At 43.7% G+C, this 71,856-nt stretch overlaps 1 protein-coding gene across 1 annotated transcript; it reads right to left on the bottom strand.

The window, feature by feature from the left end:
• Window positions 1–16,760: 16,760 nt before the first annotated feature.
• On the bottom strand, window positions 16,761–43,730 carry Asrgl1 (asparaginase and isoaspartyl peptidase 1). Its single transcript, XM_052190295.1, has 7 exons — window positions 43,603–43,730; window positions 42,896–43,096; window positions 23,665–23,807; window positions 23,028–23,185; window positions 21,188–21,306; window positions 18,917–19,027; window positions 16,761–17,924 (listed from the first exon to the last, which is right to left on the bottom strand). The coding sequence occupies exons 1-7, from the start codon at window positions 43,667–43,669 to the stop codon at window positions 17,710–17,712; spliced, it is 1,014 nt and encodes a 337-aa protein (XP_052046255.1). The 5' UTR covers window positions 43,670–43,730; the 3' UTR covers window positions 16,761–17,709.
• Between the last annotated feature and the right edge of the window lie 28,126 nt (window positions 43,731–71,856).

Raw genomic sequence — 71,856 nt, 5'->3', positions numbered from 1 at the left:
GCCTGGGTTACTTTCTGCAGTCCTCACAGCACTTGCCTAGCCTGGGTTACTTTCTGCAGTCCTCATAGCACTTGTCTAGCCTGGGTTACTTTCTGCAGTCCTCACAGCACTTGCCTAGCCTGGGTTACTTTTTGCAGTCCTCATAGCACTTGTCTAGCCTGGGTTACTTTCTGCAGTCCTCACAGCACTTTCCTAGCCTGGGCTACTTTCTGCAGTCCTCACAGCACTTGTCTAGCCTGGGTTGCTTTCTGCAGTCCTCACAGCACTTGCCTAGCCTGGGTTACTTTTTGCAGTCCTCATAGCACTTGTCTAGCCTGGGTTACTTTCTGCAGTCCTCACAGCACTTTCCTAGCCTGGGCTACTTTCTGCAGTCCTCACAGCACTTGTCTAGCCTGGGCTACTTTCTGCAGTCCTCACAGCACTTGTCTAGCCTGGGTTACTTTTTGCAGTCCTCACAGAACTTGTCTAGCCTGGGTTACTTTCTGCAGTCCTCATAGCACTTGCCTAGCCTGGGTTACTTTCTGCAGTCCTCACAGCACTTGTCTAGCCTGGGCTACTTTCTGCAGTCCTCACAGCACTTGTCTAGCCTGGGTTACTTTCTGCAGTCCTCACAGCACTTGTCTAGCCTGGGCTACTTTCTGCAGTCCTCACAGCACTTGTCTAGCCTGGGTTACTTTCTGCAGTCCTCACAGCACTTGTCTAGCCTGGGCTACTTTCTGCAGTCCTCACAGCACTTGTCTAGCCTGGGTTGCTTTCTGCAGTCCTCACAGCACTTTCCTAGCCTGGGCTACTTTCTGCAGTCCTCACAGCACTTGTCTAGCCTGGGTTACTTTCTGCAGTCCTCACAGCACTTTCCTAGCCTGGGCTACTTTCTGCAGTCCTCACAGCACTTGTCTAGCCTGGGTTGCTTTCTGCAGTCCTCACAGCACTTTCCTAGCCTGGGCTACTTTCTGCAGTCCTCACAGCACTTGCCTAGCCTGGGTTACTTTCTGCAGTCCTCACAGCACTTGTCTAGCCTGGGTTACTTTCTGCAGTCCTCATAGCACTTGTCTAGCCTGGGTTACTTTCTGCAGTCCTCACAGCACTTGCCTAGCCTGGGCTACTTTCTGCAGTCCTCACAGCACTTGTCTAGCCTGGGTTACTTTCTGCAGTCCTCACAGCACTTGCCTAGCCTGGGTTACTTTCTGCAGTCCTCATAGCACTTGTCTAGCCTGGGTTACTTTCTGCAGTCCTCACAGCACTTGTCTAGCCTGGGTTACTTTCTGCAGTCCTCACAGCACTTGTCTAGCCTGAGTGCTCAGCGGTCTGGCTGTTCCTGTGCTGTGCTGGGGCCTGGGAACTAAGACTATAAAACCATGCCAATGAAAACAAACAAAAGTCGGAACACACACGAATGTGTATGAAATCACAACTGTTTATTCAATGGCCTGCATATTTATCTAATTGTCCTTTGGTTTTTTTGGTTTAAGTCTGATATGCTAAGTATTACATAAATAGCTAGTAAATCAATAAGCAAAATTGCTCAAAATCAAAAATACTGTAAAAGGCATTTTTTTGCTAATTATTAAATTGTACTGTTTTAGACTTAATTTAATTTTTACTTTTGAGATAGGATCTCATGTACCTTGGCTGTCTTTGAACTTATTAGGTAGCCAAGGGTGACCGTGAACTTCCCCTGGTACTCCTAATTTATGTGTGGTGTGGGGTTAAAGCCTTAGTTTTATGTATATTCAGCAAGCACTAACTGAGCCACATCCCCAGCCGCTGACTTATTCTAACTCAAATAACAATAAAAAAAGAATGTATCTTAACCTTGAAGATACAAAATTCAATAAATTATATCCCAGGCGGCGACCTACAACATTAACTTAACAGATGAAAATATTCAACTTTGTTCATTTAAAAATAAGAGTGGAGCAGAGACTGAAGGAAAGGCCATCCAGAGACTGGCCCACCTAGGGATCCATCTTATCTGTGGACACCAAACCCAGACACTATTGCTGATGCCAAGAAGTGTTTACTGACAGGAGCCTGGAATAGCTGTCTCCTGAGAGGCTCTGTCAGAGCAGATACTTATAGCCAACCATTGGACTGAGTGTGGGGACCCCAATGGAGGAGTTAGGGGAGGGACTGAAGGAGCTAAAGGGGTTTGCACCCCCATAGGAAGAACAACAATATCAACTAACTAACCTCCCCAGAACTCCCAGGGTTTAAACCACCAACCAAAGAGTATACATGGAGGGACCCATGGCTCCAACTGCATATGTAGCAGAGGATGGCCTTGTCTGTCATCAATGGGAAGGGGGGGCCCTTGGTTCTGTGGGGGCTTGGTGACCCAGTGTAGAGGGATGCTAGTGTGGTGAGATGGGAGTGTGTGGGTGGGTGGGGGAGCACCCTCATAGAGGCGCTGGGTGGGGACGGGAGATGGGATGTGGGGTTTGTGGAGGGGAAACTGAGAAGGGGGGGGTCAACATTTGAAAAGTAAATAAATAAAATAACAAATAAAAATCTAAAAAAATTATACCAGTTGGTCTGGTAGGATGAAATTAAAACAGCTCTCTAAAAAGATTTTTAACATTGGATTAAATTCATTAATTTTAGCTTCATGTAAATGGACTATAGTTCTATAAGTTCTCCTCTCCAGTCTCCTCCTTAAGCTCCTTCCGTGTCCCACGCCTCCCTCTTCGTGGCTTCCTTTTCGTTATTTTACACATACATATGTAAACAAATAAATGTATAAACACAACCTGCTGAGTTCACTTAGTGCTGCATGCTCGGATACATTTTTTTTGGGTTTCTCTGTGTAGCCCTGGCTGTCCTGGAACTCACTCTGTAGACCAGGCTGGCCTCGAACTCAGAAATCCGCCTGCCTCTGCCTCCCAGAATGCTGAGATTACAGGCGTGCGCCATCACCGCCCCGCCGCTGCTCAGATACATTTTTAAGTCTGACCATTAGGCTGGCCTTGACCAATCAGGGGCCTCATCCCTGGGGAAGACGAATTCTTTCTCTCAGGAGTCATTAATTGCCTGTAGCTCTTCATCTAGGGGTGGGGCCCTTTGAGATTTCCCCATTCATGTTGGCATGCCAACTGTGTTGCCATTGTTCAAGTCGTGTTTAGGCAGCCATATTGTTGAGATTTCATTTCATGGTGTCTTTCCCTGTCCTATATAGAAGACGTCAAAGGCAAGTTGTCTTAAATTCCCTTTTCTGCCTGTACTTGTGGGAGTGGAAGGCCGTGGATCTCAGAGGGGCTCACTAGCACCTAGTAACACTAGCTTTTCATTCCCTGCCCTGCCCGCCACCCTGGGAATCAGTTGGCACGAGGCGGGAACAGGCGGCCTGCCTCTTACTCATTGCTGGCACCTGGAGGTGTTTCTATGCTCCAGAGGCCCTGCATCTGAATTGTAAAAGCAATTCACTGCCTGGTTCATTCTTTTTCCTTTCACTGCCTTGTTTGTTCACAATTCTTCCCTAGGGCATCCTTGGCTGCCTGAATCAGGGGAGAGCTAAGAAAGGAAGAAAAAGGGGAAAAAAAACATATGGATTAATGCTTCTAGAAGGTTCTTCTGCCAAAGACTAGCTCAGAACCCCCCCCCCCCCATGCCCTTTTTTGAGACAGTGTCTCTCTATGAAGTCTTAGCTGGCTTGGAACTCACTATATAAAACAGACTAGCTGACCATGAACTCACAGGGATCCCCCTGCCTCTGCTTCCCAAGTGCTGGGATTAAAGGAGTTGCAATTCTTAACAGCTGCTTCTGATTTACCCCAAGTATGAACTCCCAAGAACTCTTTATGGAGTCTTTGAAATGGAAGAGCAGGGAAGGCTACGGGGAACATTTACTCTACTTTGTGGATTCTGGAGAACACGTTTATCAGAGGTTGTATCCAGAGTTAGGGGAAGAAACAGGCTTTGAGACTGGGGCCTGGCTACTCAGGAATCTCTCTCTCTCTCTCTCTCTCTCTCTCTCTCTCTCTCTCTCTCTCTCTTGTCGATCCTTCCATTCTAAATGCACTCAACGCCATATGAGCAAACACAGCTCAAATGCACTTATGCTCTGAACTTAATGGAACCTTGGAGCCTTGTTTAAAAAAAAAAAACAACTCAGGAAAACAACCAGAACCGACTGTAATTTACTTTCCCTGTAGTTACTGATGGGTCTTCCTCTGAGTAGACCCAGAGTGCCAGGAAAAATGGTAACAGGGGAGCAAGCATTCCTTAGTCCCAGATGCTGGAAAGAGAGAGAGCTGCCTCAGCCTGGCAAGAGACAGTTGTCAGCAGCCTGTGCCACAGCTGCTCAGGACAGACCAGCTGGAGGTGGTGAGACATGTGGGGACTGCATCCCTGGTGCTCTAGTTCATGATGGGTCTCAAGCCCGGAGTTAACATCGCCTTGGGTCCTGTTTTCCCTACAGTAACTGGAGTGATTTTTTTGAGGAAGGGGGCAGGGTCTTATGTAGCTCCATTTGGCCTTAAATTTACTAGGATGATCTTCAGTTCCTTCTGCCTCTACCTCCCAAGTGCTGGGGTCACAGATATACATTACCACACTAGCATATGTGGTACTGTGTTGGGGCCTCCTGTATGTCTGGTACGGTGGTTTGAATAAGGACTGGCCTCCATCGGCATTTGCCTTGCCCCCCACGTGGATGCGTTTGAGTGGTACAGCCCTTCTGGAGGATGTTTGTCATGCCAGTGGGCTTTGAGAGAGTTACTGCATCCTACATCCGGTTTACTCTCTGCGGTGTGCTGATGTTTGAAGACGTGAGCTCTCAGCGCCGGGCGCCTGTCTCTTGCTGCTATCCCTCTCCACCATGCTGGAGTCTGGTGCAAGATAAAACTCTTTCATTAGTGGCTTTTGGTCGTGGTATTTTATCACAGCAATGGGAAAGTAACTAAGATGGCAGGCAGTCACTCCACCAGCTGAGCTTCATTCCATCCGAGCATGGCTGGATACACACACACACACACACACACACACACACACACGAATGCATATATTGGCTTATGTCACCTCTCTGTGTAAAACTGTACCGATCTTCATGAGACAGTTATTGACAACCATGAACCGACTGTAATTTACTTTCCGTGTAGTTACTGATGGGTAACAATCAATTAGGAGTTTTAAATCCTTTTTATTGGTGCTCAGACCAAGAGCAGGCCTGAGCCTCAGAGAAGTCTTTTGCTGCCCCAAGCTCAAGGATACAGAGTTTTTAGTGGCCAAACCCATAAAGATACATCAAAGTGAGAAGAAGGTCAGAGTAACCTTGAGATGGCCATCCCTGGCAGAGCATAGTAGTTATTTTAGACACAACCTGCCAATTATTTTGGTTACTACATCTGGACCACAGTCAAGACCACAGAGATTTCGAACGTGTTGCCAAGGCAGATGTGCCTGTTGCAGAGTCGGGCAGAGGCCTGGGAACTGTCCAAGCAGACACAAGATGGTGTCAGAACAGGGTGGCACAGCCTTAGTCATTCCACACCCCCTTGGCTTCCTACAGCACTTAGGATTTGACTCAAAGCTCTGCAGGACCTCGTGCCCTCCTGGCCTCACCTTGTCCATCCCCAGTGCCCTGGTGCTGTGAGGAGTGCTTGCCCCCTCTCTTACCTTCCCTCAGCACAACATGCTCAGGACTATTTCTTCCTTTCTGACCACCGAAGTCATCCATCCACCCCCCATGTGGACATTTTCTCCTGGTCACGCTGAGTCACTCACCCTGTCCCTAAGGATGTGGCTTTGTCACTGTGTGAAGTGGACTTCTTTGTATGTCTACCCAGCCACAGCAGTGCTTGTTCAGTATCTATTGAATGGATGACAGGCCTGTGAGGCTTCCTGTCAGCATCATTTCCAGGAGTCTGTGAGCATTACCGGGGGCTGGAGGGCTGTGCCTGCGCTATGGGCAGTGTCTGGCATATGTGAAACCCTCAGTGTTTGCAGTCTGGAGATTGTTCCCAGTGCCACTCCCAAGGCCAGGCGTTTCTCCATCTCAGCTGGCTTGCTTCTATACCTCCGCGCACACCCATTTTCCATCTGTCACCACCTGCTGGAATCCTTTCTATCTTCAAGACTCAGCCAAAGGCAACTTCTGCAAGGTTCCCTCCCTCTCTCTTAGGGTGTCATTAGTCACAATATCAGTAGCAATAACTAACACCTACCTTCTGCCAGGCGTTGATTTAGATGGGCTAAATCTTAGTTAATCCTTACAACGGCGGTGTAAGAATTATTGAGGTCAAGTCTCAAAGACAAGAGATCAGCACGCAGAGAGCCACTCGGAGCCTTATGCTTGCCAAATAGGGCATCTGGGATTTCAATGCGGGAGGCTGGCCCCCCACCCATCGTCTGTGCCTCACTGTTGATCCTAGCCACTGGCAGCTTTGCCTCCCCTGCAGTACCAGGTCCCTGTCCCCTGCCTGGCCTGGTGAGAGGAGAGGTCCTGCCTGTCAGTTGTCCTCATCCTGAGGCTTCCCCAGCTCCTCACAGTAGGTGCTCAGTGGCTGCTGCTGGCTGGAATCGAGCTGAATGCTGGCCTGTCCCTATCCCAAGCAGTTGTCTTCATTGTCCTCTTTCTGGACGTGGTAATGGAAGGAGCTAAACTTGTTTTATGTTTTATTTAATAATTTTGTTTAAAAAATGGCATTTAAGTGTGTGTGTGTGTGTGCATATCTGTGTCCCGGGGCACACACTCATTGAAGTCAGAAGATAACTTGTGGGATTCTGTTTTCTCCCTCCCTCAAACAGGTCCTGGAAGTAGAACTCAGATGGTTCGGTTTGATGGCAGGCGCCCTCAGACACGAGCCACTGTCTTAATTCAGGTTACTACTGCTGTGATGAAACACCATGACCAAAACTACTCGGGAGGAAAGGGCTCATTTGGCTTACACTTCCACATCACTGTTCATCGCTGACGGAAGTCAGGATAGGAACTCAGGCAGGGCAGGAACCTGGTGACAGGAGCTGATGCAGAGGCCATGAAGTGGTGCTACATACATACTGGTGGCTTCACCTGGCTGGCTCAGCCTGCTCTCTTATAGAACCCAGGACCACCAGTCCAGGGATGGCACCACCCACGATGGCCGGGCCCTCCCACATCAATCACATCTGTAATTGAGAAAATGCCCTACAGTCTTGCCTGTAGTCTGGTCTTACGGAGGCATTTTCTCAACTGAGGAACCTTCTTTCTGATGAAGCTACTCCGTATCAAGTTGACTTAAAACCAGGCAGCATAGCCATCTTTGTTGTCCTCCCCTCTTTGAGGCAGTGTCTCACTCTATAGCTCAGGCTGGCTGGAATTCACTATGTAGCCCAGGCTAGCCTTGAAGTGGAACTCCTCCTGCCTTGATCCTCTGATTGTTAGATCACAGGTGTGAGTCGCCACACGCAGCTGAGAAATCAGACTTTATTTCCTTGTCTTTCTTTGCCAACAGAGCTTGGTTTCATAGGCTTTCGAAGGAGAAGAATTCGTTCTGGAAGGTACTGCTAGAACTTTGACAAACGGAAAGCAGTTACTGTGAAATGTCACCTTAACCTCCTGTGATCACCGCTTCTGTAGTCCAAGCTGCCGAGAAAGGCCTTCCACAGTTCACTCCTGGCAGGGGTAATTAAGTCCTCTTTTTCTTCTTTTCCTTCAAAGGTCTTGGGTTTTGTGTGAAAAGTTGTGTAGTTTAGAGCACGGTAACACCGAAATCCTTCTCCTCACTGCACCCAGTGCCTGTGCAGTCAGCCTTCAGTCCTCCGAGGAGAAAGCCATTGAAAAGGAGAAGCTGTGTCTGTACCAAACAGGTAGACATTTAAAAAAAATTAAATTACGATTATTATTTTCTCTTTATATGCCAAGGTGTGGAGTTCAGAGACCAACTCTCGGGAGGGAGTTAGTTTTCTCCCTCTACTATGGATTCCCAGTGTCTAATTCACATCATCAGCAGGGTCCTTATATCACAGGGCTGTCAGGGCCCATTAAGGAACACGGAGGCCAAAGCTTTCTGTATTGGGGACTGTTGGGTCCAGCAGTGTGGAGCTACCTCAGGTATCTCACTGGAGTGTGGAGATAGATGGATCATGAGTAGTTTCTTTGAAAAACTCAGTGTATGCTGGGCCGGATGGCACAAACTTTTAATCCAAGTTAAGGCAGAGGCAGGACAACCTCTGAGTTCAAGGTGAGCTGGTCTGCGCAGAGAATTCCAGGACAGCCAAGGCTGTGTAGAGGAGACCCTGTCTCAAAGTAAATAGGTAAGTAGATAACTAGAAAAAAGAAAGAAAAGAATTTTCCAGAGGGTGAAAATATGACTTCTGAGTTGATGGGAAAGTCTCGGCAGGGCTGCCGTGGAGCTGGGTCTTGTGGTGCTAGGACAGACTTTGCCAAGAAGGAAGGAATGGCTGAGCCGGGAAGTGTCTTTGCTGTTCTTCCTTCCTTCTTTCTTCCCTTCCCACTCTCTGCATGTGAAAGAGGACAATCTTGTGGAGTCTATTCTCTCCTTCGACATTATTTGGGGGTTCCAGAGATCTCAGCTCGCCATGCTCGCACAGGAAGCACCGCCATCTTCTTCAGCCATCTTGCAGGACATGCCCTTCCCACCTCCACGTAGCCTCAGGTATCCAAGCCTTGAACTTGAGGATGACATTGAATGCTGACTTTTCTGCCCCCACCTCTCGATTGCTGGAGTCATCGATGTGCATTACTAGCCTTGGGTTATTTGGTGATAGAGACTGAACCCAGGGCTTCATCCATCCGTGCTAAGGCAGCACTCCACTAAAGGAGCCACGGCTCCATCTGTCTGTTCCTTTATTCACTGTACGATTGTTAAGATGGAGACTCGTGTCACGTTTGGTATTGTTGCTGGGGTCAGATGCTCATCACAATGGAGTGCTTTCCAGGAAGGAGATGGACGTCTGTGGGGTCAACATACACTGCCTGGTGGTGAGTGGCCTCATGGGTAGCAGGATGAGGGTTTGCAGTTCAGCGGGCAGGACACACAAGAGAAACCACAGTGGCTCCTGGGAGCGTTGAGGTGGTTCTGGGCGTGAAGGCAAAGCCGGGCACTTGTGCTGCTCAGCCCGCTGAGCCTTTTAGAAACTTGTGCTGCGCTCTGGGCACCAGCTGGAGGGAGAGCTGGGCTTTGGGTGGAGTTTGATTTCACTGTTCCTGCTTGGTGGCTGTGGCTGTGGTTTGTTAAGTGGGAGCAGTGCCTCTGCTGGAGTTTAGGAATTTGGATCCTCCCCACCCCCCAGGAGACAGGGGCCTGGCATCAGCCTCTGCCTCCCCTTGCTTGGCCTGTGGGTTGCTCTGAACTAAAAACCCCAGGCCTTCCCTGTCATGAAAATGGTCGTGTCAGTTACAGAAACAGCCCTCCAGAGGGGCTTGTTTATCTGGGGCCCTGACACGGGGGCCCTCAGTCATGGTCTGTGTCTGTTCCCTATTTTGCCTTTATCTTCTTGCTACCCAACCACCATTCTCCTAAGCCTTGCTTGCCCTGTCTTCCTCCCCAAGGTGCTGGCCTTTCTGGTATCTCTAACTTAGAGCCTTTGTAGTGACTGGGGCCCTAAAGACCAGAATGAGTAAGGGAATCCTGACCCTGTGAGTTGGACACATGGCTACAGCAAGGAAGATGTAGCCTCTGCTCTGAAAACAGTTACATTCTGGTTTGACCAGAGTACCAGAGGTAAAAGCTCCCAAAGTGGAGATGGCATTTGTAGGTTGGCCTGACTGTGGAGTCCTCCAGGCACGGCACTGGTTCACATTCGGGCATTCATGGTTGTTAATTTGGAAAGCCACATAGCTGGGTGTGGCGGTGTACACCTGTCATCCCAGCCCTTGGGAAGCAGCAGCGGAGGCAAGGGCAGGGAGACCATTGCGAATCGGAGGCCACCCTGGTCTACATACTAGTGAGTTCCATGTAAGCCAGGGCTACATGGTGAGACCCTACCTCAGAAAAGAACCAAAGAAAGACTTCTCATCTGAAAAGCAGGCCTCCCAGGGTAGTCAAGGATGGGGTTAATGAACATGTGGCTGGGCGGCCTTGGACACGCCTTGTTCTGACCCCAGAGTGAGCAGCCTCGTGGTCTGGCCCCAGCTCTTTCTGTGTCTCTTCGGGGCCCAGGAGGCCCACTTCTCCATGAAGAAGAACTGTCTGCCAGGAGCTGAGCTCATGGGTGGGGTAGCTGCCGGGGCCACCCTTTCCTGGGAGCTGCTCCAGAGACAAGGGACAGGACATCTGCTTTCCATTGTGTGGCTGTCTCTAATTCTTCTGACACTGAACTTCTTTTTTGAAGGAGGATGCACTTAACTGGTTGTGACAGAGCTTGTTGCTGAGGGGGGAAAATTAAACAAATATAGATTGGAATCAGGCAGAGCTGGGATGCGAGTCTCCACTGTGCAGTTATCCTGTGTGATAGACGCTTCACCCCCGACTTCAACTGTGCTCTGCCTGGTAGGGCTTGTCTAGAACTAGAGAGTGATTGTTAACGCCCTGTCTACTCCACATTGTAAAAATAGAAGTGAAAATGTTTCCTAAACCATAGAATATGAAACTGATATTCTCCTTTGTGTGGGCACCTATGCAGGGAACAGCAGAGCTTCCGCCAGTTTAGGGGATCGGTCAAAATAGTGGAAGTTAACTTCTGAGACCACAGAGCAGTGGTTTACTCCCTTATATGCTTGTCTATTTAAACGTGATTCTTATTCTATTCTTGAGGCTGGCCTGACTCTCCTGCCTCAGCCTTCTGTACTACATAGCCAGAGGCCCATGGTAAAGATGCAGGCTGATGACCTTGAAGAGTGGCAGGAGATCAGAACACAAAGGGTGGTCTGGTTGGTGTAGTTTGGGATGATACTATATAATAATGACTAACACATGCTCTATGGATAGCTAAGGATTTTCCATGCATTAAGTAATTGGCCATCCCGGCCCTGGAGAGGTTACTATCTATCTTCTGCCTTTCAGAATAAGGATCCTGGGAGGCTGAGTGACAGACTGGCTGAGAAGCACCGATTCCGAGAAAGGAGGTGTGGTTTCCTCATTCCTCAGGCTGCTGCTTCTCTGAGGCTTGGACACAGCTGCCTCCCATGTGACTCCCAGGAGGCATTGAGATAGAGATGGACTCAGGAGCTGGGCTGTGTGTGGTGTGGCCTCAGAGCCCTGAGAGCCCCAGACAGTCAGAGGGTCTGGTCCTGTGTGTGCCAGGCCTCTGAGGCAGGCAGCCGTCCTGGGGCTGACGGCATGGTGTTCTGAGAATTGCCCTGGTGAAGGGCAGGGTGCCTGCCGAGTGTTGGAGGGGCTGGGTTGTTCTGCACTAGCCCCTTCCCGGCATGGCAGACCCTGTGGAGGCTCGGCCGGGCACTGGCCATCTGGGGAGGGGGTGGAGCGGTAGCCATAGTGGTCAGAGATGGGAACCAGGGCTGACATCACTCTGTTTCAAATACAATGAAGCCCTTGCCAGGGCTCCGCTGAAGAGTTGGTCAGGACATTGGTCTACCCCTCTGCAAGTTTGGGAGGTGCATGAAAACAGAGGACCTGCACCCACAGCCGGGCAGCCAGTCTCCGCAGCATATTTTCAAGTTCCAACTCAGTCGGGAACCTGGAGGCAGAGATGGGAACAGGAAGGGGGTGGAGGGGGGACGCTTTACCCGAGTGACAGCGTCCCACCCAAGGTCCTGACCCTTGCTGGGTAGGACGACAAATATATTGAGAGCAGACAGCAAATATGTTGGAATTTGTACTACCACAGGGACAGGGTGGGAAAGGGCTTGGGAAAGCAGCACACGTTTTAGTCATGAGGCATCTATGGTGTGATATCTTCGTGATGTATGTTAGAGATAAAGATGAAATGGCCAGGACTGGGAGGCTCAGGACAGACAGGCTGGATCAGGGTGAAGTCAGCCCAAAGGTATGTGGGGCCCACACCTCGCTCAGTGGGTGCAGAGGAGGGGCCTGGACATGCCCGGAGGAAGGAAAACTTGGCCTTCTTCTTTCTTGCTTTTAAGATTAAATACTTGGTTTCTGACTAGAAGGCGGGGGGTTCAGGAGTTCAAGTCCCTGGGGATCTGCATGGGGCAGGGAGTGTAGGCTGTACTTGAAGACCAGCGGAACCACGGGATCCTTAGCCCGAGGTAAACACTCCTGGGTTGGAGAGAGAGGTGCACAGCTGCACTGGTCTGTAAACACTTTTGAAAATGCCCTTTGGCTTTGATGCACTGGGGTGGCCTGGCTATTGTGTTAGGGAGGGGAGGTTAGGGGGAGGGCCTGGGAAAGGTTGGAGGTAAGAGTAGTTAGGAAGAACAACAAACAGCCTTTGTAGGAGGGGAAGTGACCTGGTCAGGAAGGGGGTGGGCGAGTCCTTTCCTGGTAGCAGCCCAGGGTGAGAAGGCTTACCTGCTCTTCTCACCCTAGCGCACCCTGCCAAACTCTGGGTGGGGCCTGGGCTTGGGCACAGCCCATAGCTCTCTGTCCAGTCTTCTGCCCAGGGCCTGTCTCATGGCCCAGAACTGCTCAGGAGCTGGCATTTCTATTGGAAATAGTCTACTGGGCACATAGCCAGCAAGCACCCCTGGGCTGTGGTCTTAAAGTATCACGCCACGGGCACAGGATTCTATACAAGTCTGTCACACTAAAAAATAAAGGTGGTGAGATTAGGTAACCCCATTGTAAGGAGAGATGGATTGATGTTTGATCATGTTTGATCTCATGCATGTTTGATCTCATGCAGGAAATGTGCGAGATGTGTAGGTGGATACCGAGGCCCTTTCCTAGTACTGTCCATCTTGAGTTTTGAGGCAGGGGCTCTCATTGGACACAGAACTTGCCATTTTGGCTACACTGGTTGCCAGAGGCCCTTGGGACCTCTTTGGTTTTGCCTCCCAGGTTTGGGGTTACACGGTTGTAACATCATCCATGGATTTTTACACAGGTGCTGGAGAGATAAGGACTCAGGACTTCTTGCTTGCACATCAAGTTTTTTCCCACTGAACCATTTTTCAAGTGGTTACTGCTTTTGCTTTACATTTTCAAATTTCTACAGTTCTCTCTCTCTCTCTCTCTCTCTCTCTCTCTCTCTCACACACACACACACACCCTGTCTTTGTTACCATCTTTTTGTTGAGACAGGATTTGTTGTGATGCCCAGGAAAGCTTTGAATTCCTGGGCTCAAATAATTCTCTTGGTTTGGCCCTCCAAGTAGTGGAGACTAAATGTGTACCACGGTGTTCAGATTCAAAGGTCATTTTTTTCTCTTAAAAATACTTAGTGAAAGATTGCTGACTTTGAGAATCCAGGACCTGCCCCCTTCTGGCATGTAGGCATCCATGCAGACAGAGCACTCCTTATATGAAAAAAAAAAAAAAATCCTTCCAGAGGTCCTGAGTTCAATTCTCAGCCACCAGATAATGGTGGCCCATGACCATATAGGGAGCTGATGCCCTCTTCTGGCATGTAGATATGCAGGCAGATAGAGCACCCCTACATAAAAAAGCACTGGGGACCTGCCCCAGGTATTAAGCGGGGACCAGTGAGCCTCTGTCTTCTAGGAACGAGAAGACTCAAGCTATTGTTTTTATTGGACAGCATCTCCTATCGCCCAGGCTGGCCTCATACTTCTTATATCGCTGAAATCAGCCCTGAGACTCCAGACCTCCTGCCTTAGCACCCCGAGTGCTGGGGATATAGGTGTGTGTCATTGCATCTGCCTCCAGCTCAGCACCAAATTATAACTCAGAACCCAAGTTTCTGAGTTCTGTACAGAATCTACAAAGTGCCAGTAAGAGTCCCTTGGGTGTTAAGTCTGAGATGTTAAATTCTCACCCACACTGCTTTTATCTGTCAATCTAATCATATCACTTTCTAGACTCTGTACAGAAGTCAGGAAAACCCAATTTCATTTTAATATGGGGTTGAGGGAAAACAGAATTTGAAGGATAAAGTTGTTAGAATGTGTTGGTTTTCCCAACTTCTGACCCAGAGTGCTTTTGGGTCACCCTGGGTGGCATCTGGGTGGGAGCCACAGGACATGTGAATGCAGAGGCTGACATAACCGGATCTAACATGCCCCAAGGACTCTCTCTCCAGTGCACTCCCCCATCCCCCAGGCCTGGATGCCTAAGTTTTCTTTTCACATTTCTGACTCCTTGGGACACAGAACTCTCTATGGCTCAACTCCTCCCGGATGTCCGAACGTGGCATTTAAGCTGTGGAAGAAGTCACACAAATGGCACCTACAAACCATACCCACCAATCCCAGGCCTATTGGTGGCCCAATCATCCTCCCTGCTCTCTTCCTGACCTGGGGTTGCCTCTGACTTTTGCTGGCCCTCATTCTTCTCCAGGAGTAGGGTACCTGTGTTTTGCTGGGGTGGCTCCCTAGAATAGCTTCAGAATGTAAACACTGTGAGGATTTTGTGCAATGCCGACTAATGGGAGTGCAGGGAGGAGCGACCATACCCAGCCTTCCTTCACCCTCCATCTCTGAGGACAGGAATGCACACCCCACCTTCCCCTTCGTGACAAGGACCAAGGCAGAGAGCTTATTTGAAAACAAAATAAAACTTTCCTGTGCCTATATGGTGCTTATATGTTGTACTTTGCTGCCCTCTTGTGGCGTAAAACTGATAGTCATTCTTGGACAGTTATTTGCTAGTTAGTAACAAGTGAGATAAAATGTGGTCTTCCTTTTCTAGTGAAATACTTGTGGATTTCACTAGAAAACACACACTGGGATTTTAAACAAAAGGGTGGACCACAATGTACCCCAGGACCATGCTGTTCAGTCCAAGAAGTCGGAACAGAGCACCTACAGGCCTGCTACCCAGGGCTACCTCCCTTGTGCAGGGTTGAATGGACAACTTCAAGGTAAGATCTTCCATTTGGCTTCTCTGCTCCCCCCCCCCCCCCGCGACTGTTATTTTCTCTTCTCTCTTCAGCCCCTACCCTAGTTCACAGGGTGGATTTCAAGCCCCTTCCCCAGTAACTCAGAATATGACTACATTTGGGGACAGGACCACCAAAAGAGGAATGGACTTAAAATGAGGATGTTGTGGTGCTGGGGAAATCCAAACTCATGTGAGTACAAGAGGAGGGCTCTTTGTGTTCTGAAAAAAATCTCACATTAGGTGGTTGGGCAGGTGCCTGTCATAGGACTACAATCTCAGCACTTGGGAGACTGAGGCTGAGGAGTGACAATGTAAAGGTCAGTTTGGGCTATACAGAGAGATTCCAGTCAATTCCAATCAAACCAAACCAAACAAACAAAACAAACTGGAAAAAACCCTAACAAAGCAGTAATACTCTCTAAAGCCCCCAGTGATCAACTAACCAACCAACAAACCAAAGAACCAGAAACAAGCAAAAACCCCACTTGTTGATGTTGGATTTCCAGTGTCTAGAACTGAGAGAACATATTTCTGATAATTAAGTCACCCAGTCTGGGGCATCTTATCAGGGCAGCACTAGCAAACAAAGAAATACACCTCTTAACCATGTGCTTTCTAGCTGGGCGGTGATGGTGCATGCCTGTAATCCCAGCACTTGGGAGGCAGAGGCAGGTGGATTTCTGAGTTCGAGGCCAGTCTGGAGTGAGCTCCAGGACAGTCAGGGCTATACAGAGAAACTCTGTCTCAAAAAGCAAATCCAAAAAGTCAAAAAACCCAACGTGCTTCCTTTGAATTAGCAGCTGCTGCACATGGGGCTTTCAAGGTTTCTTTTTTCTTTCTTTTCTTTCTTTCTTTCTTTCTTTCTTTCTTTCTTTCTTTCTTTCTTTCTTTCTTTCTTTCTTTCCTTTCTTTCTTTCCTTCCTTCTTTCTTTCTTTCTTTCTTTCTTTCTTTCTTTCTTTCTTTCTTTCTTTCTTTCTTTCTTTCTTTCTTTCTTTCTTTCCTTCCTTCTTTCCTTCCTTCTTTCTTTCCTTCCTTCTTTCCTTCTTTCTTTCTTTTTCTTTCTTTCTTTCTTTCTTTCTTTCTTTCTTTCTTTCTTTCTTTCTTTCTCTCTCTCTCTCTCTCTCTCTCTCTCTCTCTCTCTCTCTCTCTCTCTCTCTCTCTTTCTTTCTTTCTTTCTTTCTTTCTTTCTTTCTTTCTTTCTTTCTTTCTTTCTTTCTTTCTTTCTTTCCTTTTTTTTTTCCCCCGAGACAGGGGTTTCTCTGTGTAGCCCTGGCTGTCCTGGAACTCACTCTGAAGACCAGGCTGGCCTTGAACTCAGAAATCTGCCTGCCTCTGCTTCCCAAGTGCTAGGATTAAAGACGTGCACCACCACTGCCTGGCGCTTTCAAAATTATTCTCACACCGGGGACTGGCTGTCGTTTTTGAATTTATTCAGAGGATCCTTATGATACACTAAGTTTTTCTTCACTTTCATTTAATCTTCAGAGTCCTAGAGAGTTTTCATAGATGAGAACTTTTCCAATGTTAATGCTCCCAGGATCCTCTGGGCAGTGAGGATAGGCAGCTTCATACACCGTTCTCAGACTCTTAAGTGCCTCTCTCTTTAATGCAGAGCAGGGACAGGCTCACAAGAGGGTCTGGGATCAGGACACACTATGAACTTGAGCAAAGTGATGGAGAGACAGCCATGAGTCCGGCTGAGACTTGGAAATGCCTTAACACACTCAGAGAAAGTTCAATGCTTCTAAAGCCCTCCCTACTAAACTATGAGGCAGGATATCCTGTCACACGTACATTTCATCAAAAGGTCCTCTCAACTATTATACCTGCCTGCACTAAGGGACCAAAAAGGGAGCTTGTATCTGTTCTGGTCTTGGTCAAAGTGACACCTAACCACACTCTTTTCTTTCAAAAAACAAATTTTATTAGTGGCACGTTAATCAGTTTCTTCCCAGAGAGAAGGGAATCCCTGCTAGCCTACAAAGCTGAGCAGACACATCACAGCAGCCACGCCATTCCAGGTGCTGACAGTGCACAGAGTGCTCTCCACCCAGGAGACCGCTTTCTGCATCAGGCTCACCACCCTGAACTTTGGATTCACTGTGCTTGGGACTGTCCCAAAGCACTGGCAGCTACTCCTTAGTGACTCACGGTGTCATCTCTCCAGCCATCTGCCACCCCACTGTTGGAGAGGCTGGAAATGTGCTGCGTCCTATCAAACCCCAGTGAGGACAGCTGGGGTTGGTTCATGTGGGGCTGGTTTTGGGGAGCCAAGAAAAATCCCAGATATTAAGAAACTCCAATAGTCTGCAGCTCGGGCAGCATGGGAGACTCTGCAAGTGCCCAGATACGTGTTGGAGAAGTTTGAGCTTTCTGGAAAGATCCCCTCCCCCCTCACAGACCAAGAGCACCTTCTTGCACATTTTGTCCGGTGTTCTTGTGACTGAGAATGAACTCTGTAACATTTTGAGCTTCACCTGGACTTGGGTCTTTCTTACACCTTTTTTTAAAAAGCCCTTCTTCCCCCACTCTCTCAGCCGAGCCTCTGCAAATTGCCATTTTCCCAATCCAAATGGCACTCCTAGCTCAGAGGCAGTTCCATGGGGTCACAATCTAACAGCTCCTTTCTAGCATCCTTACATGATGGAGACTGGGAAAGTAGGCTCCTCAAGGCTTCCATTTTCCCTGGTCTTACTACAGGCAGGCATCTCTCATCGCTTCAGAACCCGACCCTCAACCAAGCATTCATTGACTTAGTGATCAAGGCAACAAAAGGAGGGACAGACTGCGTAAGTTTTCCATGTCGGCATCTAATTGATTACTTAGGTCTCCACAGCAGGCAGCTCAGCTTCACTGCAGGCAAGGCAGGTCCCTTGTCTTGGTCTCACAGAGGTCAATGCCGGCCTGCAGCTTGCCATTCTTCACCGCTGCCCAGGGCATGGAGGCAGAGGTCCACTTTGCCACCCAGTCTCCTGTTTTGTTGACCAAGATGAGGCCACCTAGACCTTTGAGCTTTGATTTCATATAATCCAATGCCAACTCAGCAGCCTCGTCTACGGTCTTTCCTGAAAAGAGATTGAGAAACAATATATGTGATAATTTTCAGAGGCTCCCCATGTTTGAATACCTGGAGACCAGGGGTGCCACTGGTTTGGGACACGGTGAAATGAGTGGGCTTCACCAGAAAAACAGGGTTTCTGGGGAAGGGGTAGGGACCAGCCCTGCCTGCTGCACTGCCTGTTTCCTGGTCCACTGAGGTATGAGCAAGCAAGGCCTGCATACTGCCCCGCCATGAAGCTGCCCCCCGCAGTGCTTCCCCATCACGAAGGACCGTGCTCCCTTAAACTGTGAGCCACACAAGCCTCCTTAAGGGGCTTCTTGACAGGTGTCTGGTCATGATGACCAGCAAAGCAATGCAATTTGCATGCCTTGGCTCCTTACTGGGACAGAGACATCTTCCCTCTTACATCCGTGGTCTCTATTTCTTTGTCCTCTATTATGTGAAAGATAACAGCAGACAGGTATTGTGTATGTGCTCGTGTGTATGCTCACACACACACACACACACACACACACACACACACACACACACACACAGAAGCCAGGGCACCATGTGTCCCACTCTATCATGTTCTGCTTTTATCCCTTGAGATAGGGTTTCTCACTGAACCTGGAACTTGCTGGTCCTCCTGCCCCTCCACCTCATACTGTCGTCCAGCAAATCCCAGTGATTCTCCTGACTCCACCTCCACAGTGCAGAGGTGGCTATCGGCACCTGCACAGCCATACCTTTGTATGTGTCCTTGGGGTTTGAAGTCATGCTTGTTCAGCAAGCACTCTTACATACAGAAACATTGCCTCAGCTTAGAGAACAGTATTCCAGAACAGTATTCTAAAGGTTCTTCAAGTGCAGAACCTACCAGGTGTTAGAAGAATGTGAACAGCCTTGGGGCAGGGTCTGTGGCAAGTGCATTTCCATACACTACCCTGGCAGTGGTCACATAACATCTATCTACTTGTCTTCACTAGCTATGCACTTGTTTCACAGCCTACATACCTTGTTCTACATGGAAGAGGGCGAGTCTGGCCAGATTCACCTTCAGGATACTTTCCCCATGTCCTGTAGTTGAAACGGCTCCAAGGTTATTATCTGCGTAGCCTCCAGCTCCTGCTCAAACATGGTGATTGGTTATAATTGAGCAACAACAGTCAAAAAGTTAAACAACATGTAAACATGTTACACAATATCATATCCTAGAGGTGTAGACAGGTCGGAGCCATATTCATGATCCGATGATGCACAGTGTACAAAAGCACATCTGTGAACAAACCTCTATTTATACCATGATGACTTAAAAGCAATTCTAGCTGTCGAAGAGAGAACTATTCTGGTGTATCCACATAACAGGATCTGGAGTCAAAGGGAGCCTTGAGAACAATTCTCCCGTAGTCTTAGACGAGGCAATTCTACAGTTATCTCTCCACCATTCCTGATCTGTTCCCACAGAGCTGCCAGTCTGAGAGTCCCACAGCCTGGCAGGCTTCACCTTTACCCTGTTCTGGTTGGTGTAGAAGCATCGTGCTGACATTTGCCTTATTTAACAGCGCTGGGGATTGGGGAAGGTCTTAGACGGGCAGCTCCCAGCTGAGTGGTATCGCTTCCCAGGCTGTTTGAAAGCAGGTAACTTCCTGGTTCTGGCTCTGGGAGAGTAGAGTTAGGTAAGGAGATACAAAGTCTTACAATGGGAGAAGGTGGCTTTCCTCTTCAAGGTGCGGCTCTGTGGTGAGCCAGCACCAACAAGGCCCTACTATTTGGAAGCAGCCAGGTCCTCATTTTCTTTGCAATTCCTTTAGATTACTAAAAGGCCAGGGTGACCCATGTTTCCTGGGGTGGGCACCCCCATTTTTGGGGATGATAACTGCACTGCAGAGGAAATGTTACTGTGTACCTAGTGTTACCTATGGAACGTCCTAGAAGGACAGGTGAACCCTCCTGGGGAATGCTTATCAGAAAGGTCCAGATAAGCACATTTGGTACCCACAACCAATACAGGGGGCTTCTGGGAATTCAGGTCACAGATTTTTTTCTTCTCAATACTTTACCACGAGAACTCACAAAGCCTGAACCTAATTTCTAGGCTCTGACCCCACCTGGCTCTGGGAACTCAGGATGCAGGCTGGACAGCCAGATTTTGGCTGGGATTTTGCTAAGGAGAAAAAAGGTGAGTTTTTCATAGATGCCAGGCCTCTGCCTCTGAGTGCTACACCACCTCAACAGGCAGGATTCTGATTTTTAAAGAGGCCATTACTGTATAGGGTACAAAGAGCTGTCAAGAGTGTAAATTATCACTAAGAGTAGCACAACATACAAAAAAGCCAAGTTTTCTGCTAAAAGTATAAGCTTCTCTTTTGGGCAGATGAACATTTAAACTGTTTCCTGAAATGTCATTCAGCTCTAGGGGTTTGTGGGAATTCCTCCAAGAAAGTGCAAATCTGCACAGAGCAAAAGATGCTCTCCTACTGCACGCTGCTTCTTGCTTTGCTCTTGATGTCGATATGAGGACCACATCAGTCTGTAGGAGCGTGTTATTCCTACGTAGTACCTGTAAATATTCTCAGCTCCACCTCCCCTTGTGTGTATGTGTGTGTGTGTGTGTGTGTGTGCGTGCGCGCAGGGTGCATACAGAGAGGAGAGGTAGATTTCCAGCATCTGTATCTCTTCCTACCTTAGCTTTTGGAGAGATGGTCTTTCACTGACCCTTGAGTTTGCTTGTGTAGCTACACTAGCTGGCTAGCAAGCTCTGAAGATCCTCTCATTTTTGTTTCTCCCAGTGCTGGGTTACAGATGCAAACGCTGCACAAGGCTTTCACACGGCTGCTGGGGGTCTAAACTCCAGTCCACACACATGCACAGCAAATATTTCCCCAGAGCCATCTCTCCAGCCCAAGTTTTCAGTTGTTTATTTTTATATTGTTGATGTGAGCCGTGTCTGGGAAGAGGCACTGTGTATTTAGCCTCTGCAAGTGAGTCTGAGGACCCTGAAACTGGGGCTACAGAGAAGACAGAGATGGCTGCAGCAGCCTGGGACAACTTCACCATTCTCTCTTTCACTTTCTCTCCCAAGATGTCCCCAAAATGTCATCCAGGAGAAACTGATGTGCCTATTAGAAGTGAATACCTCAGAGCAGTGGTCCCCAACAACATCTTCCAACCCAAATGCCACTCCTAGAAGCTGTCACCAAGAGGGTAGAGGAAACGACACAGGAAAGGGTATGAGCTGACGACACCCAGGGCAAGGGAAGGACACGAACTGCCTCTTAGCCCTACCTATGCAAGGTGAGTCTCCAACTCGGCCAACCATTTTATTGACGATCCCCCCAGTAGAGGTTGCGTAAGCCAAGTTTCCTCTGCAGTCCAAGGCAACAGCACCCACAGTTCCTGAGTTTCTGTCAAAAATAAGCAGAAAAGGGAAGAGAATGAAGGTGAGAAACAGCCCCTAAGTAACACTGTCACTTAAAGTCACTTACATCCCATATTATATATTAAGATTCTGGGCTCAAGAAAACCTTTGTTTCTTATTCTACATGTCACTGGCAGGCAGATTTCTACCTGGCCCTAAAGAGTACATCCATCCCTGTTGTCAGGAGGGAGAGGCAGAGCAGAGGCAGAGGCAAAGGCAGGAGGATCTCTGAGTCTGAGGTTGGCTTGGTATACAGAATGAGCTCCAAGCTAGCTAAGGCTACATAGTGAGACCATATCACAAAAATTTATTCATTTTTATATGTTTCTAAATTAAACAGCCTAAGTGCTTCTTATTGAGATGGACACATGTGCAAATTTAACCCTTTCAGAGATAGCCATAAGTAGAGGCAAAGAAATGGACTGTTGTCACTTCAAGGGACCATGATGGAAGTGCTTCATGTTATAAGTACACTAAAAGTTACTTTTTACATACTCCCCCGCCCCCCACCTCACCTAAGTCCTGCTGTTTTGATCTTTCCACATTCCCCCAAAGTATTCATTTCTGATGTTGACAGGGGACACAGTCAGTCTTTGGGCTCAGAAAGGCAAAAAAGCCTTTTCTTTCTGGAGACTTCACAGAGTTAGTGAGAGGAACAGAGGCCAGGGTTATCAGTCATGCTGAGCCAATTCTGAATGCCAGAGGTGACCCATGCACTCTGTAATTAACTCTTCTGACCTCTCTAAATTGCAGGATTCAGGGAAAGAGGCCACTTACTTACATCTCAGATCAGTGCGGGCTGGTGCACATGCATGTATGGTCTTTTGGTTTAGCACTGGGCTGAGGCACACACTAAGCATGCAGAACCACACCCTCAGCTCATACACAACTTTCAGAAAGCAACAGGAAAGCAGCTTTGAAAATAAGCACAAGGCACTGATCTAGCAGCTTCACTCTGCTGACTGCAGTCCACAGAAATAAAAGCCTGAAGTTCTAGTATCTGGGAAACTGAGGCAGGGGGATTTGCAAATTTCAGGTTTAGCCTGGGATATATAGCAAAATCCCATTTTAGAGCAAATAGAAGAATAATATTATATTAATATCTCCATCCTCATACTCTGGAAAGGCATCAGGTTATTATCTCAGAGACTTGCATAATATTATACCTGCCTTGGTCTCTCTGCTTCAGACCTACCAAAACTGATTTCTATAGGAAAAGGAAACACACACACACACACACACACACACACACACACACACACACGTATATAATACATATGTGTGTGTATGTATGGATATTTAGTCTGAATACATATACTCTCCCTAGGTTATTTGAACATTGGTGTCTGGTACAAACTAGGGACTCGGCAGTGTTACAAGACTGAATTCTATACTATTATAAGCTCCTGCATCCTACTGAATTATTATTAGGGTTTTGAGCCAGGGTCTTGAAACCTGCTCTCTAAATCTCTGCCTCGTGATGGTTGAAATCATGTGTGTGTGCTCCAAGCCTGTCTAGCACTCTTCTGCTCCGCTGTGCCAGAGAAGAGCCCTGTCCGACTTTGTGGAGAGCTCTTACCTACAAGCAAGGGCAAAGTTAAGGTTAACAGAGCGCCCTCCCCCTCCCGCCACAGAGTTTCAGTTCCTTAGGGAATACAGTGAGCAGACACTGCCAACTGCGGAAGTCTGGGGTTGTCTGGGACTTACTTAGGGCAGTCAGCCTTCTGCGCCCCCTTCTCAAGCTTCTCTTTCTCCAGGTGCTTCTTGGTTCTCTCCGTTATCAGTTTTTCTACAGGCGTCTGTGGAATCCCCATGTCTGCTGCAAACTTCTCTGCACCATGGCCAGTCAGAAAGCAGTGAGGTGTCTGAGCCAGGATAGGAAGAGACAGAGAAGGTTGTGTATATTTTTGGATTTAAATATATATATATTTTATACATAAAATTATTATACACACCACACACACACACACACACTTATATACCTACCTGTTCTATGGTATGGAAATAGTTACTTATTTTTAGTGTTAAAAGTCACCAAAGTGAAAATTGGACAGGATCCTACCCCCTTTTTTCTCTGTGTTGGTGGTCAACCTCAGAGACTTGGTGAGCCCTAGGTAGGTGATCTGTCACTGAGCTGTGCCCCCAGCCAGCCTAGGAAGGCCATGAGATAACAGAGTTAGCATGTTTCACCCAGATAGCACTAACAGGACCAAAGCCATGGCATTATGCTTGTCTCTGTGTGTGTTTAGAACAGCGGTCTCCAGCGCTGCTCACAGTCTGGCCTGTTCACGCAGCCGTCCAGCAGTGGCAGCTTCTCAGGAAGCGCTGCTTCCAGCACACGTACCTTTTCCATAACAAGCCGTGCAAGTTTGACGGGATTGGCGATACAGCGCACGGCAGACACGGCTCCGGCAGACAGGTCCTTCCCATCCATGATACTAGCATCCATCTCAATATCACCATTTACATTCAGGACAGACCCATAACCTAGTCCAAGAGGAAGTTGAAAAACAAGAGTGAAAAATTTATGAAAGACTCCAGATTTCCTACCAACCTACCTCTTTCAACACACCTTCTGCTCGTGTAGAGGAACATTGTACAAACACATCTGACTTGGTACCTATGGGTTTGGATATGATTTGTTTCCTACAGGTTCCCAGGACTGTAGCATTGATGTAGGTAAACCTTTAAGAGGTTGGCCTAGGGCTGGAGAGATGGCTCAGCGGTTAAGAGCACTGACTGCTCTTCCAGAGGTTCTGAGTTCAATTCCCAGCAACCACAAGGTGGCTCACAACCATCTGTAAAGGGATACGATGCCCTCTTCTGGTGTGTCTGAAGACAGCTACAGTGTACTCATATACATAAAATAAATAAAATCTAAAAAAAAAAAAAAAAGAGAGATGGGCCTAATAGAAGATAAATTAAATGCTTCACCTTCATGCATATGAAGGTCTTATATGGATAGATTTTTCTCAATCCAATAAAGGTCATCTATAAAACCCTACAAGCAGTATCATACTCTATGGTGAGAGCCCCCGTGTGTCTCTGTGGTTAGCAACCAGCGAGGATGTTTGCTCTCATTACCCCTGCTGAGTCATACCACTGAATAAGCTAGCCTCTACATTATGTTGGAGATACACTACGGGCTGGTGTGTTGGCAGATAGTGTAACCTCATGTAACCTTGGCACCCATGAAGCTGACACAGGAGGACTACATGCTAGGAGCCAACCTGGGTTACACAATGAGTTCCAGGCCAGCTTGAGCTGCAAAGTGAGAGCTTGTCCCCACAAAGAAACAAAGTATGCACCCAGCACAGGAAGCTCAAGAAGAAGGAGGACTTAAGTGAGGGTGCTTTGGTTCCTCTGAGAAAGGGAACAAAATAGTCACAGGAGCAATAAGGGAGACAATGTGTGGAGCAGAGACTGAAGTAAAGGCCACGCAGAGACTGCCCTACCTGGGGATTCATCCTCTAAACAGTCACCAAACCCTGACTCTACGACAAGAAGTGTATACCAAAAGGAGCATGCCATGGATGTCTCCAGAGGGGACCTGCCAGAGCCTTACAAATACAGAGGCAGATGCTAGCAACCAACTATTGGACTGGGCGTGGGGTCTCCAATGGAGGAGCTGGAGGGTGGTCCAGAGGAGCTGAAGGGGTTTACAGCCTCATGGGAAGAACAATGACTTCGGCCACCCACATGACCCCAGACTCCCAGGGACTGAACCATCAACCAAGGGGTACACATGGTTCCAGCCAAACTGTGGCAGAAGAATGCCTTGCTGGGCATCAGTGGGAGGAGAGGTCCTTGGTCCTGTGAAGGCTCAATAGATGCCCCAACAAAGGGGAATGGGGGGAGGGTGGGAGTGGGTCGGTGGAGGGGCATATACGTGGAGGCAGGGGGTGGGAGGAGGGGTTGTGGGGGTCTTTGGGAAGGGGGAAATCGGGAATGGTTTTACCATTGGCACTGTAAATGACGATATTCAACAACAAAAAAAGTATGAAGAGTAAATGACATAAAAGTAGAGGGCAGAAGGCTGGGGGAAGGGAGGGAGGAAGAGGACTGGGGAAGTTGGCGAGGGAGGAGAGATGGTAATGCAGGACAGGCATAAACATGTCAAAATGGAGCATGCCATCATGTCTAATTACTACATGCTAATAAAGGCTTATAAAACAAACAACCCAACATTTCAGTTTAAAAGCAATTCAGGGCAGGCAGGATGACTCACTGGTGAAACCATTTCCCATGGAAGCCACAGGAACCAAGTTCCATTCCTATTTCTAGAACCCACAGTGGAAGGAGAACTGACCTCTGAGAACTGTCCTCCTACTCTTACTCAAATGCCATGGCACATGTGCTCCCACCCATCCACCATTCATATTCTCCTTCCCTCCCTCCCTCCCTCCCTCCCTCCCTCCCTCCCTCCCTCCCTCCCTCCCTCCCTCCCTCCCTCTCCCCCTCCCTCCCTCTCTCTCATGCATGCACACACACACACAGACATACAGACACATACACATACTCACAGCATTCTCTCACATATAATAAAAATAAATTTGTTATACAAGTAACCTAGTCTTTGCTTCTTTTCATAGCAACCAAAGAGATTAAGACAATATACAAAAATCTGTAGTATTGTTTCATAAGCAAATGACACAGAAAACGTCCTTAATCTGCTATTGGTATGAATTAATAAGAAAGAACAGTCAAGATAAAGAATAAAGATATTGCCCAAGCTGAATAATTGGTACAAAGCAGGCGGGGTAAGCTAAGAGAGGATGGCCGACAGAACCACTGGCACCTAACAGAACATCTAACACCTAATTTACTGGAGTCCTACAAGGAGGGAGGGCCAGCCTACGGCTACAAAGCATTCAAGGAAATGATGGCTGAAAATTGTCCACATCTGACAAATGCTCTAAATCTACATACTCAAGAGGCTAAGCAAACTCCCAAAACTATTAAATACAAAGAAATTCACAGTAAGATATCATAATCAATCTAAAAATGTCTCGAGGTGCCAGGGGCAGTAGAGTGCATTGCAAGGGTTCAATCCCAAGCACTAGAAAAACAGTCTTGAAAGTAGCAAGAAAGAAACGACACCTTACCTATCGGGGAAAACCAATTATAATGACAAAGGATTTCTCAGCAGAAATCATGGAGGCCAGAAAGAGGTACAGCATTTTCCAAGGGCTGAAAGAAAAGAACTATCAAATCAGAATTCTGTGTCTAACAAATACCGTTCATATATGCTTATGAAGTCTAGACTGTACTAGTCTGTTTGGGCTGCTATAACAAGACAACCCAGACTGGGTTGCTTACACAACAAAAAGTTATTTCTCACTCTATAGACTGAAAAGCTCAAAGTTGAAGTGCCTAGAAGGTTGACCGTTTTCTGAGTTTGGCTTGTAGGTATGGAGTTACCATTTCACTATGCATTCCAGTGGTCTCTCCTTGTGTCACTCGGGGGAGGGGAGGGTAAACTCTAGTCAATTAATGACTAATTTTTTGTGTGTGTTCTCATGAGTGCTGGCATTGTGTACCATGATACGGCTTTGGAGGCCAGGGCACCACTTTGGGTGTCTGTTCTCACCTTCCATCTTGTTTTTGACAAGTCAAGTGTTCACCACTGTGCACACCAGGCTGTTTGGCCTATGAGCATCTGATGATTCTCCTGTCTCCACCTCCCATTATATTATAGGAGTTCTAATACTACAGATGTGGTCTATGGCGGATTTGTGTAGGTTCTAGGGATCCAAATTTAGGTTCTTACTACTGAGCACTTTATTTGAGGAGCCATTCCCAGCTTTTTTTAAAAAAAAGTATTTCATGTGAGTGGGTGTTTTTCTGCATGTATGTCTGTGTACCAGGTATATGCCTGGTGCCCTTGAAAGCCAGAAGAGGTTATCAGACTCCCTGAAACTGGAGGGTCTGTAGACAGTTGTGAGCTGCCATGTGGGTGCTAAGAATCAAACTCAGGTCCCCTGGAAAAGAGCCAATGCTCTAATCATTGAGCAATCTCTCTAGTCCTTTTGACTTTTTGTAAGAATACTAATCCAGTTAGAGCAGAACTCTGTGCCGTGCCCTCACTCAATGTGAACAATTTCCTTAGTGGCTCCATCTCTAGACACTCATCTCTAGACACTATTCCCCAGGGGGGAATCCTGGGTTCAGCGTTATTATTTTGTAGGGACACAAACATGGGTACACACATTGAGGCTATAGTACAGATGGAGGAAAACAATCTGCTGCAGGACGACCCAAGTCAGCAGAGTGCCTAAGAGAGGCATTCAAGCAGAGATGCAACAACAGAAGAGGAATCCTGCGAAACCAAGAGGGAAGACCCAGCTGCAGAGAGAGTGAAAACAGAGGCAGAAACAGCCGTTGGGAGTAAAGCTGAAGAAACGTATTCTTAGTATTACCATTTCATTTTCAGACTCCACTTAATCATAGGGAGAAACTAAATTCAAGGTCCTAGGCCTTAGGGGAGCTGGGGATTTCCCAGTATCTGAACATCTTCTATTATGAGGAAATAGTTGTCTGAATTTAGACATCTCAGGGACAACTTGGAAGGAGACAGTTGTCTGAATCCCAACATCTCAAAAGACAACCTCTCCATCTTGCAGCAGGGTTAAACTAAGTTCATGTTCCTAGGCTCGGGAACCTAGTCCTATCCCGACTGATGGAAACTCCCTTGCTAAACCCCTTACGTCAAAATGTGATTGGACAATCTTTTTTTTTTTTTATTTGTTCTGTTTGTTCTAGCTCTTTTTTTTTTTTTTACATTTTTTATTCGATATAATTTTTTATTTACAGTTCAAATGATTTCCCCTTTTCTAGCCCCCTACTCCCCGAAAGTCCCGTAAGCCCCCTTCTCTTCCCCTGTCCTCCCACCCACCCCTTCCCACTTCCCCGTTCTGGTTTTGCCGAATATTGCTTCACTGAGTCTTTCCAGAACAAGGGGCCACTCCTCCTTTCTTCTTGTACCTCATTTGATGCGTGGATTATGTTTTGGGTATTCCAGGTTTCTAGGTTAATATCCACTTATTAGTGAGTGCATACCATGATTCACCTTTTGAGTCTGGGTTACCTCACTTAGTATGATGTTCTCTAGCTCCATCCATTTGCCTAAGAATTTCATGAATTCATTGTTTCTAATGGCTGAATAGTACTCCATTGTGTAGATATACCACATGTTTTGCATCCACTCTTCTGTTGAGGGATACCTGGGTTCTTTCCAGCATCTGGCAATTATAAATAGGGCTGCTATGAACATAGTAGAGCATGTATCCTTATTACATGGTGGGGAATCCTCTGGGTATATGCCCAGGAGTGGTATAGCAGGATCTTCTGGAAGTGAGGTGCCCAGTTTTTGGAGGAACCGCCAGACTGATTTCCAGAGTGGTTGTACCAGTTTGCAACCCCACCAGCAGTGGAGGAGTGTTCCTCTTTCTCCACACCCTCTCCAACACCTGCTGTCTCCTGAATTTTTAATCTTAGTCATTCTGACTGGTGTAAGGTGAAATCTCAGGGTTGTTTTGATTTGCATTTCCCTAATGACTAATGAAGTTGAGCATTTTTTAAGATGCTTCTCCGCCATCCGAAGTTCTTCAGGTGAGAATTCTTTGTTTAACTCTGTACCCCATTTTTTAATAGGGTTGTTTGGTTTTCTGGAGTCTAACTTCTTGAGTTCTTTATATATATTGGATATTAGCCCTCTATCTGATGTAGGATTGGTGAAGATCTTTTCCCAATTTGTTGGTTGCCGATTTGTCCTCTTGATGGTGTCCTTTGCCTTACAGAAACTTTGTAATTTTATGAGGTCCCATTTGTCAATTCTTGATCTTAGAGCATATGCTATTGGTGTTCTGTTCAGAAACTTTCTCCCTGTACTGATGTCCTCAAGGGTCTTCCCCAGTTTCTTTTCTATTAGCTTCAGAGTATCTGGCTTTATGTGGAGGTCCTTGATCCATTTGGATTTAAGCTTAGTACAAGGAGACAAGGATGGATCAATTCGCATTCTTCTGCATGCTGACCTCCAGTTGAACCAGCACCATTTGTTGAAAAGGCTATCTTTTTTCCATTGGATGTTTTCAGCCTTTTTGTCGAGGATCAAGTGGCCATAGGTGTGTGGGTTCATTTCTGGATCTTCAATCCTGTTCCATTGATCCTCCTGCCTGTCACTGTACCAATACCATGCAGTTTTTAACACTATTGCTCTGTAGTATTGCTTGAGGTCAGGGATACTGATTCCCCCAGACTTTCTTTTGTTGCTGAGAATAGTTTTAGCTATCCTGGGTTTTTTTGTTGTTCCAGATGAATTTGATAATTGCTCTTTCTAACTCTGTGAAGAATTGAGTTGGGATTTTGATGGGTATTGCATTGAATCTGTAGATTGCTTTTGGCAAAATGGCCATTTTAACTATATTGATTCTACCGATCCATGAGCATGGGAGGTTTTCCCATTTTTTGAGGTCTTCTTCCATTTCCTTCTTCAGAGTCTTGAAGTTCTTGTCATACAGATCTTTCACATGTTTGGTAAGAGTCACCCCAAGATACTTTATACTGTTTGTGGCTATTGTGAAGGGGGTCATTTCCCTAATTTCTTTCTCAGCCTGGTTATCCTTTGAGTATAGGAAGGCCACTGATTTGCTTGAGTTGATTTTATAACCTGCCACTTTGCTGAACTTGTTTATCAGCTGTAGGAGCTCTCTAGTGGAGTTTTTTGGGTCACTTAGGTAGACTATCATGTCGTCTGCAAATAATGATAGTTTGACTTCTTCCTTTCCAATTTGTATCCCTTTGACCTCCTTATGTTGTCGAATTGCCCGAGCTAGTACCTCAAGTACAATATTGAAAAGATAAGGAGAAAGGGGCAGCCTTGTCTGGTCCCTGATTTCAGTGGGATTGCTTCAAGTTTCTCTTCATTTAGTTTGATGCTGGCTACTGGTTTGCTGTATATTGCTTTTACTATGTTTAGGTATGGGCCTTGAATTCCTGTTCTCTCCAAGACTTTAAGCATGAAAGGATGCTGAATTTTGTCAAATGCTTTTTCAGCATCCAATGAAATGACCATGTGGTTTTTTTCTTTGAGTTTGTTTATGTAGTGGATTGCATTGATGGATTTCCGTATATTGAACCAACCCTGCATTCCCGGGATAAAGCCTACTTGATCATGGTGGATGATCGTTTTGATGTGTTCTTGGATTCGGTTGGCAAGAATTTTATTGAGTATTTTTGCATCGATGTTCATAAGGGAAATTGGTCTGAAGTTCTCTTTCTTTGTTGGATCTTTGTGTGGTTTTGGTATCAGCGTAATTGTGGCTTCATAGAAGGAATTGGGTAGTGTTCCTTCTGTTTCTATTTTGTGGAATAGTTTGAAGAGTATTGGTGTTAACTCTTCTTTGAAGGTCTGATAGAATTCTGCACTAAAACCATCTGGTCCTGTGCTTTTTTTGGTTGGAAGACTTTCTATGACTCCTTCTATTTCTTTAGGCATTATGGGACTGTTTAGATGTTCTAGTTGGTCCTGATTTAATTTTGGTATTTGGTATCTGTCAAGGAAATTGTCCATTTCCTCCGGATTCTCCAGTTGTGTTGAGTACAGGCTCTTGTAGTAGGATCTGATGATTTTTTGGATTTCCTCAGTTTCCGTTGTTATATCTCCCTTTTCATTTCTAAGTTTGTTAATTTGGATACTTTCTCTGTGTCCTTTGGTCAGTCTGGCTAAGGGTTTATCTATCTTGTTGATTTTCTCAAAGAACCAGCTCCTGGTTTTGTTGATTCTTTGTATGGTTCTCTTTGTTTCGGCCCTGAGTTTGATGATTTCCTGCCTTCTACTCCTCCTGGGTGAAATAGCTTCTTTTTGTTCCAGGGCTTTCAGGTGTGTCATTAAGCTGGTAATGTATGCTCTCTCCATTTTCTTTTTGGAGGCACTCAGGGCTATGAGTTTTCCTCTTAGCACTGCTTTCATTGTGTCCCATAGATTTGGGTATTTTCTGTCTTCATTTTCATTATGTTCTAAAAAGTCTTTCTTTCTTTATTTCTTCCTTGACCAAGGTATCATTGAGTAGAATATTGTTCAGTTTCCACGTGTATGTGGGTTTTCTGTTGTTTTTGTTGCTATTGAAGACCACTTTTACTCCATAGTGATCTGATAGGAGGCATGGGATTAGTTTGATCTTCTTATATTTGTTGAGGTCTGTCTTGTGACCAATTATATGGTCGATTTTGGAGAAGGTACCATGAGGTGCTGAGAAAAAGGTATATTCTTTTGCTTTAGGATAGAATGTTCTATATATATCTGTTAAATCTAATTGGTCCAAAGCTTCAATTCGTTTCATTGTGTCCCTGTTTAGTTTCTGTTTTCCTGATCGGTCCATTGAGGAAAGTGTAGTGTTGAAGTCACCCACAATTATTGTGTTAGGTGCAATGTGTGCTTTGAGTTTTAATAAAGTTTCTTTTACGAAAGAGGGTGCCCTTGCATTTGGAGCATAGATGTTCAGGATTGAGAGTTCTTCTTGTTGTATTTTTCCTTTGACCAGCAAGAAGTGTCCCTCAGAGTCTCTTTTGATGACTTTGGGTTGAAAGTCAATTTTATCTGATATTAAAATGGCTACTTCAGCTTGTTTCTTGAGACCATTTGCTTGTAAAATTGTCTTCCAGCCTTTTACTCTAAGGTAGTGTTTGTCTTTGACCCTGAGGTGTGTTTCCTGTAAGCAGCAAAATGTAGGGTCCTGTTTACGTATCCAGTCAGTTAGTCTGTGTCTTTTTATTGGGGCATTACGTCCATTGATGTTAAGAGAGATTAAGGAATAGTGATTGTTACTTCCTATCATTTTAGAAGTTATTTTTTAAATTTGATTGCTTAACTTCTTTTGGGTTTGATGAAAAGTTACTATCTTGCTTTTTCCAGGGTGAAGTTTCCCTCCTTGTATTGGTGTTTTCCTCCTATTATCCTTTTTAGGGCTGGGTTTGTGGATAGATATTGGGTAAACTTGGTTTTGTCATGAAATATCTTAGTTTCTCCATCTACAGTGATTGAGAGTTTTGCTGGATATAGTAGTTTTGGCTGGCATTTGTGTTCTCTTAGAGTCTGCATGAGATCTGCCCAGGACCTTCTAGCCTTCATAGTCTCAGGTGAAAAGTCTGCTGTGATTCTGATAGGTCTTCCTTTATATGTTACTTGGCCTTTTTCTCTTACTGCCTTTAATATTCTTTCTTTGTTTAGAACATTTGGTGTTTTGATTATTATGTGACAGGAAGTATTTCTGTTCTGGTCCAGTCTGTTTGGAGTTCTGTAGGCTTCTTGTATATTCATGGGCATCTCTCTCTTTAGGTTAGGGAAGTTTTCTTCCATAATTTTATTGAAGATATTTGCTGGCCCTTTAAGTTGTAAATCTTCACTCTCATCTATGCCTATAATCCTTAGGTTTGGTCTTCTCATTGTGTCCTGGATTTCCTGGATATTTTGGGTTACAAGCTTTTTGCATTTTGCATTTTCTTTAATTGTTCAGTCCATGGTTTCTATGGAATCTTCAGCATCTGAGATTCTTTCTTCTATCTCTTCTGTTGTTGATATTTGCATCTCTGTCCCCTGATTTCTTCCCAAGGCTTTCTATCTCCAAAGTTGTCTCCCTTTGAGTTTTCTTAGTTGTTTCTACTTCTGATTTTAGATCCTGGATGGTTTTGCTTAGCTCCTTCACTTGCCTGTTTGTGCTTTCCTGTAATTCTTTAAGAGATTTTTGTGTTTCCTCTTTCTTGACCTCAGCCTGTTGACCAAAGTTCTCCTGTATTTCTTTAAGTGTTTTTTGCGTTTCCTCCTTGTTGGCTTTTGTATTCTCCTGGATTTCTTTCAATGATTTTTGTGTTTCCCTTGCAAGGGCTTCTATCTTTTGATCCATTTTCTCCTGAATTTCTTTAAGTATGTCCTTTATGTGTTCCTGTACCAGCATCATGACCAGTGATTTTATATCCAAATCTTGTTTTACCGGTGTGATGGGGTATCCAGGACATGCTGGTAGAGGAGAATTGGGTTCAGATGTTGCCATATTGCCTTGATTTCTGTTAGTGACGCTGGGGCCCGCTGGATTCCCTGGAGCACACCGACTTCTCCCAGCTGGCAGCCCGGAAGCCCCTCTTGCCTCTTGCCTCTTGCAGGACCTGGAGATGTGGTGCTGCAGCCCAGGCTGATCTGGATCCGGAAGCAGAGAGAGTTGAGCTGAGGGCTCCAGTCAGAGGCCTCAGGACTGGGACCCAAGCTCTGGGCTGCAGGAGCAAGCTGCGCTGCGAGCTCCCAGACTGCCTCTGGGTGCACACCGGGTCTCCCGCACTTCCTGGAGACTGAGCGCCGTGGCCCTGGCCGTTCAGATTCCAAAGCAGGCACCCGAAGGCTCCCGCTTGCCCCCACCCCCCTGGATTCACTGGAGCACACCGACTTCTCCCTGCTGGCCGCCCGGAAGCCCCCGTGATTGGACAATCTTAAAGCCCGCCTCCCTCCCCCTTGCTCTATGAGTTCCTCCTTTAAATATGCTCTACAATGTCCTTTCAGGGTTGCAGTTCAGCTCTCAAGGCCATTCTGCAACCCTGATCCATCAGTAGCATCTTGATTACAATACATTTTTGTCATCTACATTGACCTGGTGTTTGAGTTATGTTGGGTTTAAGCAGACCCCTTGACACAGCGGACCCCTCAACACAGCAGACCCCTCGACACAGCGGTTTCTCCTCGTCGGTATCTTAGTTTATGTTTGGTGGCTGTTGCAAAAGCGACAAGCTCCTGAAGTTGTTCCCAGTGTTCACAGAAAGGAAAATCAAAAACACTGTAAGGTGGAACTTACCACAACTAATCACGAAAGGTAAGAGCTCTACAGTTTGTCTCCATTGCTAAAATGCTTTCTTATTAGATAGTGATTAGTTATATACATAGAACAGTCTGTAGGGCAATGTCCTCAAATTTTGCACAAAGATATATAATACTCAATACTGTTGATAAAGTAAAACAGACTTCTAACACCAATGCTCAAGTAACTTAGATGAAGGGATAAAGAGCAAACAGGAAAACGAGGGTAAATGACCCAAAAACATAATAGCTGATGTCTTAGTTAGGGTTTCACTGCTGTGAACAGACACTATGACCAATGCAAGTTTTATAAAAGACAACATTTAATTGGGGCTGGCTTACAGGCTCAGAGGTTCAGTCCATTGTCATCAATGCAGAAACATGGCAGCATCCAGGCAGATATGGTGCAAGAGGAGCTGAGAGTTCCTCTATATCTTCATCTGAAGGCTGCTAGTAAAAGAATGACTTCCAGGCAACTAGGGTGAGGGTCTTAAGCCCATATCCACAGTGACACACCTACTCCAACAAGGCCACACCTCCTAATAGGGTCACTTCCTGGGCCAATCATATACAAACCATCACAGCTGATATAAGCCCCTATTAGTTGTATAAAATGTAAATACTCTAAATGGACTCATTGAAAGGTTCAATTTTTTTCCCCTTTGGCCCAATTGGGAGAAAATATCTCCAGACCAAATTAATATATGTAATAAAAGATACCTGTCTAGAATATACAAGTAACTTATGAAACTTTGTAATAAGGGGAAAACCACTAAAAACAAATGATAAAACACTTTTAGTAGACACATCAGCAGTCTGTTCCTCTATCAGAAGCTGGTAAATATGTTCCCCAAAATGTACTGGCTGCTCTGACAGGCACGTGGGTGCTGTGTGGTGAGACCAGGTCCTGAATCTGTAGGACTAACCAGTCTGAGCTCTCAAGTTACTGGTGGCCTGTTGTCCCATTAGCTACGCTACAGACTTGCACAAGTTAAAAACCTGTATGCTGACAACATACTCCCAGCTGTTATGCCATCACATAAAGACCAGTTAGGCATCATGTGATATTCCAGGTGACCTTGGCATCGTTATAATCTTCTGATGATAAAAACATACACCACAGGGGCCACAGCAGATGGAATCATGTCTAAATTAGGAAGATAAGAAGTGGCAGCCTGCTTCCTGAAGATCTCCCTTCTCTGTGAAAATGAGAGTAGAAATAAATGGTCCTGCAGATGCAAAGCTTCAGGATCCCTGTGACACAGGGTGATAACAGGACAGCTTAGAGGAATCCCAGTGAGGATCTAGTATTGATGGTGTAGCAGAAGCCAGAGGCCTTGGACCAAATAGTATGCATTGCCCCACATCCTAGCCTAGCCTTAGGAAAAGTCCACTGGGATTTTTCCTCAGGAAAAACCATGCCTCTAGAGAATGAAATTTATTTCTACACTTATTTGTCATTCAACACCCCCACCCCTGACAACTGTTTGCTTATTTGCATGTGGAACCAAGCAAGAAAGGAACTCGCAGACTCAGTGGCAGGATTTTAGTCCTGATAGCTAGGGGTTAGACAGGCAAAGCCTTACACTGGTACCCTTTTGTGTGGCAGATCTGTTTATTTTATTATTATTATTATTTTTAATTTTGGGACAGGGTTTCTCTACATAACCCTAGATGTCCTGGAACACATTGTGCAGAGTAGGGTGGCCTCAGGTCCACAGAGACCCACCTGCCCCTGCCTCCTAAATGCTGGGATTAAAGGTGTGCATCACTATGCCTGGCTTAGCTGATCATTACTATTATTCATTATTTACTTTATAAAAAATGGGAGGGGGCTGGAGAGATGGCTCAGCAGTTAAGAGCACTGACTGCTCTTCCAGAGGTTCCCAGCAACCACATGATGGCTCACAACCATCCTGGGATCTGACACCCTTTTCTGGTGTGTCTGAAGACAGCTACAGTGCACTCATGAAAATAAAATAAATATTCTTTAAAAAAATGAGCAAATACAAGTAAGGATTTCCATGATTTTTGTTTGGTCATCAGAAAAATGACTGAATCTTAGCGGGGCAAAATAGGAAGCCCAGTTTGTAGCCACACTGGGTAGAAGAAGTATAAATTACCCAGGGACTCATATTGGTAATTTGTATTTGAAGTAGGGGAAAAAAGTCTTATAAAATTGAGCTATTACTATGTGTTGAGTCTGCACGAACTCCAGGTGGCTCAGTGGTCCTCAGCCTCCCTAATGCTGTGACCTTTTAACAGTTCCTCATGTTATGGTGACCCCTAACCATAAAGTTATTTCACTGACACATCATAACTAATTTTGCTACTGTTATGAATCTTAATGTAAACATCCAATATGTAGGATATCTGATATGTGACCTCTGAGGCTGAGACCCACTGAGGTAGAGTCATAGTTGAATTGTAGGACATGTGATTGGGACCCAGAGTGTTAGAGAGTTGGTGGTATCAAATCCTGTTTCACATCACATGGTGAGGGCAGGTGGAGGACTCTTAGAGGCTGCCTGCCTTCACCACACCATGAGGCACAAAGGGAGTGGAGTGAGCCACTACAGTGTACACGTCTGTGGCCGAGAGACAACACAGAGAGAAGCTGACTGGTTTAAGCATTATGAAGAGAGGTGGTGCTAGAGACTCAAGGTAGAGAGGAATAGCCTGATGTGCTGCTACCTGAGGTCAAGGTGAAGTCCTGGCCTGTCTGCTGTGAGGGCCGTGTTCGGGTCTGTAGCCAGGCAGCAAGAGTTCTATGCCAAGGTCTGCGGCTCATATCACCGTCAAAGGCTGTCCTGGGATGGGCTGCTACCTGGGACCATGATGATGTCTAAGGGCTGTGTAGAGTTGTCCCCAGCCCTAACTGGCTGTGGCACTTGGGAGAGCTGGTCCTGTATCTCCATCTGGGCAGCATAGAGCTGGCCCTGGTTGGGGGAGGGTGTAAGACATGGAGTGAGGAGCTGGGGTGCCTAAAAGCAAGATAGCTGGTCCTACCCCCTTGCTAGCTTTGGCATTGGCTGACTTTGCTGGGGCAGTGCTGGAGAGTTCACCCTGATGCTATGGGTGTGAGAGAGCTGGCAGGCTGACTAGCTCAGCTACCACCCAGGCCTAGATCCAGCTTTGAATTGACCCATCCCAGCATCCACCTTATCTATGCTGGAGCGCATGAAGGAGCTGGTCTTGCAGACACAAAGCTTCAGGATTCCTATGACACAGGGTAATTACACGACAGCCTAGAGGAATCCCAGTGAGGATCTAGTATTGATGGTGTAGCAGAAGCCAGAGGCCTTGAACCAGACGAATGACTCACTATAATGAACATTTGCAAGTGAAGATGTTTGGACAAGAGGGTATACTGTGGGACACACTGTGACACACTACAGCTTCCACAACAAGATAATGTTTTTTCATTTTATTTTTAATTTTATTTCATTCTTGTTTTTTATTTTTTTTTTTTTTTTTTGGGGAGGTTACAAGGGCAGAGGGTAGATATGAAGGAACAGGGAGATGAGTGGGACTAGGGTGCATGATGGGAAATTCACAAAGAATCAATAAAAAGTTAAAAAATAAAAGAAAAACAAAAAACAAAACAAAAGAAAAAAATGAAACAAAACAAAACAAAGTTTGCTTCAGTTTGGAGAGAAGGCTATGTGGTGGTTAAGATCACCAGCTACTCTTGCAAAGGATCCAGGTTCAATTTCTAACATTATTATGGTGGTTCACCACTGTCTATAAACTTCATTCCTAGGTGGTCCAGCACCTTCTTCTGATCTCTGAGGGCACCAGGCATGCATGAAGTGCACAAATATACATGTAGGCAAACACTCATACCCATAAAATACAAACAATCAAACAGGGAAAACCAAACCAGCCAAACCAAACCAACCAACCAAACAAGATACCAAAACTTTGCTACATATTAGGGGGACAGAATGTTCCATCACTATAGAAAGGGAGTTTTTCCCCCTATATATTTTTTTCCCAATGATTTGTACAGAACACTGAAACTTCATACATACTTTGAAGCACACAAAATTTTATTCATGTCTAAAATCTATCTGAAATTTTAGAAGATAACCAAAAGGAAAATGTTTAGGCAAATATTTTTTAAGCTATGACAGAAAATGCATTTGTTACAACAACGAAGACAGATACAGTGTGTTCCTGTACACTCAAGAACACTCACATGACCAGGGGCTCTTTCTGGAGTAAGCATTCTAACATCACTGAGAGTGGCAGAGTGGAGATGACCCTGGTGCACTGAAGCCAGAACAGATCCTGAAGGCCTGGCTGGCAGGTTCAGATTGCATTTTTATTTTAAACTATAAAACCCACAAATAAATTAATGGAAAAATATCCCACAAAGTGGGGTAGGCAAGCAAGTGAGATTTTTACAGAAGCATGTCTGGCAGTCAGCAGGTTGTTAAGGGCAACGATACATTGTTTCAGTTAATTCTCCAGGTCATTCTGTTCCACCCAACAAGTGAAGTCATGTTTGGCAAACAGGCAGTACAGGGAGTACTATAAATGAACCACTAAATAAATCAATAAATCGCTGGTCTTTCTAGCTTATTCTATTTATTCTTAGAAAGACATTCACAAGAAACAGAAAAGATAAAGGCAGAATTGGGAGGAAACCTATGCTAATTACATTTATATGTTTGACGAGAGATTTATATCTTTTATATTTATATAAAAAGAATCCCCAGAACTCTTCAGAAGTAAGGCAAAACAATCTAATGAAAATAGACAAAGGGCTTGGTTGAATAGACCCTCCCCCTTCCCCCAACAAGTGTTTAACATCATTAATCATTTTGGGACATGCAGATCAGCACCAAATCACAGGTCTGCTTTGTTTATTAGGCCAACTAAAGTAAAAGACAAAACAAAACAGAACAAAACCCACCGTGTGTTTGTGTGCTCCAGGAAATGGGAGAAGGCATTCACAATCACAAAGTCTGGACGTTCCTAATATACTTAAGTTAAATATACTCTTGTCATACTAGACCACAACCTTTCTTGAAGGTGTAAAACTTGTGTTCAAGTACAAAAATCTCTACTTGTGTTTCAGAGGTGATTTAATGCGTTGGTGGGTGACCTGTGTTCAGCTGGTGAATAGCCTGCTACAAGTGGTGGTACGTCTACCCGGAGGTCCAGTCTTTGACACTGTAATACAACATTGTCATCTCCAAAGCTCACAAATAAAGAGTCACATAATTTGAATTAAAAACAATTGTAAAAATTAAGGTTTTAAGCAAGTTTGTTGGGATCCCTTTGTCTGTGATGAGCACGCCTGCTATCGGAATACTGTTAGCTCTGATAGGGTGAAATCACTGATCCTGTGGCCATGTAAGCAGAGCCCACATGCAACAATCACAATGTTACCAGCTCATAAGGTTCCATTGGGATAACGGCAAAGGCAAAACTACGGGCATAGGAAATAGTTGCTAGTGGAGTTTAGGGCCGCATGAAGTGCAGCCTCAAAGGGCTGTGGGACACAGGACGTTTTCACATCTTCATTGCAGCAGTGGTTATTATACTATATGTTTGTCACAGGCAGAACTATACATTGGGAAGAAGATCTTGTTGCATGTAAATATATAGGATTAAAACAAAATCATTAAAATGGTATGGGACTCTGATAGAGACTTCTATTCAGAACCACCTGGAGGTTTCAAAATACAAGAAAATCAATTCTTAGCCCCTATTCATAAATATTTTCATTTTGGTTATCTTCTAAAAATTTTAGATAATTTTGTTATGAATGCAATTTTGTGTGCTTCAAAGTGTATGTCAAGTGTCAATGTCCTGAATATATCACTGGAAAAATAAGTAGGAGAAAACAGTGCTTCCCTTTCCTTACTCATGGAATATTCTGGCCCTATAATATGTAGCAGGGTATTTTTTCTTCGTTTTGTATTTTTATTTGTATTTTATGAGTATGAGTGTTTGCCTGTATGTATATCTGTCCACCTTATTCATGTCTGATGTCCTCAGAGGTCAGAAAAAGGATCTGAGGCCCCACCCCCCAGAAGTGGAGTTACAGTGTGGAGCCACCAGGAAGATTACCTTGTAGATGTAAAGGACTTACAAATGTTAATCATTACTATAGTACTCCTGTGAATGCAAAAGGTAATTGGTAAGTTGCCCATTTAAGTAAATCTTTAAAGAATACTTTCAAGTTGGGTGTGGTGGCCTGTGCCTGTAGTTTCAGCTACTCTGGAGGCTGAGGTGTGAAGATCATTTGAACCTTAGGAGTTTAACGCCAGCTATGGAAAATGCCAGACTCCATTGCAAATATATAAACAAAAATAAAAATAAATCTAGCATAGATATCTAGAAGCTCAATTTTACAGTGTTACTTAATGTTACTTTTCAATGAGCTAAGTATTAAGGAACAAATTTTGAATATAACATCAAGTTCACATTCAAACATGAATAGAAACACAGATGACATTTTCACATACACGAAGACAAGGTTTACAGATGCTAATTAGGGCCACAGAACTCTTATCAGACCTGATTTTAGGTTTTTGAAGATTCCAAATCATTACCCGGGGGATCTTAGCAGAGGCCACTGGGTTACTGTTTCTACTGACCACAGCTGGAAACAGCAGATGGGAGTACAGGCTGCTCATCTCCAGGCATCTGGAGGTGGGAGACCCACAGAGAGGCAGCCTTGGGGAGCAGCTTCAGCATTTCCTTGATCTACACTCCCTCAGCTCGTGTGGAGAGTGACCCTGTTAGGTTACAGACCATCACAGGAGGGATCCTTCTAGATTAGAGGTCACCAGAGTCCTAACTGAACCAGCTTCTTCAAGGAAAGGTTCTGGAAGTCTAGAAACAACTATGAAAGTGAACTGAAATGTCTCAATCCATAGACAGATTAATTTATGAGATTTTTCAGTAAGTACCAGAGTGCCTAACAAAGCCAAGGAGACAGAGCAATCTGCTCCCCAAGGCTGTGTCTCGCTTGTCTCCGACTTCCAGATGCCCGAAGATGAGCAGTGCTGAAAGGGAGGAGAGCAGAGGCTGAGGGCTGCAGCGGGACTGGTAACAGCACGTGTCTACCAGGGCTCTGTCTTTCCCATTGGCTGTTCCAGCTGAGGGATCCCAGGATCCCAGGATCCCAGCAGCCTCAAAGATCCTCTGGGTAAATATGTGATCATTAATTGGTTAAAATTTCCTGAATTTTTTTCCCAAGACAGATAGTGTGTGGATGGTACAGTTCTAAAAAGTGTTTTAATCTTACGAACTTAGGTTTTCTATTTTAAAACAAAAGACATGATTGTTTTCCTAGTAAATTAATCTGCAGTGTTGTGAGAAAAAAGCAAAATAACCATGTTGACTTTACAGCACTGTAGAGCGAGCTAACCTTCTGGATTTCCTAGACCACTGCTGCCTGGGTCGTGTAGACACATTAACTATCATGATTATTACCCCAGAACATGGCCAAATGCAAAGTAATTCACTCTGATTGCATTTACATGACTTTAAGGAAACACAAACTCATTTATTTTGAGGGAAGGAGTGGGAAAGAGCTTTGGAGTTTCTCTCAGCACCCCCTTCTGACTCAGCACCTCCTTTCTGACAGTGATGTGTGAGTCCCCTCCCCACATCACGCTCTGGTAGACCGTGACTTTCTGATGCTAGCCAACTGAAGGGTCTGATCCCACTGGTTACGGGGTTTAGTCCCACAAGACTGCTTCCTTCTTCAGATGTCAATTTTTAAATAGTAGCTTCTCTATAATTTCTGCCAGACAACTGCAAGGCAGTCTCTCAAAACTCCTGATAGGGCTTAATTTTCTAGAGTCATTTCTAAGACTCAGATGAATTACTCGTGTGCTATATAAAGGAGGCAGATGAACAGTGAGATTGAGAAACACAGGATAGGGTCTGACAAGGTGTTGGGTGGACTCTACTTTTGTTGTAGAGCTGGGACTGGAATATGGCCATACTCACCAATTTGAAGGTTCTCCCATCCCCAAAATTCAGGGATTTTTTTGGATTGCTTGATTGTGGGGGCCCCTTTCTCTTTTCCAGAAGATGAGAGGGGCTGTAAATCTCAAGTTTCCACTTGAGGGGCTTTGTCTGTAAAATGATCAGTCTCCACTGAGAGACCTATCCAGAGTCAATTTACTAGTCGGAAAGACGACTTTACTATTTAGTAGGGACCAGATATTATAAGAAAGGATTCTCTTAACATGTTTCAAGATTTCTGAGCCTAATTTGGGGGAGGCAGAGAAAACACACACACACAGAGGGGTAGAGGGAGGGAATGAACACACAGTTCTTAAATCGAAATGGCTACATTTTATGGTATGTAAAGTCTACCTCAAGACCCACAAATACAAAAACGTCTACACCTGTAAAGTCAGCACTTGGAAGGTGGAGGCTTGAAGATTGTGTGTTGAAGGTTATGGAGGCATCTCCAATAAGATGCCTGCCTTTTGGTATTGAATTCTTAGGGGGCAGGCTAACTACAGGGGGACTTAAAAAGAACAGACTTAAAAAAAATTCTCAAAACGAGTTGCTTAGTGCAAAATGAGGAAATTCAGTACTGCATCTTGCTCTAGAGTATTGTTTGACCACAAAACCGGTCAGACTAACGGATACCGTGTGTGTGTGTGTGTGTGTGTGTATGTGTGTGTGTGTGTGTGTGTGTGTGTGTACAGGAGCTTGCTGCGGTTTGGCATTATTCACTAGACAAAGCATAATTTACCTGCGTTGAACTCAGGGTCGTTTTCCAGGACAGTCACGGCTCCTTCCACAGCATCTACTGCGCTCCCTCCCGCCTTGAGGATCTTGTAGCCCTCGGTTGCTGCTCTGGCGATGCCCTCGCGCACCAGCTCTTTCCTGTTGGCTGAGATATTGCTTGCTCCGCCACCATGGACTACCACCACGAGACTCACATCGACAGAGGCTAGGCATCAGGAAGAGGCAAGTGTCATTTCGAACCGGTTCAAGAGAACCGACCCAAGTGAGCAGCAGAGTCAAAGTGGTTCCCGTCCCTCCTCCCTGGCCCCGCTGCTCAGTGAGATTTTTTTCAGAAAAGCACAAAGCGACCCATGCCTCCCAGCATTTCTCCCCATTCTCTCCCACTCTGACCCCCGGGGCAGGGACTGGGGCATCTGTGGCTCAGAATGCCGGGTGTCAAGACTCCGAGCCCGTGCTTGTGCCACAGCGCTACCCCTCAGCCTCAGTTTCCCCGGAGAACACCAGCCTCTATTTCGTCGCATGTATCAGAGCTCTAGCCCTCCTCCCAGGAGTCTCGCTGTGCCTCAGTTTCCCGGGTCCGTGCTCCCTGTTCCAGTTCCCTCCACCGAGGGTCCGGGGTACCCCGAGGACTGGACGTCCCCATGTCCTTCGGACTTGAGCTCCTTGTCTTTGGTAAATCCTACATTTTTGTTCTTGTTTCCTTTTCCATACCTCGGACTGGCGGCGCCACGGAGCCGCGGGCGCACGGAGGAGCTCCGTCTCGGCGGGCGGTCGCCATGATGTCAAACTGGCCAAGCCACAGGCAGCAAACCGCTCGGCCCGCAACCGCTCGGCAGGCAACGGTTCCGCGCTTGCGCACGAGGGTGGGGGCCCCCGGGGCGCTGCTGAGTTACCGTAAAGCCCGGGGGTCCCTCGCTCTGCGCACCAGCCTTCTGAAGCTCCAGATCTAGAATAACACGGTTTTTCTACTCTTCGACATCCCTAGTAGCACGCGGGACCCTTAGTCTCCTTTGCCTTGAAATTATCGCATGTTCTTAAGTCTCGATAGTTAGAATTCTACATTAAAATCTATTCCCTTTAAGTTTCCCATTCTAATCTTTTGGGAGAGCAGAAAATCAAGTATACAACTGCCTCTAAATTGTCAGGTTCTGTTAGATGCTCCGAGAGCCTGAAAATCCCAGCTCCCCTCCTCCTCTAAGTCTAGGGATTCCAGCTCTAAATCTCTTCTCTCAGTGCCCTCTTCTTGTTGACATTTCTTCTTTCCCTGCTTCCAGCAGTTGTGACAGCAACAGTAGAAGACCAAACACTTTGTATTCACCAAACGGATAGGTTCTAGTTTTGTTCTAATAGTCAAAGAGGGAGAACAGATCACCCGGAAGCCGCATCTACAGGTTTCTGTAGCAGTGACACACCGCAAGGATGCCCTGGTTGATTATGTAAAGCAATTTTACTTGAATTATGATTTTATTTTTTCATAACTTTTTTGTTGTTGTTTTTTTTTTTTTTTTTTTTTTTGTCTTTTGGTTTTTTGGATTTGGTTTTTCCGAGACAGGGTTTCTCTGTGTAGCCGTGGCTGTCCTGGAACTCCCTCTGTAGACCAGGCTGGCCTCGAACTCAGAAATCCGCCTGCCTCTGCCTCCCAGAGTGCTGGGATTACAGGCGTGCTCCACCACCGCCCGGCATTGTTTTTACATTTTAGACTTACTGAAGCATTATTTTAGTTTCATTATCAATTGCTTTGTACTGTATATTGGCTAGATGATGAGTTGGTGTTAAAGATAGACTTTCATTTTGCAAGTCCTTCTCTCTTTAAGCTGGGGCAACCTCTTACGTTAATGAGAGCTTGGATATATACCAGGACAAGGGCTGACCTTGTGTAAAACTTTCCAACCATTAGTTCTGTAGACCTCAATAAACCTCAATAAAGATGGCTTCAAATGGTCAGGACCCGGTGGGTAAGTGCCACTTTTCCCAATATTTTTTCTTGTTTCCATCTTTCCACCAACCAGAGAAAAGCTGCATCTGTTTCCCATTACAAAGGGTCATCCTTTCTAGTTGGTTTATCTCTAGCTTCCCTGGGCCAAGGGCCTCCAAACAGGACATAGCAGAGCCTTCCTGGTGCCCCCTAGAGACTGTTCCTACTCCTTTGCCTGCTTCTGAGTCTCTACCAAAACCAGTGACTGGTTGGTTCCTTTGCAGTAGCAAGCTCTGAGTAGATTTGTCTTGTCCTCAGTGGGATGGGTTTCACTTATTGTGCTTATTTGCTGCATAAATAGAGATTTCTGCTTGAAGAAAGATCTTATGCAAAAGAGATGTTGGAGAAGGGATGGGTCTTTAATTCTGGAAACCAGAGCATCAGGTCTAGCATTAGCCAGTCTTGCTGGCTGCCCGCCTTCTTCCACTGCACACTGTGCTTTCCGCTAGTGATAGCTTCACCCCTTTTTCTTTGAATGTGAGACTCTAAGAGTGGCTTTGATAAAGAGAGGAGTTTGAATGTGCTCTAATTAAAAAGAAATTGAGATGGTCTCATGCATTGCAGTCTGGTCTCAAACTTACTATGTAGCTGAAGCTTGTAGGCATAATGCTTATTGTATACTGTGTAAAGATTATCCTTGGGGCTGGAGAGATGGCTTAGCAGGTAAGAGCACCTACTGCTCTTCCGAAGGTCACAAGTTCAAATCCCAGCACCCACATGGTGGCTCACAACCACCCCTAAAGAGATCTGATGGGCTCCTCTGGTGTCTGGAAACAGCTACAAGTATACTTACATAAATAGATCTTAAAAAAGATTATCCTTGTATTATTCGAAAGCTGACTTCTCTATCCCTGTATCTAGTTGCAATCGAGATATGGCATTGTAATGCTTATTCTAACTATCTACTATCTACAATCTACAATGCTTATTCTAACTATCTAACAATCTTCAATGTTGCATAAGCATTGTTCCCCATTTATTCTCTGATTTGTCAATAAGAGCTGATCAGCCAATGACCGAACAGGAGAGAGAAGGGGGCTGGACTTTCCTCCTTTCTTCCTTTTTTTTTTTTTTCAGGTTATATCTTTTCTAGTGTAAAATGCTTTCTGGTAATAGAAAACTATTGCATTTCAATTGAAATAAGAAATTCTTAGCTGGGCAGTGGTGGCGCACGCCTTTAATCCCAGCACTTGGGAGGCAGAGGCAGGTGGATTTCTGAGTTTGAGGCCAGCCTGGTCTACAGTGTGAGTTCCAAGACAGCCAGGGCTACACAGAGAAACCCTGTCTTGAAAAAACAAAAACCAACCAACCAACAAACAAACAAACAAACAAAAAAGGAATTCTTTTGAAAATTTGAAACTAAATATACCTTAGTGGATAGATATATCCATCTCTCTCATATATATATGAGAGAAAGACACACACACAAGGTTTATATGTACTTATTTTAAGGTCGTAGAAGACTTTCACTTTGAATTTCAGCCTGTCTTTTGCAAGCAGATTTTAAATTTGAATCATTGATTGTAATTCTTATTTTCCTGTCCTGCTTATGGACAACCTGGACAGACTGTGACTGTTCTTGACGATATTTTAAAATAGTCTTCTCAGAAGCATTCTTTATTTTATGGCTTATTTCTGAGTTTGGAGGATTGTTAATTTGTGTTTTCCATTGCTTCAACAAATCACACTTTCATAACTCCGTGGCTCTGGCAGTCACACGTGGCTTTAATTTCTCTATTTATCCTGCTGGCCTTGTACATCCCACCTGTCTTTGTTCCACTTTGAGATAAAGTTCCAATATTTATCCCCTGAAGAAGTCAATCTAGATGCCACAGTTTTGATGACATTGTTGATACATCTGCTTGCTTCCATGTCTACTAAACCTTCAATTTCAATGGCATTTATTTGTATTTTCAGCTTAGGTCTCTGATCACTTATAGTAATTTGCCAAAATACTTGTTTTTCGGTCTCTCCTGAATTTTTTGTTTTATCCACTAAAGGTGTCCTGACCTTGATTATACCCAGAGAAGTTTTAAACAGCAGGCATTAAATCTTTTAATTGCTCTGTGGCTGAATTTCTCTGATGTTGAGAGTGAATGATTAAATCAAATTTGATATCAGGATCTGCGAGAGGCCCTTTGGGGCATGTCCTGATGGCAAAGGGTTACCTTGCTTATCCATTCTTGATTAACATTCATTACTCCAGTGCTGGCTTTTACCACAACTTCTACATATTCCTGAAGGCTGGGACCTTCTTTTTGGCTTATTTCTAAAACAGCCAAAAATCAAAAGCCAAAAATAATAGTTTCTAGGAATGCTTTGCCTATGATTCCTTTTCAAATGACCCTACTTATAATTAAAATATCTGCCATTTTTCTTTTTGTTTCTTTCTTTTTTTAAAAAAAAGATTTATTTATTATATGTAAGTACACTGTAGCTGTCTTCAGACACCCCAGAAGAGCGCATCAGATCTCATTACAGATGGTTATGAGCCACCATGTGGTTTCTGGGATTTGAACTCAGGACCTTTGGAAGAGCAGTCAGTGCTCTTAGCCACTGAGCCATCTCTCCAGCCCCCATTTTTATTTTTCTTAAAACTTTTAGAAATTACTTACCAGATTAGCACCATAAACTTGAGATCCAGCATCAGCTGTATTTCCAACCCATTCCTGTATTGGTGCTGCTCTTTCCTTTAAAGGTTTAATCACTCTTTTTCATTCTGAAGTAGCATTTTCTTTCTTTTTCTTTTCTTTTTTCTTTTTTCTTGGTTTTTTGGATTTGTTTTTTTTGAGACAGGGTTTCTCTGTATAGCCCTGGTTGTCCTGGAACTCACTCTATAGACCAAGCTGGCCTTGAACTCAGAAATCCGCCTGCCTCTGCCTCCCAGAGTGCTGGGATTACAGGCATGTACCACCGCCACCTGGCTCTGAAGTAGCATTTTCAAAAGCCAAAGTTCCAATCAGTATTTTTCTAACTTCTGATTCTGATATTATGCTACTTACTGCTGAAATCAATCTTTGCAAAAAATCACTGAAGGCTTCTTTCGGGCCTTGCATAATTTTAGTAAATGACTAATATCTCTTTCCTGATTCTTCAACTTTATCCCAAGCATTTAAAGCTGCTAAACAACATAATGCCAAGTGTGATGGTTTGTCTATGCTCAGTCAAGGGAGTGGTATGATTAGAAGGTGTAGCCCTGTTGGAGTAGGTGTGTCACTGTGGCTGCTATATGACCCTCATCCTAGCGGCCTGCAAAGGAGTATTCAGCTAACAGCCTTCAGATGAAGATGTAGAACTTTCAGCTCCCCCTGCACCGAGATGCTGCCATGCTCCAGCCTTAATGATAATGAACTGAACATCTGAATCTGTAAGCTGCCTAATTTTAAAATGTTGTTCTTATAAGACTTGCAATGTTTCACAGCAGAAAAACCCTAACTAAGACACCAAGATATGATCATCAAATTCAAGCTGGCTTTGTAGCTCAGCATATTGACCCTTACCTATCAAATGATCCTGGGAAATATCAATACCTTAGGCCCGGTTGTTGCTCCGTGGCCCTAGCCTCCTCCTTTCACCCCGTTCACTATTGTAACTGAGGACCAGCTTCCAGTATTGCTGTTGTCAAGTCTTTCCAGTCTCGGGGGATAATTTTGTTTTGAGTTGCCCATGAATTTAATATTTGCTTCGCATAGGATGAATGAATACCATAGGAAAGGGTTGCTTCTTTAAATCTTCACAAGTCTATAGGATTACATTTAATTTTATTCTAACCTTGGAGGTACCTATCATCTCCTGGATGAACTGAGGTTGTTTTTCTAACCATCTTGGGCTGACCCTTTTCAGTCTCATTATTCAGTAGCATGGTCAAAGACAGAGGGCCAAAATGTTGTTTTAAAAGCAAAAATCCTAGCCATTGAATTTTATGAAAGAAGACTCAGAAGCCAGATGCTGGGGTGAAAACCTGCTAGCTCAGAGAGGCGGAGAAAGCATCCAGCTTATCTTCCTACTCCATTGATGTCCCAGAAGGAGAAAGCTCTTTCTCCTTCACACTCTCTTAAATGCCCTTCTCTTTAATGACCCCCCTCCCCTGTTTAGTTATGATCACTTCCTGTCAGCTGGTTGCTTGCTCTGCCTCTTGACCTAGGGTTGACTTTACTTAGCTCTTAGGTGTATGCTAGGGCTGAGTCACATTGCCACAAGGTTCACCAATACACAATGGGATCAAATATCCGGCAACACCCAGAGATCCAGTTTAGTAATAAATTACAAATGTCATGGAGATTTTGGCTGGGAGGTAGCCAGATTAGTTTAGAAGATTAAAATAAAGTAATACTGCTTAGTTGTTATGCCCTTAAAGCTTGATAAGTTAATATAATAATCTAGTTTCAATTATTTGGTAGCTAGCTGGGTTAAGAGGAAAACTGCAATGAACATTTATGTTATGGTTGATAGGAAAGTCATTAATTATCCATTGGACTATGCTATATCTAACAACAGACTTAACATTAGGGTTGTAAGAAGGTGGAGATATGGACAGATCCAGAGATATGATGTTACATTGCAGTGAAAATGTATCTACAAGGCATGAAGGCTAAGAATTATCAGTAACCATTAGAAACTAAGGAGAAGCAATCAAAGGTGCCTCCTTAGAGGAGAGAGAGAGAGAGAGACAGAGAGAGAGAGAGAGAGAGAGAGAGAGAGAGACAGAGAGAGACAGAGAGAGACAGAGAGACAGAGAGACAGAGAGACAGAGAGAATGGCACCACTGATATTTTGATTTGAACTTTTCATCTTTAAAACAATGAGATAATACATTACTATCAGTTTTGTTTGTTTGGATTTTTAAAAAGATTTATTTATTTTTTATTACATATTTATTTTATGTATATGAGTACACTGTAGCTGTATTGATGGCTGTGAGCCACCATGAAGTTGCTGAGATTTGAACTTAGGACCTCTGGAAGAGCAGTCAGTGCTCTTAACTGCTGAGCCATCTCTCCAGGCCTGGATTTCTTTAAAGACAGTGCTTTTTTTTTTTTTTTGTAATGGCCCTGGCTATCCTTGATTTCACTATGTAGACCAGGTTGGCCTTGAACTCATAGAGATCTACCTATCTCTACCTCCTAGTGCTGGGACCATGCCTAGTTCATTTCTGTTGCTTTGAGCTGTTCAATATGAGAGAGGAGAAATCAAAAGCTAGAGAGAACAAGAGTAAGGGTGAAGTTACTTAGTCCTCATGTGAGTTATTAGACTTAGAAGTCAGTTAGTAAGTGCTGATAAATCTCAGCTAGAGGCATCCCCATAGATTTCCTTTATCTTCCCCCCATCCCAGGCCTCAGACTGGTCACCAGAGATGCACCCCACTGATTTCCATTCTCACTCCTAGCCCTCTCCCTACCTCTTCAGACCTGATCACCATCCCAGTAGAGGGATGTAGAGACTGAAGTTGCTGTAGGCAGCTTCTGTAGGCAGGCAGGACTTTCATAGGAAGAGGGGAACATCAATCCACTCACAAAACCTCCAGCTCAAAATTGGTCTTGGCTACAAGATGTGCAGGGATAAAGATGAAGCAGAGACAGAGGGAAGGGCCAACCAATGACTGCCCCACCTTGAGACTCATCCTATGTGAGAATGCCAATCCCTGACACTGTTAAGTTAATGACACTCTGCTATGACTGCAGACAGAAACCTAGCATAGCCATCTCCTGAGAGGCTTTATCCAGCAGCTGATGGAAACAGATGGAGAGATCCAGAGCCCAACATCAGGCAGAGCTCAGGGAGTCTTGTGAAAGAGTGGAGAGAGTGGGGGACATAAGTAAGCAAGCCAGAGGGGTCAAGAACACCACAAGGAAACTCACAGAGCTAACTAATCTGGGACCAGAGGGCGTCATAGAGCTGGGATTACCAACCAGGAAGCATGCAGGAGCTGGACCTAAGACCCCCTACACATTTGCTCAAATGCTCATCTTGGTCTTCCTGTGAGTCCCCTACCATGTGGAACAAGGGCTTCCTCTGTCTTTGTTGCCTGCCATTGGATCTCCTTCCCCCTACCTGGACTTCCTGGTTAGACCTCACTGGTAGAGGATGTGCCTAGTCTTGCTATGATTAGATGTCCCAGGGTGGGGACACCCAAAGGGGACTCCCATTCTCTGAAGAGAAGGGGAAGGAGGCAGTGGGAGGAGGGATGTGTTAGAGTGGGACTGGGAAGAGAGGAGGGAGGGGGCTGTGATTGGGATGTAAAGTGAATAAAAATTATTGGAAAATAATTGCTGATGAAATTTTGTACAATTTACAGTATGTCTAAATGAGGATCTTCCCAAAAGAGTAAAGTCCAAAGACTTGACCAAAATATGCTGTTTTTAGACAAAGAATAAAAAAAATGTTGAAAAAATAACAGGCCCAATGTATATTTGGTCCAGGCTGATGCACTCCAAGAACACTGTTAAGAGGTAAAGAAAAGGATATAGAAGCATCGAGTAAAGGGAAATAATTATGTTGTTCATTGTGCTCTCTCCAGTTACCAGCCCTGGATGATCAGGTCTGGTAGAAAAGGAATTCTTGGTGATAAAACCAGCAAGTGTCTGGGCACTCAGTCACTGCTCGAACTAATTGTTATTGCCAAACAAGTGAGATGCCTGAGTTTGAAGGCATGGTCTGTGTGTCCATGGTTTATGGTAAGGAACTGAGGGCCTAAATTCAATAACAACATTTCATCTCCAAGCCATTTGCTGACTAGGTATTCTCTGGTCTCAGAAGAACCAAGTGAGCTTTGTGACCCATGTCTGATCTTGTTATTTAACCACCAGATGAACAGCTTCAAAAGTCTCAGTTCACCACGCAGACCACAGCTGTAATACACAAATTTAAATATCAACCAATGTAGATCGAGCTTTTATTTTAATCTTCCTTTTCATAGGAGCCCAGGATAGGGATCTGAATGGAACTTTGTTTTAGTAGTCCAGTCTCTCTTCTGTCCCTCTTTACGCTGGGGATTTGACAGTGAGGAATGATCCTCACAGGCTTTCATATTTGAACACTTGTTTCCTAGTTGGCCATGCTGTTTGGAGAGGCTATGGAGTGTTTGGGACTGGAGCCTTGTTGGAGCAAGTACCTCACTGGGGGTGAACTTCAAGAGCTTAGCGCTTTACTCACTACCAGTTTGCTCTCTCTTTTTTAAAATTTATTTTTTATTTTTTTATTTATTTTTATTTTCTATATTCTTTGTTTAGATTCCAAATGATTTTCCCTTTCCCGGTTCCCCCCTCCCCCTAAGTCCCATAAGTCCTCTTCTCTCTGCCAGTTCTCCAATCAACCCCCTCCCACTCCTCTGTCCTGGCAATCCCCTACAATGCTGCATCAAGCCTTTCCAGGACCCGGTCCCTCTCCTTCCTTCTTGGGAATGATTTGATATGTGGGTTGTGTTTTGGGTATTCTGAGATTCTGGGCTAATATCCATTTATCAGTGACTGCATTCCATGTGTGTTCTTTTGTGAATGAGTTACCTCACTTAGTATGATATTTTCCATTTCCAACCATTTGCCTATGAATTTCTTTTTTTTAATTATAATTTTTTTATTTTCTATATTCTATGTTTACATTCCAAATGATTTTCCCTTTCCCAGTTCCCCCTTCCCCATAAGTTCCCTAAGCCATTTTCCCATCGCCCATTCTCCTATCAAGCCCCCCCCCCTCCCCCCCCCCCCCCCGCCCTACTTCTCTGTCCTGGTACTCCCCTACCATGCTGGAACAAGCATTTTCAGGATCTGGGACCTCTCCTTCCTTCTTCTTGGGAGTCATTTGATATGTGAATTGTGTCTTGGGTATTCAGAGTTTCAGAGCTAATATCTACTTAGCAGTGACTGCATTCCATGTGTGTTCTTTTGTGATTGGGTTACCTCAGGATGATATTTTCCAGATCCAACCATTTGCCTAAGAATTTCATAAATTCATTGTTTTTAATTGCTGAGTAGTATTCCATTGTGTAAATATACCACATTTTCTGTATCCATTCCTCCATTGAGAGACATCTGGGTTCTTTCCAGCTTCTGGCTATTATAAATAGGGCTGCTATGAACATAGTGGAGCATGTGTCCTTACTGCATGCCGGGGAATCCTCTGGGTATATGCCCAGGAGTGGTATTGCAGGGTCCTCCTGAAGTGTTAAGCCCAGTTTTCTGAGGAACAGCCAGACTGATTTCCAGAGTGGTTGTACCAACTTGCATTCCCTCCATCAGTGGAGGAGTATTCCTCTTTCTCCACATCCTTGCCAACACCTACTGTCTCCTGAGTTTTTAATCTTAGCCATTATAACTTGTGTAAGGTGAAATCTCAGGGCTGTTTTGATTTGCATTTCCCTAATGACTAATGATGTTGAACATTTTTTTAAGGTGCTTCTCAGCCATTCGAAGTTCTTCATGTGAAAATTCTTTGTTTAGCTATGCACCTCATTTTTTAATAGGGTTATTTGGTTTTCTGGGGTCTAACTTCTTGAGTTCTTTGTATATATTGGATATTAGCCCTCTGTCGGATGTAGGGTTGGTGGAGATCCTTTCTCAATTTGTTGGTTGCTGTTTTGTCCTTTTGACAATGTCCTTTGCCTTACAGAAAGTTTGTAACTTTATGAGGTCTCATTTGTCAATTCTTGATCAATAGATCTATGCTGTATCAATAGAGCATAAGCTATTGGTGTTCTATTCAGGAACTTTTCCCCTGTGCCCATGTGCTCAAGGTTCTTTCCCGGTTTCTTTTCTATTAGTTTCAGTGTGTCTGGTTTTATGTGGAGGTCCTTGATCCACTTGGAGTTGAACTTAGTACAAGGAGATAAGAATGGATCAATTCGCATTCTTCTGCAAGCTGACCTCCAGTTGAGTCAGCACCATTGGTTGAAAAGGCTATCTTTTTTTCCACTGGATGGTTTCAGCTCCTTTGTCAAAGATCAAGTGACCATAGGTGTGTGTGTTCATTTCTGGGTCTTCAATCCTAGTCCATTGATCTACCTGCCTGTCACTGTACCAGTACCATGCAGTTTTTTTTTTTTTTTTTTTTTAACACTATTGCTCTGTAGTACTGCTTGAGGTCCAGGATACTGATTCCCATGGAAATTCTTTTACTGTTGAGAATAGTTTTAGCTTTCCTGGGTTTTTTGTTATTCCAGATGAATTTGAGAATTGCTCTTTCTAACTCTATGAAGAACTGAGTTGGGATTTTGATGGGGATTGCATTGAATCTGTAGATTGCTTTTGGCAAAATGGCCATTTTAACTATATTAATCCTGTCAATCCACAAGCATGGGAGATTTTTCCATTTTCTGAGGTCTTCTTCGATTTCCTTCTTCAGAGACCTGAAGTTCTTGTCATACAGATCTTTCACTTGTTTGGTTAGAGTCACACCAAGATACTTTATATTGTTTGTGGCTATTGTGAAGGGTGTCATTTCCATAATTTCTCTCTCAGCCTGCTTATCCTTTGAGTATAGGATACTGATTTGCTTGAGTTGATTTTATAACCAGCCACTTTGCTGAAGTTGTTTATCAGCTGTAGGAGTTTTCTGGTGGAGTTTTTTGGTCACTTAAGTAGACTATCATATCATCTGCAAATAGTGATAGTTGAATTCTTCCTTTCCAATTTGTATCCCTTTGACTTCCTTATGTTGTCTAATTGTTCTAGCTAGTACCTCAAGTACTATATTGAAAAGATATTGAGAGGGGGGCAGCCTTGTCTAGTCCCTGATTTTAGTGGGATTGCTTCAAGTTTCTCTCCATTTAGTTTGATGTTGGCTACCGGTTTTCTGTATATTGCTTTTTACTATGTTTAGGTATGGGCCTTGAATTCCTTTCCAAGACTTTTAACATGAAAGGATGCTGAAATTTGTCAAATGCCTTTTTCAGCATCTAATGAAATAACCATGTGGTATTTTCTTTTGAGTTTGTTTATGTAGTGGATTACATTGATGGATTTCTGTATATTGAACCATTCCTGCATCCCTGGGATGAAGCCTACTTGATCATGGTGAATGATCGTTTTGATGTGCTTTTGGATTCAGTTGGCAAGAATTTTATTGAATATTTTTGCATCGATGTTCATAAAGGAAATTGGTCTGAGGTTCTCTTTCTTTGTTGGATCTTTGTGTGGTGTTGGTAATAGTGTAATTGTGGCTTCATAGAACAAGTTGAGTAGTCTTCATTCTGTTTCTGTTTTTGTGGAATAATTTGAAGAGTATAGGTGTTAGGTCTTCTTTGAAGGTCTGAAAGAATTCTTCACTAAAACCATCTGATCCTGTGTTTTTTTTTTTCCGTTGGGAGAATGTCAATGACCACTTCTATTTCTTTAGGGGTTATGGGACCGTTTAGATGGTCTATCTCATCCTGATTTAGCTTTGGTATTTGGTATCTGTCTAGGAAATTGTTCATTACATCCAGATTTTCCATTTGTGTTGAGTATAAGCTTTTGTAGTAGGATCTGATGATTTTTTTTTTAAAAAAATTTCCTCTGGTTTTGTTATATCTCCCTTTTCATTTCTGATTTTGTTGATTTGGATACTGTTTCTGTGTCCTCTGCTTAGTCTGACTAAGGGTTAATCTATCTTGTTGATTTTCTCAAAGAACCAGCTCCTGGTTTCCTTGATTCTTTGTATAGCTCTTTTTGTTTCTACTTGATTGATTTCATCCCTGAGTTTGATGATTTCCTGCCTTCTACTCCTCTTGGGTGTATTAGCTTCTTTCTGTTTAGCACTTTCAGGTGTGCTGTTAAGTTGCTAGTGTATCCTCTCTCCTGCTTCTTTTTTTTTTTTTTCCAGATTTTTTAAATTTGTTTTATTCGCTATAATTTATTTACATTTCAAATGATTTCCCCTTTTCTAGCCCCCCACTCCCCGAAAGTCCCGTAAGCCCCCTTCTCTTCCCCTGTCCTCCCACCCACCCCTTCCCACTTCCCCGTTCTGGTTTTGCCGAATACTGCTTCACTGAGTCTTTCCAGAACCAGGGGCCACTCTTCCTTTCTTCTTGTACCTCATTTGATGTGTGGATTATGTTTTGGGTATTCCAGTTTTCTAGGTTAATATCCACTTATTAGTGAGTGCATACCATGATTCACCTTTTGAGTCTGGGTTACCTCACTTAGTATGATGTTCTCTAGCTCCATCCATTTACCTAAGAATTTCATGAATTCATTGTTTCTAATGGCTGAATAGTACTCCATTGTGTAGATATACCACATTTTTTGCATCCACTCTTCTGTTGAGGGATACCTGGGTTCTTTCCAGCATCTGGCAATTATAAATAGGGCTACTATGAACATAGTAGAGCATGTATCCTTATTACATGGTGGGGAATCCTCTGGGTATATGCCCAGGAGTGGTATAGCAGGATCTTCTAGAAGTGAGGTGCCCAGTTTTTGGAGGAACCACCAGACTGCTTTCCAGAATGGTTGTACCAATTTGCAACCCCACCAGCAGTGGAGGAATGTTCCTCTTTCTCCACACCCTCTCCAACACCTGATGTCTCCTGAATTTTTAATCTTAGCCATTCTGACTGGTGTAAGATCAAATCTCAGAGTTGTTTTGATCTGCATTTCCCTAATGACTAATGAAGCTGAGCATTTTTTAAGATGCTTCTCCGCCATCTCCTGCTTCTTTTTGGAGGCACTCAGAGCTTTGAGATTTCCTCTTAGCACTGCTTTCATTGTGTCTCATAAATCTGGGTATGTTTTGCCTTCATTTTCATTAAATTCTAAAAAGTCTTTGATTTCTTTCCTTATTTCTTCCTTGACCAAGGTATCATTGAGTGTTGTTCAGCTTCCATGTGTATGTGGGCTTTCTGTTGTTTGTCTTGCTATTGAAGACCACCCTTACTCCATAGGGATCCAATAAGAGGCATGGGGTTAGTTATAAATAGGACTGCTATGAACATAGTGCAACAGATGCCCCTGTGGCATTGTGGGGCATCTTTTGGGTATACTCCTAAGAGTGGGTATAGCTGGGCAGAACATCCCTCTACGTTCCTGTCAGTCTGCAGGGCAACCGACCCCTGATAGGGTTGGCACACAGATGGCCAACAGAGCTGCCCAGGCCCTGGGTGCAGGCAAAAGCCTGACAGGATGAGACCCAAGCAATGTTAGACTCAGGTTATGTCTGCGTACCTGGTACTGTCAGATCTGTCTGGCATCCCGGAGCCAAGATGGCGGAGCCCAGTTTGCTCTCTCTATGGACTATTATGGACTCTATGGAACCACAAGCCAAATTAAACACGTTTGTCTCATTGCTTCTGAACATGATGTTTTATTACAGCAACAAAAAAGTAATGACTACAAACCCATCTCTTTGTTCCTCCCAGGGGCACTTTTGTACCAAAGATTGTATCTTTTTTTAAAAATTAAAATAAAGCTTTCCTTCTGGTCTTAAATTCTTTCCTAGTAAATTTTGTTAACATATTTATACTTCCTTCTCTCAAAAATTTCACAAGTAGCTCATTGTACATGCCTGCAGTCAGTTGTCTCAGATATCTGTGCGGCAGGAGAAGATGGGGCAGAGGTTTGGGTGTGCCATGTGTAGCCCTTCATAGGCTCTACACAAACATCTTTGGGATGGTAGCAGGAAGAGTGGACAGAAAGGCAGACTCTCATGGAGGAGCCTTCCATTTCTGTGACAGCAGCTATGAGGCTAGAGAGAGAAAGGGACTGCTTAGTATTCCTAGCCCAAATCTAAGCACTTTCACAAGCAGTTGCTGGCTTAGGGATTTGGTCCCATGATCAATCCTTTCATTTTGGCCTAGCATTTGTAACAGTATAACCAGTCCTCTTATTTTACAGATACTTTGGTCTTTAAAAAACTTCCATTTATCAGAGCCATAAGTAGGTTTCTCAGCTCAGAACTGACACTGATTTCTCCTCACTGTGGGAAGAGGCAGCTCAAGCCTGTAGCTTCAGATGTTGACACAAGAATTACCTGGAGGCAGCACGCAGCTTGCTGGGTCCCATCCCCAGCCCCAGCATTTTCTATTCAACAGGCCTCTGTACACACATTTAATCTGAGGCTGGCACAGTTTTTCTTACAGAATCCAGGGTAAGTAAGAGGGAGGCTGAAGAATGTGAAGTCTTTTAGCTTTCCTCTTTTTATTCAAGTGCTCAATGAATGATGAATGAGTTTCATTTATTCCTCAGACACTGGGCTGCTTGATTCAACCCTCTATGAGTAGGCTAGGGGGATTTCAAGCAGACTAGGAATAATTAAAATCAGTGCCTCAAAGTAAATTTGCAAGCCTGATAGGTGTTTTTGAGGAAGAGGCTGCTCTAAGGAAATTCTTTCAGGGAGGTTGTGGCTATCATTTAATTTGTCTGTGTTACACACTGAACCTTGAAAATTTAATGAGCTGCCAGAAGAGTTCCCTTGGTACTGTGAACTAAAGTTTCCATAAAGAAGCCATGCATTTTCAAAGGCTCATTGACTAATTAGAACTCCCATGACCATGGAGAAATTGGAATGTTGCAGGTCCAGAGACTAAATTATAGATCACTTTGGCCTGTCTTTAGCTTCTTTGATATCAATTAATTGCAACCTCTATGTCTAGCCTACACCCTATTACTATTACGTAAGAACTTTTGGAATATACAGATTCCTGGTTTCCACATCTCAAACCTAAGAATGTCATCAGATAGTAGCACTTGAGAACGATAGTAGATATTTCCTGCTTTGTTAAAAATCACCCACCTGTCACCCACTGTTAGGCTGGAACCCCTGTTCCCCCCTTCACACAAGAGAGGAGACCCCATCCTTCTCTCAACCCTGCCTGCACAGAGAAATCTCCCCACCTGTTTGGAGAAAATCTGCACTAATATGCCATCACTTCTCCTCTGTTTCTGGCAACCAACCTGAGAGTGCCTGCCCAGGGCCTCAGTTTTTGACCAGGTATAGTCACAATCCTAGCTGCTACGTCACACATCAACAGCTCTCTAGCTTTAGTCTGGATGTGTAGCTTCGCTGACCTTCACCTGTGAGGTCAGTGAACCCACTCAAAAGCTGCCTCCTAGTAAGCCTGCCTATTTTTAATCTGGTCTAATCTGGCTTATATCTATGTCACCGAGGGAGAGAAAAAGCTATCAGCCACTAAAGTATCTGAAAGTGTGACTGTGACTTGCCTTGTTTTTATAAAATTCAAAAAACTGTTTCCTTGTTGGAATATGGAATTTGGGGTAGCCTAAATTTGTGTTCCCAGGCCCCTGTCTCTTTTTCCCTTTGAGATAAGAGTTGCATTCTTGTATTGATGGTACCACAGAGCTGAGCACAGTGCTCATCTTTCAAGGTTTTAATGAATGTTTGCTGATAAAAGAACAGGTTAGAACTCTCAAGCAAAATGAATAAACAAGCAAACACCTCTCCCATGAATTTACAGACATCTGGGACAATGGCTTTTAGAATGACTGAAACAGGTAATTTGGACATTTGTGAGCTGGCCAATGAGTATGACTTGTTGCCATGGCAGAGTGAACACTGGGTTCCTATGGACATGCTAGGTGTTTATGCTCTTGGTGGGGTCATAGCATGGCTGGGCTGGGACTTATGGGAGTAGAAACAACTCCATGGGGACAGTTAAAAAGGTGTGTGTGTGTGTGTGTGTGTGTGTGTGTGTGTGTGCGCGCGCGCGCATATGTGTTTGGATTTAGCTTAGTGGTAGAGCACTTGTTTAGCAAGTGTGAAGCCCTGGGTTCAATCCCTACCACCACCCTAAAGACGAAATAAAACAGCTGGGCATGGTGGTGCACAGATGACAGCATGCATAACCCCCTCCCCACCACCGGAAGCCACCTTTAAGAATACAAATTCTGGACCTGTGAGGGAAGAAGGTGCCTTTAGACCCTGAACAGTCTGTTAACTGGCTGTTTGATAGACTCTTCTGCCTGCTGCCAGAACTTCTCAGAGTACCAAGTTGGAGAACATGTAAACTCAACGACCAATGCCCATGAATTTCTTGGGAAGGAGGGTGCTACCCCTTCTCCTTCCTCATTTGGGTATGGTTGCATTGGTTTATAGCATTGGTTGGCATGTTTTATTATTATAATGAAATTGGAAGGATCCCAAAATCATCTGGAGTGTTGACATGGCACTAGGACCAAACAGAGGCAGCCTGGGGTCCCTCCTCTTATGGCTGACAGCATGTGATACTTTGGTAACTGACAGCTGAGAACATGGTGTAATTAACAGCCGGTCTTTAATTTTTATAAGCAAGGGCCACTTGATTGATACAACAATAGATTATCAGCAATTTGGGGACTCAGGACGGTAACACACTGATTAAATTCAGTTTTCTTTATCCACCATCACCCTTCCTATCTGTAGTTACATTTACAGTCATATCATTTTTTCCCCTTTTAGCTTCTTCATATGACAGGAAACATGCAGTGTTTGGGGTTTTCTTCTTTTGTGTCTGTATTATGTCATTTAGCACAATTTCCTCTAGTACCATTTATTTTTCTGTAAAGGACACGATTTCACTTTTTAAATGGCCAAATAATAACCCAAGTGTTCATATTACGCATATTATTTATTTATTCATCCAATGATAGTCACTTAGCCTAACTACATAGGCGCTAGAAAACTATTTATGTGCTGGTGTCTCTTTGGTACATTGATTTCATTCAAATATATTCATTCTGAATATATTTTGAAATATATTCATAGATGAGCTAACTGAGGCTGTAGATAATAGCGTTGAGTATCTAAGTTCAATCCCCAACACCAAAAATTCATAACAATAAAAGAAAGTATAGGTGGATCCTATGGTAGAACTATTTTTAGTTTTCTAAGATTTTATGTGTCTATATGCAGGTACCCATTACCACCAGAAGAGGTCACTGGATCCTTTAGAGCTGGAGGTGGGTTATAGGTTTTAGGACATCCACTGTGAATGCTAGGAAATTAACTCAGGTCAGTTCAATGGCTGGCTGAGAGTGGCCCCTCTGTATTTGTCATGCACTAGGAGAGCCTCCCAGGTGATAGCTATATCCAGCTCCAGTCAGCCAGCACTTGTGGGCACCCACAATAGTGCCTGGGTTTTGTAACTGTATATAGGATGCATTCCTGGGTGGGGTAGTCTCTGGATGGTCTTTCTTTCAGACTCTGCTCAACCTTTTGTCTTTGTATCTCCTTCTGTGGGTGTTTTCCCCCCTTTCTACAAAGGATCCAAGGATCCATACTTTGTTCTTCCTTCTTCTTGGGAATCATTTGATATGTGAATTGTGTCTTGGGTATTCCATGCTTCTAGGCTAATATTCAGTCCCCAATGGGGGAACTAGAGAAAGGACCCAAGGAGCTGAAGGGGTTTGCAGTGCCATAGGATGAACATCAATATGAGTCACCAAGTACTCCCAGAGCTAACAGGGATAAAATCATCAACCAAAGAGTACACATGGAGTTACACATGGCCCCAGACATATCGGGAGCAGAGGATGATCTTGTTGGACACCAAATGGGGGAGAGGCCCTTGGTCCTGGAAAGACTTGATACATAGTGTAAAGGAATACTAGGACAGGGAAGTGGAGGTGGGTTGATTGAGGAAAGTGAGATGTCTTATGGGATTTTTGGGGGAGGGGGGAGCCAGGAAAGGGACAACATTTGAAGTGTAAATAAAGAATATACCTAATTGAAAAGAAAGAAAGAAAGAAAAAAAGAAAGTTACTATGGGGAAAAGAAAAGGACATGAAGTCAGGTCTTCTGTGAGAGCAGCAAGTACTTTTTATTTTTTTGGTGCTATATATTCTGTTTATTATATCTCTATCAGATATACGAAAATGCTGTTACAAGGTATTCAATGTTTCTGATATTCTCTTTTTTTTAATTGAATATATTCTTCACTTACATTTCAAATGCTAAAACATTTCCTGGTTTCCCCCTCCCCCCAACCATTCCTCCCACCATCTGCTTCCAAGTATATGACCCGCTCCCACCTCCCCCACCTCAATTTCCCTTTGTTGGGGGCATCTATTGAGCCTTCACAGGACCAAGGATCTCTCCTCCGACTGATGCCCAACAAGGCTTTCCTCTGCCACACTTTTGGCTGGAACCATGTGTACCCCTTGGTTGATGGTTTAGTCCCTGGGAGTCCTGGGATAGCTGGTTGGCCGACATCCTTGTTCTTCCCATGGGACTGCAAACCCCTTCAGCTCCTCCAGTCTACCCTCCTCCAACTCTTCCATTGGGGACCTCACGTCCACTCCAATGATTGGCTGCTAGCATCTGCCTTTGTATGTGTAAGGCTCTGGCAGGGCCCCTCTGGAGACAACCATAGCAGGCTCCTTTCAGTATGCACTTCTGGTCACCCATGATAGTGTCAGGGTTTGGTGTCTCATTATAGGATGAATCCCCAGGTAGGGCAGTCTCTGGGTGGCCTTTACTTCAGTCTCTGCTCCACACTTTGTCTCCATAATTTCTCCTGTGAGTATTTTGTTGCCTTTCTCAGAGGAACCAAAGCACCTTCACTTCAGTTCTTCTTGAGCTTCCTGTGATCTGTGAATTGTAACTTGCTTATTTTGAGCTTTTGGGCTAACATCCACTTATTAGTGAGTGTATACCATGTGTGTTCTTCTGTGATTGGATTGCCTCGCTCAGGATGACACTTTTTAGTTCCATCCATTTACCTAATAATTTAATGAATTCATTATTTTTAATAGCTGAATAGTACTCCATTGTGTATATATTTCATAGTTTCTGTATTCATTCCTCCATTGAGGTTCTTTCCAGCTTTTGGCTATTATAAATTAGGCAGCTATGAACATAGTGGAGCATGTATCCTTTATTACATCTTCTGGGTATATGCCCAGGAGTGGTATAGCTGGTAGTAGAATGTCTAATTATCTGAGGAATCGCCAAAGTGATTTCCAGAGTGGTTTTACCAGCTTGCAATCCCACCTACAATGGAGAAGTGTTCCTTTCCCCCCCATATCCTCTCCAGCAACTGCTATCCCCTAAGTTTTTCATCTTAGCCATTCTGACTGGTGTAAATTGGAATCTCAATGTTGTTGTGATTTGCATTTCCCTGATAACTAAGGATGCTGAACATTTCTTTAGGTGCTTTAGAGCCATTATAGTTTCCTCAGTTGAGAATTCCCTGTTTAGCTCTCTACCCCATTTTTAATAGGGTTATTTGACTCTCTGGAGACTAACTTCTTGAATTCTCTGTATACATTGGATATTAGCCCTCTATCAGATGTAGGGTTGGAAAAGATCTTTTTCCAGTTTGTTGGTTGCTGTTTTGTCCTATTGACTGTGTCCTTTGCCTTACAGAAGCTTTGCAGTTTTATGAGGTCTCATTTGTGGATTCTTGTTCTTAGAGCATAAGACATTGGTGTTCTGTTCAGGAACTTTCCCCCTGTGCCCACGTGTTCAAGATTAGTCTTCACTTTCTCCTCCATAAGCTTCAGTGTGTCTGGTCTTATGTATAGATCCTTGATCCACTTGGACCTGAGCTTTGTACAAGGAGATAAGAATGGGTCAATTTGCATTTTTCTGATCTCCAGTTGATCCAGCACCATTTGTTAAAAATGCTGTCCTTTTCCCACTGGTTGTTTTTAGCTCCTTTGTCAAATATCAAGTGACCACACATGTGTAGGTTCATTTCTGGGTCTTCGATTCTATTCCATGGATCTTCCTGTCTGTCTGCATACCAATACCAAACAGTTTTTATCACTACTGGTCTGTAGTAGAGCTTGAGGTCAGGGATGGTGATTCCCCCAGAAGATCTTTTGTTGTGGAGAATAGTTTTTGTTATGCTGATTTTTTGTTATTCTAGTTGAATTTGAGAATTGCTCTTTTTATATCTATGAAGAATTGATTTGGGATTTTGATGGGGATTGCATTGAATCTGTAGATTGCTTTCGACAAGATGGTCATTTTTACTATATTGATTCTACCAATCCATGAACATGGGAGATCTTTCCACCTTCTGAGACTTTCTTCAATTTCTTTCTTCAGAGACTTAAAGTTCTTGTCATATAGATTTCACTTGCTTGTTAGTCATACCTAGGTATGACATATTATTTGGGATTCTTGTGATGGGTGTCATTTCCCTAATTTCTTTCTCTTCTTGTTTTTCCTTTGAGTAGAGGAAGGCTACTGATTTGCTTGAGTTAATTTTCTATCCAGCCACTTTGCTGAAGTTGTTTATCAGCTTTAGGAGTTCTATGGTGGAAATCTTGGGGTCGCTTAAGTATACTATCATATCATCTGCAAATAGTGATATTTTGACTTCTTCCTTTCCAATTTGTATATTTGACCTCCTTTTGCTGCCTGATTGCTCTGGCTAGGACTTCAAGTACTATATTGAATAGATAGGGAGAGATTGGGCAGCGTTCTCTGGTCCCCGATTTTAGTGGGATTGCTTCAAGTTTCTCTCCATTTAACTTAATGTTGGCTACCGGTTTGCAACATATTGCTTTCACTATGTTTAGGTATGGGCCTTGGATTCCCAATCTCTCCAAGACTTTTATCATGAAGGGATGTTGGATTTTGTCAAAAGCCTTTTCAGCATCTAATGAAATGACCATGTGGTTTTTTCCTTTAGTTTGTTTATATAATGGATCACATTGACAGATTTCAGTTTATTGAACCATCCCTGCATCCCTGGGATGAAGTCTACCTGATCATGGTGAATTATCGTCTTGATGCATTCTTTCGGTTGGCCAGGATTTTTTTTCAATATTTTTGCATCAATGTTCATGAGGGAGATTGGTCTGACGTTCTCCTTCCTTGTTTGGTCTTTGTTTGGTTTAGGTATGAGCATTATTGTGGCTTCATAGAATGAGTTAGGTAGTGCTCCTTGAGTTTTATTTCATGGAAAACTTGAGGAGTATCGGTATTAACTCTTCTTTGAAGATCTGATAGAATTTCCTGCTAAACCCATCTGGTCCTGGGCTTTCTTTTTGATGGGAGACTATTAATGACTGCTTCTATTTCCTCAGGACTTATGGGACTATTTAGATAATTTATCTGATCCTGTTTTAACGTTGGCACCTGGTATATATCTAGAAAGTTGTCCATTTCATCCAGGTTTTCAAACTTTGTTGAGTATAAGCTATTGTAGTAGGATCTGATGATTTTTTTTGAATTTCTACAGTTTCTGTTGTTATGTCTCCCTTTTCATTTCTGATTTTATTAATTTGGATACTGTTTTTGTGCCCTCTGGTTAGTCTGACTAAGGGTTTATCTATATTGTTGATTTTTTCAAAGAACTAGCTCCTTGTTTTGTTGATTCTTTGTATAGTTCTTTTTGTTTCTGTTTGGTTGATTTTGTCCCTAAGTTTGATTATTTCCTGCCGTCTACTCCTCTTGGGGGTATTTGCTTCCTTTTGTTCTAGAGCTTTCAAGTGCACTGTCAAGCTGTTAGTGTAAGCTCTCTCCATTTTCTTTTGGAGGCACTCAGAGTTATGAGTTTTCCTCTTAGCACTGCTTTCATTGTGTCCCATAAATTCTGGAATGATGTGTCTTCATTTTCATTAAATTCTAAAAAGGCTTTAATTTCTTTCTTTGCTTCTTGACAAACCTATCGTTGAGGAGAGCATTATTCAAGGTCCATGTGTATGTATGTTTTCCATTGCTTTTGTTTGAGCTTAAGACCAGCCTTAGGTTGTGGTGATCTGATAAAATACATGGAATAATTTCAATATTTCTGTATCTGTTGAGGCCTGTTTTGTGACCAATTATATGGTCAATTTTTGAGAAGGTACCATGAGGTGCTGAGAAGAAGGTATATTCCTTTGCTTTATGGTGGAATCTTCTATAAATATCTGTTAGATCCATTTGGTCCATGACTTCAGTTAGTTTCACTGTATCTCTGTTTAGGTTCTGATTCCATAATTTGTCCATTTTTGAGAGTGGGGTGTTGAAGTCTCCCACTATTATTGTGTGGGGTGCAATGTGTGCTTTGAGCTTTATTAAAGTTTTGTTAATGAATGTGGGTACCTTTGCATTTGGAGCATAGATGTTCAGAATTGAGAGTTCATCTTGGTAGACTTTTCCTTTGACCAGTATGAAGTGTCCCTCCTTATCTTTTTTGACAACTTTTGGTTGAAAGTCAATTTTATCTGATATAAGAATGACCACTCCAGCTTGTTTCTTGGGACCATTTGCTTGGAAAATTGTTTTCCAACCTTTGACTCTGAAATAGTGACTGTCTTTGTCACTGAGGTGGGTTTCTTGTATGCAGAAAATGTTGGGTCCTGTTTCTGTATCCAGTCTGTTAGTCTATGTCTTTTTATAGAGGAATTGAAACCACTGATATTAAGAGACATTAAGAAAAAGTGGTTGTTGCTTACTGTTACCTTCTTAGTTAAAGGTGAAATTCTGGTTGTGTAGCTATCCTTTATTGGGTTTGTTGAAAGATTATCTTATTGCCTTTTCTAGGGTGTGGTTTCCTGCCTTGTGTTGGTATTTTCCACCCATTATCCTTTGTAGAGGTGGATTTGTGGAAATATATTGTGTAAATTTGCTTTTGTCATGGATTGCTTTGTTTTCTCCGTCTATGGCAATTGGGACTTTTGCTGGGTATAGTAGTCTGGGCTGACATTTATATTCTCTTAGGGTCTGTATGACATCTGCACAGGATCTTCTTGCTTTCATAGTTTCTGGTGAGAAGTCTGGTGTAATTCTGATAGGTCTGCCTTTATATGTTACTTGGCCTTTCCCCCTTACAGCTTTTAATATTCTTTCATTGTTTAGTGCATTTGGTATTTTGATTATGTGACAGGAGGAATTTCTGCTCTGGTTCAGAACTCTGTTTGGAGTTCTGTTGGCTTTTGTATGCTCATGGGCATCTATTTCTTTAGGTTAGGGAAGTATTCTTCAATAATTTTGTTAAAGATATTTACTGGCCCTTTAAGTTGTAAATCTTTGCTTTCCTCTATACCTATAATCCTTATGTTTGGTCTTCTCATTTTGTCCTGGAGTTCCTGGATGTTTTGGATTACAAGCTTTTTGCATTTTGCATTTTCTTTGACTGTTGAGTCAATGTTTTCTATGGAATCTTCAGCATCCAAGATTCTTTCTTCTATCTCTTGTATTCTCTTGTTGATCTATGACTCCTTAATTATTTCCAAGGTTTTCTATCTCTAGAGATGTCTCACTGTGCAATTTCATTATTGTTTCTATTTCCATTTTTGGATCCTGGGTAGTTTTGTTCAGTTCCTTCATTTGTTTGTTTGTGTTTTCCTGAAATTCTCTAAGGAATTTTTGTGTTTCCTCTTTCAGTGCTTCTACCTGTTGACCCATGTTCTCCTGTGTTTCTTTTAGGGATTTCTGTGATTCCTCTTTAAGGGTTTCTATATGTTGACCCATGTTCTCCCATAATTCCCTATGGGATTTTTGTATTGCCTATTTAAGGGCTTCAACCTGTTGACCCATATTCTCCCGTATTTCTTTAAGAGATTTTTGTGTTTTCTCTTTAAGGGCTTCTACCTTTTGATCCATATTCTCTTGTCTTTCTTTAAGGGATTTTTGTGCTTCTACCTGTTGACCCATGTTCTCTTGTACTTCTTTAAGGGAGTTATTTATGTCCTTGAAGTCCTCCATAATCGATATGAAATGTGATTTTAAAATCTAGTTCTTGCTTTTCTGATGTGATGGAGTATGCAGGATTTGCTGTTGTGGGAGAGCTAGGTGCCATGTTGCCTTGGTTTATGTTGGTAATGATCTTGCATTTGCCTTTGTCCATCTTGTTTTCTCTGGTGTTAGCTGGTCTTGCTGACACTATCTTCTCTATCCTGCAGGCCTGTGCTTCTGTACTCCTGGGATTCTCTTTCTGTCAAATGCCCTGCAAAGAGCTGGTTCTCCAGGAAGTATCAGGCAATGGGGTCTCTCCTGTGTCAGACTTGGCAAGGGTCGAATGCCCTGCTCCTGCCAATTCTCAAATGCCCTGCTCCTGTAGGTTCTTTAATACCTTGCTCCTGTAGGTTCTCTAGAGAGTATCAGGAAGTGGTGTCCTCTCCGTGCCAGATGTGGTGCAGGTCTCCCACATCCGATTGAAAGGGGTGGTGACAGGAGAGGAGTGAGGGGTAGAAGGGGTAGAAGGGGATAGGTGAACTGAAGGTTGCTGGGTAGTGAGTCCCAGAGCAGAGGGGCTCCAGGACTCTCTGTGTTGGGCAGTGATGCTTACCTAATACCCTGCTCATGTTGGCTCTCTAGAGAATGTCAGGAAGTGGTTTCCTGGGGATTTAAATTTTACTGAAGCATTTCTGTTGGTGTGTACTTTTTGTGTTGCTTGTGAATGTATCACAATCTCAGGATAGATTTGATCTTTTTGTTTAATTTCAAAGCCATAAAAGGCAGAGATGTTAGTAATCTGAACTTTCTGAAGAAATTTTGTATTCTCCTTCAAAGCCAGCATCTATCAGATGAATATGGACCATGTTTAGAAAAGTAGACAGTAGGCATTCCTAAAATCCTCCTGTTTTCCTTCTCTATAATTTTCTCCTGTGACTTGATGCAGTAAACAGCCAAGATTGCATTACTGGAGAAGGAAGCGTGGAAACATTCAGAAAGATGGAAAGGAGAGCTATAAACTGCAAATGAATCTGTGTTTTCTATTAAGGTTTTGTACAGAAAAGAAGCTTTCATGCTCGAATTATTGAGCAGTTTCACTGCACTTCATATAGAAGAATGGAGAACATGGTGACTCTATTTCAATGAAGCTTATGAAAACCAAGGAACCTCTTTCAGATTCAGAGCTTGCCATAAGTAGTACTGTACATTGAATGGGAAAGACACTGAGTTGGCCTGCTTAGGCAGTGAGTGCCACTTTGTATAGGGCAACGATGGGACAGTTTAGTACAGTGGTCACAGAAGGTGCCAATGTTTGTCATCATCTTTGGTCACTTTCATTTATGGGTACTTGGGAATATTATGGGCTAAATATGAAACGTACTTGCAGGAGAGGGCAGGACAGTGCTCAAACAAACACAATGTTCTCGTGCCAGATCTTCAGGCTTGATAGTCATGTTGATAGAGATTAGCTCTGTAACTTGTTACCATCACTGAAAATGACTTTTTAAATTCAAAACACACTCACTCCAAGATCCAGTACTAGGATAACAAGAGACAGATGGTAACATGTAATGAGGATAGTTTATTAACTCAAGACATTGAAAATTTCAGATTGAGCAGGGAAGTCAGTTCTTCCAATACGTCCCCAGGAGAAAACTGAAAACCCATCTAGCCACCGATTCCCAATTGCAGTCTTTAATAACTCGTATCTAGAAATAAACAGACACCAAGAGAAGAAATGTGAGAAGAGTCAGGCATCTCATGAGAAAGAAAAGGTAACAAACCATGAGTCCATGGAGGGTACTGCTGAAAGACAGAAGGGAAAATGCAAAGTTGGCTTGAGGAAATAACATCAAATAATTCAAATTAGTAGAAACTCATTACAAATTTAGGTGAAAAAATTCTGAATAGATTAAACAGTGTGGCTCAGGTCCCTCACTCTGTGCTATCTCTGTGATGAAGAAAGGATAGCATAGGCCACATCTCCCAAGGAATAACTTTAATGATGTAGAATTGTGGCCTCTACTTTACTTCCAATGAGATAACCAGGGAGACCTAGGGTGGAAGTGGATAGGAAGAATTGGAAACAGGAAGTTTAAAAGTTCTTGACAGGCTCAGCAAAGATGGCAGAAAATGCTTTCTGGTGATAAGTTGCTTCTAGGGAGGCTCTCTCCAGCTTCTTCCCTCCCACCTGTGTGCTTTTCATTTACCTACATTCCCCATAACATTTGATAGAGTTAATGTCTTTTTATTGTGCAGATGTTAAGTTCAGCAAAATCTCAGGAGATTGACAATAGAGGTAGCTTTGATTCCTTTTGTATGTTTTCCTAGTTTTCCTTGTTTGAATACCACAATAGTGCTGCATTTACGGTGAAACTCTAGAAAAAGTCACATACCCAAGACATCATTTACAACTGAACTGAGATCAGCCACTAGTGTATTCCTGTACCACACACTATCACTCATGTTCTGTGCTTATCCCCATCCATGTGATCATTACAGAATGTCAGGTTAACTTCAATTGTGGCCTCTTAGAGTTTAGTGAAAAATGACCATACCAATGCATCTGATACTTCCTCCCTGTCTTTATACGGCATATGATCTACACATCTTCTCTTTACTTCCAGTGTTGCTTCAACAGCCTCTGGAGGTGCATCAAATCTCTCAAGTTCTGTCCTCAATTCTTCTTTACTTAGGGTGAAGAACAGGCTTGTCCGTGTAACAGCATCACAGACATAGCCTTTATTAGCTTGAAAGTGTAAGGAGAAACAGAAAGAGTTTAGTTAACCCAAATTGCTTTTTGATGTTGTTTTAGTTAGTTTTGTTTTTGGGACAGTGTTTTGCTGTGTAGCACTACTTGTCCTAGAACTCATTGTGTAGCCCAAGCATGGCCTTAAGTTTCAAACTTTCATAGATCTGCCTGCATCTGCCTCTGGTATTCTGGGGGCTAAAGATGCTTGCAAACACTGCTGAGCTACTTTTCATTTTTAATTAATTTTTTTCCGTGAATCTCTCTGAGTTGAGACTAGCATGGACAGGATATGCAGGATATTGTCGCCTACTCCTGTGACTTTGTTGATACAAGACTGTGAATTCCAAAAGACTTCACAGCAAGAGACTATAGTATAATTATTGTTGGCTCTCTATGTTTCTGTGTTTGTCTTAATCCATGATTACCAAAGCTTCTATGACTTGCTGTAATTCCCTTTTCTAGCATTAAACTTTGAGCTTTGACTGTATCTTCAGTAGCATATTTATGAGTCTTGGTTGGTTTTTAAAAAGCAGTTTTTGTATCATCTAACTTGACATGAATTAGAATTTTACAAGTGACAGGAAAAGTAAAGTGAGCAGACTGCTTATGTTCAGAGAGGTGACCTTTTTAAATGGACAGAAGTAGGTCATGGAAGAAGGCACAGTTCTAGGTAAAAAGCCAAAGTCGATCAGTTTAATGCACAAAATATATATCTGTGAACATGGTGAAACTTTGATTTTGTACAACAATGTTCAGATTCAGTTCCATGGAGAGTGATAAGGCAAACTGAAACCCATTTTATGAATTCTAAAGATCTATGATGAATGTTCATGTAGAACTGAAGAAATCAACTTTCATAATCTAAGTTCCACATTTCCTTCAATGTTCTTGTACTAAGCTCAAATCCAAATGGATCAAGGACCTCCACATAAAGCCAGACACTCTGAAGCTAATAGAAAAGAAACTGGGGAAGACCCTTGAGGATATCGTTCAGGGAGAAAGTTTCTGAACAGAACAGCAATAGCGTATGCTCTAAGAGCAAGAAGTGACAAATGGGACCTCATAAAATTACAAAGTTTCTGTAAGGCAAAGGACACCATCAAGAGGACAAATCGGCAACCAACAAATTGGGAAAAGATCTTCACCAATCCTACATCAGATAGAGGGCTAATATCCAATATATATAAAGAACTCAAGAAGTTAGACTCCAGAAAACCAAACAACCCTATTAAAAAATGGGGTACAGAGTTAAACAAGGAATTCTCACCTGAAGAAATTCGGATGGCGGAGAAGCATCTTAAAAAATGCTCAACTTCATTAATCATTAGGGAAATGCAAATCAAAACAACCCTAAGATTTCATTTTACACCAGTCAGAATGGCTAAGATTAAAAATTCAGGAGACAGCAGGTGTTGGAGAGGGTGTGGAGAAAGAGGAATACTCCTCCACTGCTGGTGGGGTTGCAAATTGTTACAACCACTCTGGAAATCAGTCTGGCGGTTCCTCCGAAAACTGGGCACCTCACTTCCAGAAGATCCTGCTATACCACTCCTGGGCATATACCCAGAGGATTCCCCACCATGTAATAAGGATACATGCTCTACTATGTTCATAGCAGCCCTACTTATAATTGCCAGATGCTGGAAAGAACCCAGGTATCCCTCAACAGAAGAGTGGATGCAAAAAATGTGGTATATCTACACAATGGAGTACTATTCAG

This window comes from Apodemus sylvaticus, chromosome 1 (genome assembly GCF_947179515.1).
Source record: "Apodemus sylvaticus chromosome 1, mApoSyl1.1, whole genome shotgun sequence".
In the NCBI taxonomy this organism is placed as follows: domain Eukaryota; kingdom Metazoa; phylum Chordata; class Mammalia; order Rodentia; family Muridae; genus Apodemus; species Apodemus sylvaticus.
Note: the sequence above shows the minus strand (reverse complement) of the source record. Positions and strands in the feature narration are given on the sequence as shown.

Excerpts from the sequence above, each read along its gene's own strand:
- Asrgl1 (XM_052190295.1), bottom strand. The coding sequence starts at position 43,669 with ATGGCGACCGCCCGCCGAGACGGAGCTCCTCCGTGCGCCCGCGGCTCC. Across the intron at positions 19,028-21,187 it reads TGGAGACTCACCTTGCATAG|GAGCTGGAGGCTACGCAGAT; the intron begins GTAGGGCTAAGA and ends ATGTTTGAGCAG. Across the intron at positions 17,925-18,916 it reads CCTCTTCCATGTAGAACAAG|GAAAGACCGTAGACGAGGCT; the intron begins GTATGTAGGCTG and ends ATCTCTTTTCAG.